Here is a 72,089-nt window from a genome sequence, read left to right on the forward strand (position 1 = left end):
AATAATCATTAAGATTTAATAATTGAGAACAATAATAATACTAAAAACAATAAAAATTAAAAATAAATTAAATAAAACACAACATGGCAACGGGATAAAATGGTAAAATTTTAGGTTATGTAGGTAATTTTTGGCAAACTTCGAAATAATTACCAATAGAACTTCGTTCGAAATCAATTCAAGAAAAAGCTTAATATGGACTTTCTCTAAATAAATAAACTTACATAAGGAATCTAAAAATTGCATTCCATAACACGACAACTTATTTATTAACAACGATGCGTACATCGTACGCATATGGCGTGAGTAAATGAAAAATACGGAAGACAGTTATTAAGATTTAATATCAATACAGAGCACCACCATTCGCTTATACGTATTTCGTCCTTTTGGACTCCTCAGAGTGAACTTCTGGAAAGCTCAGAATAACAAAAACTTTCTGTCATATTAGCAATTATTTTAAAAATAATTATCTATTATATACTTCTATTAAAAACCGATAGAACTTCGTTCAAAATCAATTCAGGAAAATGCCAAATCTGTTCTTTCTATTATTTACAAAGCAAACAGACGATAAATGAGCTGACATGAGGAATCTAAAAATTACATTCCATAACACGTCTAGACAAAAAATCCATCGCGAATGTCTTTCGTATTCTAAATAATTGTTCTTCATGTGTTTTCTTTCCGTTTTTTTTTGAAAGACGGGGTTAGATTTGCCATTTTCTTTCCGTAACATCCTCAAAATTCGAGAAAACCCATTTTTTGGTATTTCCTTCATGTTTTTAGCTTATAAACTCAACTGCATGTCAATAAATAATGATTCTTGATATATTTTTTATTATTTTTAATAGCGAGATCAGATTTGTCACTTTCAGACCAGAACATGCTCAAAATATAACATACCCTTTTTTATATTTTTTCTCATGTTTTTAGCACAACCCTTAACTACATGTGAATAAAGTACGATTTTTCATCTATTTTTTCCGTTTTTTTAATAGATTGGTCATGTAGGCTACTTTCAGACTGAAATATACTCTTAATTCAAAAAAGCTGCATTTTCGGTGATTTTTTTTATATTTGAAACACATAACTTCATTTAAATGTGTAAAATTTTAAATTTAATTAATTAATTGATTTAATAATTAATTTTTTTTGAGAACAGTTTCCGAAGTGGAACTCGAACTGTCAAAAATAAACTTATTTTAAGCCTATATTGTGGCTTATTCCTAACCAAAATAGTAATTGCATAGGGATGCCAAAAGAAAGTAGTTTCAGAAAAATAGTGACAAATAACGATTTTTGTTTCTCTCATTTCATCATTTATAGATTAAAATAATTATATTTAATTTCATATTAGATTTGTTTCTCAATTTTTATTAATGATAATGAAATTTTATAAAATACCAAAATAGTAAAATAAAAATACTTATGTACCTATGAGAAATAAGCTTCAACTTACTTTCCATTTAATCTATTTACGTAACACTTTCCATTAAAACTTGGCGATGATAAAAAGCAAAAATTTTTTTATTTCAAAAATATTTATTTTCATTTAACGTTTTATTTGATTTAATTGTTATCAACATTGAAAAACTATGAAATTATTAATTCATATATTAAAACACACGAACTTTCTAAACAATATTCAGATCTTGTACTTATAGTTTAACATCCGAACTCTTTAAATCTGTTAAATCGATTCACTACTCTCAATCAATTCGTTTCTTGTCATTATATATTTATTCTAAACCGTATTTTAAGCTAATTTATTCTAAATTAAAAACGGCATAAAAAATAACTAACAAAATAGAGACTTTCAATGAAAAGTAAAACAGTAAAAGAATATTTGTCAATAAAAAATGCAGTACATCAAACAGAAAAATTAATGGATCGATAACAAAAACTCGATTCGTAACGATTCTCGAACGGTCAAAATTTAAAAATCATTAGTAGTATTTAAAGTATTTAATTTTATTACAATCTATACAAAATCTATAAAATTTCTAAATAAATATTAAAATTACTTTGTTCAATTTTAAAAATATTATTTAAATTTTAAAAATACAGAAAATATAGTATGGAGCTTCGAGGGAGTCTACAGTACGAGTACTGCCTACCGTACCAATTTTTTTAATAAAAAAATATCAAAACTGGATATAATTTGTTATTTTGGGGTAAACTTTCTGTATTATATCTAAAATAGTATATTAAAGTATAAGTGGATATTGAGGTCTTTAAAACACGCCCGATTTTTCGAGCAAGACGGCGCAGCCGGAGTGCTCGAAATAGAGCAAGTGATTTAAAGACCAATTATCTAGGAATACTTTACGCTATTTTTTTTAATGGTACATTTTGAAATCATATATTATTACCACAAAAAATTGAAATAAGAGCTAATAATGTAAAATGGTTGAATTTGTGATGTACATCGGTATACCTTTCGTTGTTATGGAAATGGGAAAAAAATTAATTTGCAATCTATCACATAAGATTAATTGTTATTACTGGATGTATATTAATTAAAAATGAGTTCTAGCATTGACTAATTAAATAGTAAAGCAGAATCGCGAAATCGAAACACGCTTATAAAAATGAATACGACAAGTTCATTAAATGGACGAAAGAGCAAAATGTAACAGATACAGATGAATGAGTTGTGCTTGCTTACCTTCAGAAAATGTCCGAACAATACAAGCCGTCGACTATGTGGGCTATCCATTCAAAATTGCAAGTAAGTTGAGGATTAACAAAGGGATCGATTTAAAACCATTTGCGAAAGTGCATGCATTCATGAAGGCAATTAACAAGAATGACGTCACCAAGAAGGTGTATGTATTCAAGGAAGACGATTTGCGGAAGTTTTTCACAGATGCTCCGGTCATTACGTATTTATTTTTTAAGGTGGTAGGTAAGGTGGTATCGCAATTTGCGATATCTTTGGCTCTTGCAGAAAATGTGAATTGTGCGATTTACGCTTTAATGACATCAAGGAAGAAGAAAGAGTATTGCTTATTACTATCCGATCTAAGACTGTGATGGCTTTTTGTTTTACAGTTACTGATAGTTATGCAATTAATTATGTGCGTTTGGTGAAGAAGGATTTATTATTGCCCCCCAAAAATGTAAGTACATATCAAGTTTTCTTACGGTATGATAAAGGGAAGTGCACTAATCAAGTAGTTGGTATTAATACATTTGGATCATGTCCCCGCAAATTGCGCGTTATCTAAAAATGGACGATCCTGAGAAATACACGGGACATGCGTTTCGATGCACGTCCGTTACAATTATGGCAAATAGTGGTATGATAATGGATCAAATCCAACGACAAGTAAGATGGAAAAATAAGAAGAATGTTTCAAACATTATTGGTGGTGCCGTTAATGGAAGTACAATCCCCTTAGCTTCCAAGAATGTCGGTAGTATTAATTTGAACAGCATTTCCCCTGATATAAAAAACGGAAGTATAAATATTTCAAACAATACCAACTGCACTTTTCACATTCATTTAAATGATTAAGATTTTCAAATATTTGATTAAATCTTTTGAAACATTTCTTAGTAATATTTTATTCATATTTTATTTATTTGACGTTATAAAGTATGTACTCCTGTCAGGTCGGGTCAATATTTAAAACTGTTGATGTTCTCATGGTAACTTTAGAACACGTGCGTTTTTGAAAATTGAAAATGTGTTACCAATATAAGAAATAATGAAATTACTTTATTCGTTTTAAAAGCATTATTTAAAATTTAAAAATACTTACAAAAAACGGTATGAAGCTTCCACTAGGCTATAGTACCGCCTAAAGTTCCAATTTTTTTTTAATACTTTTTAATAATTATAATATTAATTACTTTTAAGTATTAAACTAGTGATTTTAAGGTAATTTTAAATTATCTTAATTTAAATACAATTACTTTAACTTAATTCATAAATACGGGATGGGAAAAATATGAAAAAAGAGGTTTTGTCGTATTTTGAGCATGTTCTGGTCTGAAACTGGCATAATCAGGCTGTTAGAAATAACAAAAAAATATATCAAAAATCGTTATTTATTGACATGCTGTTGAGTTTATGTGCTGAAAACATGGGAAAAACAAGAATCAAATGGTATTTTTCAAATTTTGAGGATGTTTCAGAGAGAAAATCGTAAAAATACACAAAAAATAAATACTTAGATGTTTGCCAGAAATTACCTACAAAACAAATTTTTTTTGAAAAATTTGAAATATTTTTCCTGCGCTTTTAATAAAAAAAATCTGAAAAAATCAGAATGCTTTTAGGCATAAAATGTATGTTCATGAATTTTTTTAGATTTTATAACGCAAAGGATTGCTAAAAAACACATTTATTGCGATAGGGTACCCCTAGGGATCTAAACATTTGGCAAAAGAGTTTATAAATATTTACTTTTGAGTTCCCAATCCCAAATAAGAATCCAGCCGAGTACAGATTTAACCATCTTATCCTGGTATAGCCTTTGATCAAATATCCATCTTTCTTCTTGTTAATAAGTAATTTGACAGGTTACGTTAAAATAAGGGTATTTTTGAATAAAAGTTCTTTAGCCTGTATTTAATTTAAATATAAGCGACTTTTATTTTATTAAAGGACGACATAAAACACCTCCTCAATGACTCTGTTAATGACCACGAAAAAGAACTTTATTTACTTATAAATTTTCTTTACATTATTATAAACATTTTTCTCTTTTGGGATTCAATTTAAAGCAAATATTATGTAATAAATTTATTAAAAGATTAACCAAATCGGGATTAATCGCGATTGATAATTTTATTGACAAATAAACAAGTACACGGATTAGCAATTATTGTTACCACAGTCGATGATATTGGCGGGCATATTTAATTTTTTTAATTTAGTTCCCTTGTATTTAAAAAATAGGTTACAATTAACTGCATTTGTAACAATCTATCTTGTAATTATTAAAAGCAGATTATCAATAACTGGAAGTATATGTCTTTGATAATGCCGCATATTTGTTTTTAATAAAAGGTAAAAGTAGTAACATTAACAAAAAAAATTACTAAAATTTGCCGGCATTTTGAGCAATCCAACTTACTTCAAATTATGAATAAACGCTTAGTTTAAACTGACATTTATAAAATCAACATTTTCATTCAAGTTTCATTCAAAAAGCAAAATTAAATTTTTTTATACATAAATGTAGTTTATATTTTTTATACGTATACAAGCCCCTTCCCATATCAGTTGGCCCAACGTTAGATTGACAAGAAAATTAAATTTTAGAGAACAAAAATAAAAGCGCATCGTAAATTTTAGAAATTTTAATGCATTGAACAACATTTTTGAATTTCCTAATTATAGAAAATATTTTAATGAAAACTATTGATTAAACAGAATAATAATAAGTTAAAAAACGCATAGAATATGTACCTAATATTAACAAAAAAAAGTGAAAGTTTACCGCTGAGTTACATCCCCTTTATTTTTAATGACATCCACAATTCGTCGAGGCATAGTTTTTACTAAGTTCTGACAAAATTCTAATGTAAACGAATCCCACATTTCTTGCAATTTTTCCTTCAATTCGTTGACGGATCTGGCAAGATGTTTTCTCAAAGCTTTTTTCATTTGGCGCCACAAAGTTTCTATCAGGGACAAGTCAGGACTCTTTCCAATTCCAGACCCATTCCAGAAGTGGTATAACTTGGTCTTTAATCCATTTGAAACTCTTTTTTGAGGTATGGCAACCTGCGCCGTCTTGTTGGAAGACAAAATCTTGTAATTAGTAAAAGATATTCTTCTAAAATATTCAAATAATTGTCCGTGTTTACAATCCCATCGATAAAATGTAACTTTCCCACACCTCTAGACGACATGCTGCCCCAGATCACGACAGATGCAGGAAATTTGATTTTTCTCTTTAGACTTCATTTTTCCTGCGAATGACGCGACTCCTACTGTCTCCAACACACACTTCAAATCTGGATTCATCACTCCAATGTATTAAATCCCATTGTGACTGAGTCCAATCTTTATGCTTTTTTGACCATCTTAGTCTATTTTTCTTTTGTTGTAATGTTAAAAGTGGCTTTTCTTTAGCCTAACATAAAATGAAATTTATTAAAAACAATTCGTACTATTTTTTTTTAACTATAAAACTTACTTTGTAAGTACCAAATCCTAATTTGTGGGCCTCTCGGTGACATGTTGATCTAGGAACACATCTTCCAATAACGTCACTCCATAAAACGCTTAACTCCATATAATTTGCTCGTCGATTTTTCACTATAATGCGTCTTAATGACATTCACGTAAGACCTACCATTTGTGACATGCGTTCAGTCGACTATTGTAACAGAATAAAAAAAAATATATGTGATCTGCTCTTTTTCTCCTAATCTGGACTCATCACTTCAATGTATTAAATCCTATTGTGACTGAGTCCAATCTTTATGCTTTTTTGACCCTCTTAGTCTATTTTTCTTTTGTTGTAATGTTAAAAGTGGCTTTTCCTTAGCCTAACATAAAATGAAATTTATTAAAAACAATTCGTACTATTTTTTTTAACTATAAAACTTACTTTGTAAGTACCAAATCCTAATTTGTGGGCCTCTCGGTGACATGTTGATCTAGAAACGCGTCTTCCAATAACGTCACTCCATAAAACGCTTAACTCCATATAATTTGCTCGTCGATTTTTCACTATAATGCGTGTCCAATATCAAATCTTCATAATTCATATCCGAAATTGGACAGTATAATTTTATCACCCAGTAGACCGAATGAATCTATTTGTTATTAAATACACACACGTAGTTAATTAGGTTACATACACATTTGGTCAATTATAAATAATAATTTGGACATCAGTCAAAAGTACTGACAAAGTTAAACAATTTACATAAATTAAATACACATATCACGCTAGGTACGCGAAAAATATTGACCCAAATAGAATTTATATAAAACTAATATCTCTTGACTAGAGAAGTATTCAATCAATATTCACTCAACGAACATATAGTCTTCAACGATCAACTTCATCAGTCTCTACTCAAAGTAATCCCGGGTCTACACCCATAGTGTACGTCTCAACAATAAACTCTGCTACTATTATTTGGTGTTTCCATTACAACAGAACGAACATCTTCACTGAGCCAACGAAGGGAATTTGTTCATGGTCCTATCGAGAAACAGAATACTTCAAGGAAGTTTGAGAGAGCCTATACAGTCCACGACAGCAACACCCTCAGTAGCAGAGAGAGACCACTAGACCCGGGAGAACGAGAGCAGTACCAAAGCCAAGAGCCATACTAGAGCCGAGAGCAGTACCAGAGCCGAGAGCAGTACCAAAGCCGAGAGCCATACTAGAGCCGAGAGCGGTACTAGAGCCGAGAGCGGTACCAAAGCCGAGAGCCATACTAGAGCCGAGAGCGGTACCAAAGCCGAGAGCCATACTAGAGCCGAGAGCGGTACCAGAGCCGAGAGCAGTACCAAAGCCGAGAGCCAGACTAGAGCCGAGAGCAGTACCAAAGCCGAGAGCCATACTAGAGCCGAGAGCAGTACCAAAGCCGAGAGCCATACTAGAGCCGAGAGCAGTACCAAAGCCGAGAGCCATATTAGAGCCGAGAGCAGTACCAAAGCCGAGAGCCATACTAGAGCCGAGAGCAGTACCAAAGCCGAGAGCCATACTAGAGCCGAGAGCAGTACCAAAGCCGAGAGCCATACTAGAGCCGCAGAGCAGCCAAAGGACAGGACCGATTGCAGAACCCACCAGAAGCGAGGGATCCTCAACGTCTAAGAACACAAAAAACCGTAAGTTTTTGAATAATTACAAAATCTTCCAACTTTTACAATCTTACAATTTAACAAGTTTTTTTTTATTACAATTTAACAATTTAGAACAACAATCTCCACTCTATCAATCGTATAATAATGTACTTTAGAATGCATACCATTTAAATAATACAGAGAATTGATAAAACAAAAATAAACGTCATTCACAACTATAATTAACTAAACAGTAATTTTGTATGACAATTTGTTGACAAACGTTCATACATATAGCTTGCTTTTAATTACAATTAAATATTTTATTTCGAAAAATTAAAATAATTACGTAGCAAATAATTTCATTTATTTTGATAACAATATATATATATATATATATATATATATATATATATATATATATATATATATATATGTATATATATCATTATAAGAGTGTGTGGATTACATCTTGACCTACCTCAATGCAAAGAATAGCACAGCAGGCAAGGTCAAACTCATATTTCGCTAAATTGCACATTCCGATAGAAAAGAAAGTGTTATAATACAGGTATACTTATTTAATACATAACGTACATTTAGTATTGTCTAATATATTTACCGCTGAATGTAAAAATTTTAAAATAATCATGGAGAGTCTATACGTTAAGCAAGCGGAAATAGGAACAGAAATAGTGAAACTCGTTTCAAATACAAAAAAGGATTCCCAATCTCGGAAAAATCAACAATACATCCGGGATAGACAGGAAAAATTAGAAGAATATTGGGCAAAATTTTTAAATAACCACGAAAAGCTGCTAGAAGGGGGTATAACGAAAGAAAAATATTTTGAAACAAAATACTATGATCAGGTATTTAAGACATACATTGAGGGGAAAACCCTGTTGGAAGAATATGGAAGGGTGCTGAAAAGAGGAAAAGCACCGAAAGTAAAGGAGATACAGATAAGAAAACAAAGAATCGAGGAATTATTACGGCCAGAAAATGAACAAGACTTGCAGGAGGATGAAGAATTGCAGTCAGAGTTAAGAGAATACATGGAAAAGGTGAATACACTAATGATTGAAGCAGCAGTAAATGAGGAACTGGACGCTACAGATATTGGAGAAGTAGAGAGAATAAATCATCTAAAGAGGAAAGTCAGGGAAGTTTTAAAGAAAATAAGGCCAGGAATGCAACGGCCAGAAAGCACACAGAGGAGGGACGGTGTGACATTGCCGCAGGTAAAAATCCCTGTGTATGAAGGCAGATATGAAACGTGGAGAACTTTCCACGATCTGTTTACTAAAGTAATACATGAAAACGACCAGTTATCAAACGCAGAAAAAATGTAGTACCTAAAAACTCAAGTAAGAGGGGAAGCCAACAGAATGATGCAACACTTAAACATATCCGAGGCCAACTACGAAGTGGCCTGGAACATGCTAAAAGATAGGTATGAGAACCCAAGGATGATATTGTTTAAATTAATAGACAGGATGCTACTAGCGCAGGAAGTAAAGGAATCTTCTGCTAGAGCATTGAAATCACTACATGACACCTTCCACGAAAGTCTGGAAGCCATAGGAGGGTTAGGAACAGACACGGAAGCGTGGAGCCCATTGATAGCCCGAATTATCATAACGAAATGGGACAATGAAACTAGGAGGCTGTACGAAAACCACATTGGAGACAGTAGAGAGATACCGACGTACAAATCGACACAAACATTCCTACAGCGAAGATTTCAGACACTGGAACTGCTGGAGTCAGAAAAAAGACAAGAGAAGCAAGGAGGATCTCTTAGGAAACCAAGAACACATTGCGTGATATGCAACGGAGATCACGGAGTACCGAACTGCAGAGAATTTCAGGAACTCAATGTAAGAGACCGGAACAGGATGATAAAAGAAAAAGGATTGTGTACAAACTGCCTAGCACATAAAAAAGAAAAACAATGTTATTCACAATATAGGTGCAGACACTGTGGCGGAGACCACCACCATATGTTGCATTATGAAAAAGGAAACACAAGCAACAAAAGAAACTCCAATGAAACGAAACGAGAACAAACACAAGAAAGAAATGGAAGAGATTCAAACAATAGAAGAAACGGGTACCAAGCTGATAGGTACAGAGGAGGAAATAATAATCCATACAACGCCAGAGAACAAAATAACGGAAGGCGAGAAAATACACAAGATACCAATGGGCCTAGGAATAGCAACGACCAGCAAAGAGGGCAGAATTCAGTAAACTGTGCAAGCCATAAGGAAGGTGAAGCATTACTAGCGACAGCTGTGGTACGCATAAGAGATGCGAAAGGAGATTCATACATAATGAAGCACTAATCGACCAAGGGTCACAATGCGCATTTATAACGGAACAAGCTGCGACGACGCTAGGAACAACAAGGAAGCCCATACAGGCGACCATATCCGGGATAGGCTCGTCAGGAGAAAAAACAGCCAACTGGAGTATGAAACTTTTAATCGAAACTCATTACGAAAGTGACTTCGAGATGGAAATAGAAGCACTAGTACTACCGAAGATAACAAGGAATTTACCGGAAAAGGATATAATTCTACCGGACTATAACGAGAAAAATGCAATACTGGCAGATCCAAGATATTACAAGGTAGGGAAGATAGACTTACTACTAGGAGTAAAAGAATACAGTTACATATTGACAGAAGGGATGCACAGAATAAGTAATGGACTCCTGAGTCAAAACACCAAACTAGGATGGATAGTTTCGGGAATAGCACGAGAAAGGGAGAATATAAAAGCAGAAGTAAGCTGTATGATATCAAGACAAGAAATGGACGTACAAATAAAGAACTTCTGGGAATTAGAAGAAGTAAATCAGGATACAAGTTTCTCAGTGGAAGAACAAGAATGTGAAGAACTGTATCGACAGACTGTAAAAAGGAATGAAGAAGGGAGATACGAAGTAAAAATTCCGTTTAGGGAAGACGTCGCAAAGTTAGGAGAATCTAAACAGCAAGCATTCGCCAGATTGATGCAACTAGAAAGGAAGTTTGCAAAAGACAAACAGTTAGAAGCGAATTACAGACAATTCATGGAAGATTATGAAAACCAAGGTCATATGGTAATAGCAGAAAACCAGGGAGATGGGTACTACTTACCTCATCATCCAGTGAGAAAAGAGGACAGTACTACAACGAAAATAAGAGCCGTGTTTGACGCATCAAGCAAAAGCTCATCGGCAGTAAGCCTGAATGATATTATGCACACAGGGCCAAAATTACAACAAGACTTGACAAATATACTATTACGATGGAGATCCAATAAGGTAGCATACTCAGCGGATCTGGAAAAAATGTTTAGACAAATCAGAATGGCAGAAGAAGACCAAAAATATCAAAAAATTCTGTGGAGAAAGGACACAAAGGACCACATACAAGAGTATAACTTAACGACGGTGACATACGGCACGGCCGCAGCACCCTTTTTAGCGTTAAGAACAATACAACAATTACAAGAAGACGAAGGAGCGAGGTTCCCGTTGGCATCGAAAATTGTAAAAGAAAACATGTATGTAGACGATATACTAGGAGGAGCTGAGACAGTGTAGGAAGCAGAAACAGCCCAAAAGGAATTAATACAACTGTTCAGAAAAGGAGGTTTCACTCTTAGAAAATGGTTGAGCAACGAAGAAAAAATAATGGAGAACGTACCGGAGGATATGAGGAACGTAGACTCGAAGGCATTCAAACAAGAAGAAGTACGGAAAACGTTAGGAATACACTGGTCACCTAAAGAGGATATAATCACATTCAAAATAGGGATAACGACGGCAAAGAAAATAACGAAAAGACACGTACTGTCAGAAGTAGCAAAACTATACGACCCACTGGGATGGATAGCACCTGTAGTAATTCAGGCGAAAATGTTCATACAGGAATTATGGGAGCAAAAGACCAGTTGGGATAAAGAATTAACTAGCAACCAACAAAGCAGGTGGAATACATACCAGGCGCAATTAGTAAATCTGGAGAAAATAACATTGCCCAGGTGGAACAACTTAAGCAAGATAAACAGAGTAGAACTGCATGGATTTGCAGATGCGTCTATGAAAGGATATGGAGCGGTAATCTACTCAAGGGTATTAGGCCCAGAAATTAAAACGAATCTAATGATAGCAAAATCGAAAGTCGCACCATTGAAAGGGAAAACGACGTTACCGAGGCTCGAGCTGTGTGCCGCGGTACTACTAGCAAATTTAATGAAGAAAACCCTACAAGCATTGAACAGGGAAAACATTGAGGTATATGCATGGTCAGACTCAACGATAACCCTGGCTTGGATAAGGGGATCATCAAAAAGGTGGAAAATGTTCGTCGCCAACAGAGTAGGGGAAATAAGACGCGTTATAGGACCGAAAAATTGGCATAAGGTAGATACAAAGGAAAATCCAGCGGACATCCTCTCACGTGGAAGTACCGCATCAGAATTATTAGAAGCAGAGCTATGGTGGAAGGGACCAACTTGGCTGACTAGTAACAAAACTTTAACTCAGGAATCAAAAGAAATACCAGAGACAAATGAGGAGGAAGTCAAAACGAAAATAACGGTGCACACGACAACGATAAAGGAGGACATATGCGAGAGATTCTCAAATTTAGAAAGAATGAGAAGAGTACTTTCATATTGTAGGAGATTTGCAGACAAATGCAGAAAAAAGAAGGACAATGGACAAAGTCAGCTTACAGTCCAAGAATTAGAGGAAACTCTATTAAAGGTGATAAAGCACACACAGCACGCCTACTTCAAACCAGAAATAAATAAGCTGGAGAAGAAACAGCAATTAGACAAGAAAAATAAATTAGCGTCATTGGTACCATTCCTGGATAGACAAGGAATTCTAAGAGTCACCGGAAGACTGAGACACACGAATCTAAAGTACGGAGAAAAACATCCGATAATTTTGCCAAAGGATAGTGCATTAACAAAGATACTTATAACAGATAGTCACGCAAGAAATCTACATAGCGGATTACAACAAACACTACAGTACATAAAAAGGAAATACTGGATAATCAACGGCAGAAGAACCGTGAAAGATCATCTAGCAAAATGTTTAAGGTGCAGGAGGTATAAAAGCCAAACAGCACAACAATTAATGGGAGATCTACCGAAAGACAGAGTGAACCCGAGTCATCCCTTTACTAACACAGGGATAGATTATGCCGGGCCAATAAAAATAAGTACCACGAGAGGCAGAGGACAGAGGAGCTATAAGGGCTACATCTCAGTATTTGTGTGTCTGTCAACGAAGGCAGTACACCTTGAGGTAGTAAGCGATATGTCTACGGATGCTTTCATCGCAGCGTTCAAGAGATTTACGGCACGCAGAGGACAGTGCAACAACGTATACAGCGATAACGGAACCACATTCGTAGGAACAGCAAATTTGTTGAAAAAAGAAAATCAAAAAATAGATGACGAGATAAAACAAGGATTACTGGCACTAGGTACTCAGTGGCATGCCATACCTGCATATGCACCACATTTCGGAGGATTATGGGAGAGCGCAGTGCGAATAATGAAATATCACTTGAAAAGAATCATCGGGGAAACAGTTCTAACATATGAAGAATTGAGTACGGTGCTGGCACAAATAGAAGCATGTATGAACTCAAGACCATTATGTGGGTCATCAGAAGACCCTGAAGGGAAAATAGCCCTGACACCAGCTCACTTCCTTATAGGGAGAGAAATTATATCACCAAATCGGGAAGAAGAGCTTACGACTTATTTGAAGATGCCGACGAGGTGGAGATTAGTGGAGAAAATAAAAAGAGACTTCTGGAAAATTTGGAAACAGGAATACCTGCACCAATTACAACAGAGAAATAGATGGCATAAGGCGCACCCTAACATAAAAGAAGAAGAAATAGTTATAATTAAAGAAGAGGATACACCTCCAGGCAGATGGCCATTAGCGAGGGTAACAGAAACACACCCTGGAGCGGAGGGATTAACCAGAGTAGTAACAGTGAGAAAGGCAAACGGGAAACTGACTAAAAGACCCATACATAAGCTAATACGACTGGAAGAAGAGAAACAGGAAAAGCCGAAAAAGGCAGCAGCACTAAGATGGAAGAAAATACTAGTAGCTATAATGTTTTTAACGATGTTAAAACCCATAAAGGCAGAACCGTATAAAATATATAATCCGGTACCAGGATTTTTCACAGAAGACCTTGGAGAGGTCGTCATAGACCGGGGAACATTTCGAATAAAGGTGTTACTCGAAAAAGGAAGAATTCGAACAGAGCACCAACTAATAGGAAATATGATACAAGGCGTACGAGAACTGTGTCATGAGATAAAAATCGTGAATTGTAAGGATATAATAGAGAAATTGGAGGAAGGACAAAGAAAGGCGGAGTCAGTAAGCGAGGGGCTGACAGTAGAAATAAAAGGAAGGGAAAGAAGAGGAATATTAGGAACAATATTAACCTCAGTATTTGGAGTCAATTATGAAGCCTACAGTAACATTGAAGCATTAGATAATAACCAAAAGGAGCTAATAAAGGGATCACAGCACCAGGCGAAGATAATGTTAGAAACAATAACATCAATCAATCACACAGAGAACAGGATAAACGAGCAAATGAACAAGTTTAACAAAGCACTAATCACAGGTCTACAAGAAATATCTAAAGGACTTAACGAAGTAGAAGACAAAGCACAAAAACTAGAAACCGAATATAGCACGTTACGAATACAAACGATAGCATTACAAGTTATGGACTTCATAAACGAATATACTCAATTTTACGAGGGAATATTAAACCTTCACTATAACCACGGACACTTCATTGATATAGTGAAACCGGGTGAAATAACCAAATTAATAGGGAAAGCAGGGCAGATACTGCCTCAAGGGGTCGAAATACGACGACAACCCATTATAGAAACAGAAGTCAGTCATGACGACAGATATATAACAGTCATCGGCTACTTCATAGTGACAGGGAAAAATAAGTACAGCATGCTCAAAGTCACGGCCATACCACTTAACGTTGAGGGGTCGGTGTTGCGCACATTTGTCGCCCCAAGGAATCTACTGGTCGTAGATTATAACACACTGCACTACTTCGAATTGACCACGGAAGATAGAGAAAGGTGCTTACTGTTGACAAAGGCGCAGATAGCGTGCTCACCAACGGCTATAAGAAACATGGATACCCAACCAACCTGCATACTAGAAGAAATTTATGAGCGATCTAAGAATAGCACATGTCCAGTGGTAGCCAGGACAATACAGACAGCTCAATGGAGTAAGATGGGTACTCCCAACCTCTGGCTAGTTATCACGCCAGTCACGATACACATATCCATTATTTGCGATGGAAATCGGAGCGAAAGAGTACTGGAACGAGTCACATTCCTGAAGCTTTCACCCAAATGTATCGCCCAAACGAAAAATATTACATTACTCCCCACTAGCAGTGGGGTGGACAGAGCAGTGACGAGTTACCTGAAGTCGCCAATCACTCCCGTGGCCCAACTGGTGGCGAGGACACCCCGCAAGTTTAACACGCCTCTAAACACCTACCTTGACATACCAGGAAGAGAGCTACGTCATGTGTTACTTGAGGAGGAGAGTCTGGAACAAGAAATGACGCATACGCAGTGGCGATCGATTCACGAATCTAATTGGCATTATTTTGTGGCCACCGGGATCATTACTATAATGGTAATAATTGGGATACTCACGTTATGGAAGTACCGTCCTGTTGCACGACTATGTCGTTCAGGGAATCCACAAACTCAGACTAACGAACAGGAAGTACCTGTATTAGTTAGTAATCGGCACAACAATGTACGGTCGACTTCCCAAGTTGACATCCCACTTTCCACATTTTCATCCAATTGCCCTAATTTTAATCTAGAGATAGAGTCGGACATTGATAGCTAGGGTACGGTTGGAAGATTATTGATTATTCTTAAACTATTTATAATTTATCATGTTTGAATTTTACTATGTTATGTAATACTTATATGTAAACTTTGAGTATTGACACTTGGGCCAGATTGCCCGATTCCGCAGTATGTCCAATATCAAATCTTCATAATTCATATCCGAAATTGGACAGTATAATTTTATCACCCAGTAGACCGAATGAATCTATTTGTTATTAAATACACACACGTAGTTAATTAGGTTACATACACATTTGGTCAATTATAAATAATAATTTGGGCATCAGTCAAAAGTACTGACAAAGTTAAACAATTTACATAAATTAAATACACATATCACGCTAGGTACGCGAAAAATATTGACCCAAATAGAATTTATATAAAACTAATATCTCTTGACTAGAGAAGTATTCAATCAATATTCACTCAACGAACATATAGTCTTCAACGATCAACTGCATCAGTCTCTACTCAAAGTAATCCCGGGTCTACACCCATAGTGTACGTCTCAACAATAAACTCTGCTACTATTATTTGGTGTTTCCATTACAACAGAACGAACATCTTCACTGAGCCAACGAAGGGAACTTGTTCAATGCGTCTTAATGACATTCACGTAAGACCTACCATTTGTGACATGCGTTCAGTCGACTATTGTAACAGAATAAAAAAAAATATATGTGATCTGCTCTTTTTCTCCTAATCTGGACTCATCACTATCTCTCACTATCACTCATCATTAACTAGTATGAGATCCGGTCTATTATGTGTCACTGGTTGGTCTGTGAGCACAGTGCGGTCCCAGTATAGCTTGTAGTTGTCATGTTCAAGTATTGTGTCAGGGACGTATTGATAGTAAGAAAGATGGTCTGATTGGACAAGTCCCAGTTTGTTAGCTAGTTCTTGGTGGATAATCTTTTCTACTAAGTCATGGCCTCCTTTATAATCAGTACCGACAAACGGCTGGTAGCCACCGGTAAGATGTTGGATGGTTTTTTGGGCTTGGCATCCATATCGACATTTGTCGTTTTGGATTTGTGGATCTTTAACAATATATTTCAGCTAATTTTTAGTTGGAATAATCTGATCCTGAATGGCAAGTAGGAAACCCTCAGTCTCGAGAAACATCTTTCTTGACGTCAATCAATAGTTCAATGCTGTATTGTCGACATTCTTAGCTGATCTCATTGAGATGTCGCCCATAAAGAGGTTTACTCATCAAGGTACGCATTTTTCTTGCTAATTTAGGTGGTTTATGCGCATTTCTTGTTCCCTCAGTTTAAGCGGCGTTCTATCGTTTACTGCGCAAATTTCTCGATATAAAGTAGATGTCTCAGCCTGTACCTGAAAATAAATTCTTAAATTAGCAATTTGTTTATCCAGTTACTCGCCTATGTCCATAAGTCCTCTTCCCCCTTGATACCGCGGTAATATTGTTCTCTCTACTGCACTGCGTGAATGGTGTTTTTGCGCCTTTGAGAGAAGTGTTCTTACTTTCCGCTGAAGATCCTCTATATCCGTTTTTGACCACTTTATAATACCGAGTAGCTCAGCGCGGAACAGACGTACGTATTTATTGCCTTAAACAAATTTTTACTATTAAGATATGGCCGATTTTGGTTGTCTTACTCTTCACACGAACGCCAAAGTTCAGTTCAGTTCAGTTTTCATTTGTTTATGGTCAATTTTCGGCGCTTGCTTTACTTCGAGATATTTGTACATATTATTTTAACCCATTGCCTCGATGTTTTGGCCATCTTGCATATCTTAATCTCCAGACTGAACCTTTCCTCTGACTATATTTAGTATACGGCACTTGTCTAGTCCAAAATGCATACTGATCTCATTTGAGAAATTTCCTACAGTTTTTAGCATCTGATTGTTATTACAATATCACAACAGTATTGTTATTTTGATGCTAAAACCTGAGCCAGTGGAGTTCAGTAGCTGAGATAGTGGGTTCATCGCTTAACAGAACCAAAGAGGACTCAACGAGTCCCCCTGGAAAAGGCGGTGAAAAGGTTCCTTTTTTGGTGTACGTCCGGTTGGAAATGACTGAGTCGATTATAAATTGTTTTTTGCAGCCCATGGAACCCTTAGCGCATCCTTTCTGTTGAGGCTCTATGATATTGTTTAGAGAACAGTGTTGGTAGATACGCTGGGCTACACAGATGTGACCAATTTGTACAAAGTTGGAAGACAAGTAATTGGGCGATACTTTTAGATAATAATAATCATTATTATTATAATTTTAGGAGAAAAACAGCAGATCACATATATTTTTTTTTATTCTGTTACAATAGTCGACTGCACGCATATCACAAATGGTAGGCTATATATATATATATATATATATATATATATATATATATATATATATATATATATATATATATATCTATATATATAGATATATATATATATATATATATATATATATATATATATATATATATATATATATATATATATATATATATATATATATCTCAAGTTATTTTCGCAATTACTATTTTATTTTTTTGATTCGGAAATATGGAAATAAACAGTCATAAGCGGATAATTGTGTAAAAGTATAGCGTTCTTCAAGATTTCACTTTAAAATCATGTTATGAATTTAGTACCCACTTAAAGATATACAAATAAAAAGTTTATATTCATATATAAACCCGTCTAGTTTCTATAAGAGCATCTTAGTTATTACAAGATTATTAAGACTTTCAGTTTTTAGTTACTAATATAATTTGATATTTTTATTTTAAAAATGTCTATTTCTTTTAAGGGAAAAGTTGTCCTAGTCAGTGGCGGTAGCTCTGGCTTGGGTGGAGCTACAGCCAAACGTTTTGGACGATTGGGAGCCAATGTAGCCATCGCACACAAGAATATACCTGGAGATACCATCGAGGAAGTTGTAGCTGAAATTTCCAAATTTTCCAAGCCACTGGTAATTGAATGTGATTTGACTGATTCCAAACAAATTGAGCATGTTGTTAACCAGACCGTAAAGCATTTTGGAAAGATCGATGTGTTAGTAAATGCAGCAGGAATTTTGCAAAATGGATCAATTGAGAATACAACTTTGGAAATGTTTGATAAAGTGATGAATATTAACGTTAGAGCTATGTTTGAAATGATTAGAGTTTGTACACCTCATTTGATTAAAACTCAAGGAGCAATCGTAAATATTAGCAGCGTTACTGGTTTGAGGGCTTTTCCAGGTAAGACTATAATTTTTCTATTTGATTTTAGCATATTCAACAAATATTTTGGTTTTACTTTTAGTGAGTTTCAGTTTAGCGTACATTTTTTTAATTTATTTTTAATTTAATTTTTGTTATAAAGTAATTATTATTAATGGGAATAAGCCACAATTAAAGGTTAAAGTAAGTTTATTGATATTTCAATTTCCATTTCGCAAATCGATCTCAAAATACAAATATTAACAAATTAAACAATTTTTTATTTAAATTGAAACGTCAATGAATTTACTATAACCTTTAATTGTGGCTTATTCCCATTAAAATAGTAATTACTTTAAAATGCCACAAGAAAATAGCTTCAGAACACTTTATAAAGTTATTGCTTTCCTAATGTGCTGAGGATTTTTACCTACTTTTCAGAAGGTATTTTGTGCGCTAAATTCGATTCTGGACTCCAAATTGCCAAATTGGCTCTGGTTTCTAAGATATCCTAACCTAAAAGTGCGAAAATAGCATTTTTTGCTGTTTTTAAGGTTATGTAGCATCGTAATATAATTTTTCTCCCAGAAACTGTTATAGAGACATGGCATTTTAAAGTTTCTTACATTAAAAAAAACCAAAAACCATATGATTATATAATATAATGGAAACTCTAAATTCAGAAATTCTAAAATCCATAAAACCTTATTCCAACAACTTTAAACCTGACAAGCCAAATCAAATAACCCCAAATCCAACAATCTCAAACCTACAGAACCCAAACCCAACCAACCACTGGAAACATTCCTTTCAGTCCACAAGCAGGCAAAGCCCTCTGACCCTGGAATCCCTAAGGTTAATTGCTTATTGTCATCATCATCATCACTGGCTCGACAACCCTTTTTGGGTCTTGGCCTGTTCTAGGATTCTTCTCCATTCCGATCTGTTTCGTGCTTTTTTCTCCAGTTTTTTATTTTTAAGGTTGTTATATAATTTTCTATTTGTTCTAAGTATCTCAGTTTCGGTCTTCCTCTTGTTCTTTTTCCTACTGGCATCTGTTTGAATATTTTGTTTGGTATTTCGCCTTCTTCCATTCTTTCTACATGTCCTATCCAACGCAGCCGTCCTATTTTGATGAATGTTATAATATCCGGATCCTGGTATATTTTGTATAGTTCAGAGTTGTATCGTCTTCGCCATATTCCGTTTTCTTTTGTGCCCTTATATATGTGTCGCAAGATTTTTCTTTCGAAGGTGGCTAACAACGTTTCCTCTCTTTTAGTAAGTGTCCAGGTTTCTGAGCCATATGTGAGTACCGGTCTTATTAGGGTTTTATATATTTGGCATTTTGTCTTTCTTGCGACGTTATCTAATCTTAGGTGTCTAATTAAGCCATGGTAACATTGATTTGCAATAAATATTCGCCTCTTCACTTCCTCCGTAACGTTATTATCAGACGTGACTAGGGATCCCAAGTATATAAAGTTTTTTACCTCCTCTATGTTGTATTCTCCTATTGTTATATTTTGTGGCTGCCTTATTTCTGCGTTTTTTCTTACCTGCATTGCTTATTGTATCATATCAAAATACAAGCGCACGCAGTAATTGTCTTTACTGACCGAAACAACACACCTCTAATCCTATCAACCCCTACAACCACTCCTTTTAATCTAGAAGCAGGAAAACCCACCTAATGTTTAAATTTATAAGATTAGTTGGTCAGATAGCCAAGCGGGCTGGGCGGCCGGTTCTCATTCGCTTCACTGCGAGTGGTTCAGTGGATATGAGTTCGATCCCCAGCTCGGTGTACAGAAAACAAAAAGGCTAACGCAGCAGTTTAAAATTCTAAATGAATCTGCGGCTTAGACTAGAATATGCTGGTGTCTGATCGGCCTATGGTGGAGCAGTACGACAAGAGATAAGGGCTTGCGGCTCGGTGATACTCCTCCATAGATCCCTACCGGAAAGGCGTACCGCCTAAATACCGGTGTATATATATATATATATATATATATATATATATATATATATATATATATATATATATATATATAAGATTAATAGTTAGTTTTTTAGTTTGCTAAAGTCCGTATTTTGAGATTTGGAATTATTACTCTGTAAAGTTTCGGCTATATTTTTTATGTATGCTTCTGGATGCTTTGGTGGATTTCAAACTAAGAGTTTGCAACTGTTTATCAAATTTGCTCCTTCTTTTTACTGCCTACCGTTACTCTGGCTCTTTTATGGGCTTGTGATCGCCTCCTACCGATAGTTTATTAAGTATAGTTAAATCTTGAACAGTTTTCTTGTCTGTTATTATATAATTATATTCACTTTTAGTTTCCTATACCTACTGTTTCTTCTTAAAAAAGTGTTCATTGCATAAAGTTGTAATAGACTAGCTCCTGCTTTTTGCTCTTCCAATTTACTCATAGAAGGCTTTAATAAGTTCACATTCGTAATCGCTGGTTATTATTTTCAGATTGTATCTCTTATTTAGTCTTAGAATTATAAACACCACTCTTGCGAAAATGCTGTAAATGTTCTGTATATTTTTCTGAAATTTTTTGTATATTAATAGACCTATTCCTCTATTTGTCCATTCTCTTTCACCATTATATTGGAATATGTTGCTTGATATTAGTTTGACCTAATCTTCACCTCTTGTTTTGACTTCGCTAATTCCTATAACTCAAAGATTTAACAGGTTTGAGTTCTTCCTCCAGTTCGGTTATTTTCTCATCTCTCGATAAGGTATATTCGTACATTATATGTAATTAGGTGCAGCGTTGATCGTGGTTGGTAGTCTCCTATAACCCGCTGAATGTTCGTAACCCCTTCCTACTATCCTTAAATCCTAGCGCTACCTTGATTAGACAAAAACGAGTTTTCGGGTACTGAGGGCCCTTTTCTTGAATGTCTGTTTATACTGAGGGGGTTTTGTCATTTAAACAAAACACGCTTGCCAGGCGTTTGTTGAGCTGGTAGGTACATGTGGTAGGTATTGGGTAGGAATGGGGTTAGGACACGATTTCTCTCCAGTACAGGAGTTAAGAGAGGATCAGGGATTCCGTATGCTAGAGTCACACCCCTAAAGTACGTCTGTCCTCCACTGGGTTGTGGAAAAGTACCTACCAGTACTATTTACCAAAAAAGACACATTTACTGAGAGATAATTTAGGACACATTTCCTAGAAGTTATAATGGGGGAACAATTTAATAGAAACTAGATCTGGGACAAAGAAGAAGATGAATGATGGCCAACGAATAATAATGGACGGAAAATTCAAACTACAACAATTTTACAGAAAGGTTTAGGTTTAACTACCTATCTAATCAGTCAAGAACATCCATCAATAGCCCCCTGTTTTCTCTATCGTTATCTATTTGCCTCTACTTTTTTCTTCCTTATACTGAGTTTTGGCTGGAGTTCGAACATTTTTTTGTTCTTTTTAAATATTTCTATCTCTTCTTCCTCTTTTGTTGCTATCCTATTTTTAATTTGTTTAAAAAAATGCAGGCAAATCTCAGATGCAGTTTAAGTATCCCATACATTGTTGCCGCGAGTCTAATATAATTCAGCACTCTACCGGATACTCTCTGCTTTACTTTACACCCGTAATCCGTCTACTTTATCATTTATTTCATTATTCAATTACTTTACAACTTAAAATTTAATTATGTTATGTTAAGCTTTAAAATGGCTTTAATAGTTATCTGAACATATCTAAAGTCGGTTCTGTCTCTTTTTTCCAGTTATTGTTACAAAGCCATTTTGTATCCTGTTTTTTGTTTCCTTTATTATTTTTGCTCGAAAATTTAAGTTTCTTGATAACGAGTTGTTAACGAGCGATTTATTTTACTAATTATAAACTTGAAACTATAAATACTATATACTATGGATTTATAAATTGGAAAAAGCATGTAATGACTAGTTTTTTGTTGATGTTAGGCACTCTGATGCAGTGCACTATAAAAATGTTATTATAAGGTTGGTTTTTATTGAAAACAAACATAAAATATTTTTATGTTTGTTATTGAAAACTTATATCTGATTTTTAGCAGGATCTACTAATTTTCCGTGTTTTGTACATCCTTGCCAGGACCGTTTCTGCTTTTTTTTTTAATTTGGTAGTTTGATATTCAGAATTTTTTTATGTTGTCCTTGATAAAAAACGTCCATGTTTGCGTGTTGTATGTAAGAACCGTATTTCTAAATGCTGCCCAAACTAGTCTTCCCTTTCTGATTATTTTCTGGGTTTAATTTTTTTTACTTACAGTCTTCTTCTCTTCTTCACGTGCCATCTCCGCGACGGAGGTTGGCAATCATCATGGCTATTCTGATCTTAGATGCTGCTGCTCTGAATAGTTCAATTGATGTGCCTCCGTACCATTCCCTCAAGTTACGCAACCATGAGATTCTTCTTCTTCCTACACTTCTCTTGCCCTGGATTTTCCCTTGTATAATCAATTGAAGTAGGTTGTATCTCTCATTACGCATAACATGCCCCAGGTATTGCAGCTTTCGTGTCTTGATGGTTTCCAATACTTCCATTCTTTTGTTGATTCTTCTCATGACTTCGTTGTTTGTTACATGCTCGGTCCATGATATCTTCAGGATTCTTCTATACACCCACATTTCAAATGCTTCAAACTTTTTAGCAGTCGACGCGTTAAGTGTCCATGCTTCTATCCCATAAAGCAGAGTCGAGAAAATATAGCACCTTGCCAGCCTAACTCTCAAGTCCAATTTTAGTTCTCTTGCACAGAGTACCTTTCTCATTTTATTGAAGTTTGTACGTGCTTTCTCTATTCGAACTTTGATTTCTTTGGAGTAATCGTTTGTGTGATTAATTATTGTGCCAAGATAGTGGTAGTTTTCAACTTGTTCTAAAGCACTACCGTTAATTGTCAGGCTTTCACCATTATTTTGGGTTTTTGATATCCTCATAAATTTGGTTTTCTTGGTGTTTATTGATAATCCATATTCCTCTCCATACTCAACTATCTTGTTCATTAGCTTTTGGAGGTCTCGGAGGTTGTCTGTTATTATGATAGTATCGTCCGCATATCTAATGTTGTTAATTGGTGTTCCATTGACCTTGATTCCTGCTGTTTCTCCCTCAAGAGCTCTTTTCATAATTTCTTCAGAGTATGCATTGAATAGTAGTGGTGACAATACACACCCCTGTCGCACTCCTCTTTTAACTTCGAACTCTTCTGATGTGTGTTCATTAATGCGTACGTGTGCCTGCTGTTTATAATATAGATTTGTTATAATTCGAAGGTCATTGTGTTGTATTTGTTTTGCTTTGAGGATGTCCATTAGCTCTTTGTGGCGGACTTTGTCGAAAGCTTTGTTGTAGTCTATGAAACAGACGTACATATCTTGGTTCACATCCAAGCATCTCTGGATTAGTACGATGAATGCAAATAGAGCTTCACGGGTACCTACGCCATTACGGAATCCAAATTGAGTTTCTTCAATATCCATATCAAGTGTTTTGTAAATGCGTTTATGAATGATCTTTAAAAACAATTTAAGTGTTTGAGACATCAGGCTTATGGTACGGTGGTCAGTGCATTCTCTAGCATTTTTCTTTTTTGGGAGACAAATGAATGTTGAGGTCAACCATTCGTTGGGTATGTCACCCGATTGATAAATTTTATTAAAAAGCTTTAAGAGGACATCAATGTACTCATTTTCTATTATTTTAAGTATATCAATAGGCAGTTGATCTGGCCCCGGGCTTTTTCCGTTTCTGGTGTTCTTTAGTGCATACATTATTTCTTCCTTTGTAATTTCTGCACTTGTTTCTCTGTCCTCAAAAGACAAGTCTTGTGGGTTTCCTCTTTCGTCGTCGAAGAGCTCTTCCATATACTCTTCCCATCGTTTTAGTTTTTCGTCAGTCGTTATCATAGTATTTCCATTTTTATCTAAAAGAGTTGTATTGTGGTTTCTTTTTTGCAGTCCTGCCATTTCTTTAACCTTTTATGTATGTTGAATAGGTCGTATTTGTTCTGAAGATCCTCTATCTCCTTACATTTTTCCTCGTAGTAAGTTTGTTTTGTCTCTCTTATCTTTTTTCTGATTTCGTTGTTAATGATTTTGTAATTGTGACTGTCTTTGTTCTTGGCTTGTCTTCGTTGTTCCATCATGCCGAGTATCTCGTCGGTCATCCAATTGTCTTTCTTTCGTGTTGGTTCTTTTAATATCTCTTTGCATGGAGCGAGGAGGCAGTTTTTTAGTGTTTCCCATTGTTCGTTTATCTCGTAAGGGTTAGTATCTAATTTATCAATGTTTTCGTATATTTTCTGTTGAAGTTTGATTTTTATATCAACTTCTTTCAGTTTTCTAACATCTAATTTTGGAGTTCTTTGTGGTTTTCTTATACGTTTAAGCTTAAGCGTGACATTAGCGATTAGTGGGTTATGGTCTGATGCGACATCTGCTCCTGGATATGTTTTAACTGAATTGATGGTGTTACGATATCTCTCTTTAATCATTATATAGTCGATTTGGTTTCTTACAACTTTTTCCGGTTTATCTGCTGGTGATCGCCATGTATATAACCGTCTCATTGGTAATATAAAGAACGTGTTTGTGATTATTAGACTTTGTTCTTGGCAGAATTGTATTAGACGATCGCCTCTATCGTTACGTTCCCCTAGTCCTTGGTCTCCCATTACTGTTCCAGCTCTTCCTTTGCCGACTTTTGCATTGAAATCGCCCATAACTACCGTGATTTCCCTGTTCTTTGCCATTTTCAGTGCATCTTCAACTTGTTGGTAGAATATTTCTACTTCATCTTCTGTTGCATCCGTCGTTGGCGCATATACCTGGATCAGATTTAGTTTTGTGTGTGATGTCCTTATTTGTAGTAGCATCACTCTTTCTGAGATTGGGACAAAGCCCTCTATTGACTTGTTGACCTCTGTATCGACAATAATTGCTACTCCACGTCTATGTTGGTTATCAGTGTTTCCCGAATAATATAAGGTACCGGTTTTTGTTGAAAGATATCCTGAGTTAGGCCACCATGTTTCGCTTACTCCTAATATATTTATATTCAGTCTTCCCATTTCCTGAAGGATGTTATGCATTTTACCAGGTTGATACATGCTTTTGACGTTCCACGTACCTATTTTTGTTTTTGACAATTTTAGTTTGTCTTGTTTCGAAGTTTGACAAGGGTTTCGCCGGTTAACGACCTGGGAGTCCTTGTCTGTTCCTCCCCTGCCGGATCTTGGGCTCCGATTCCCATGATCAGTTTCTTTTTTCCTTTAGTACTCATTGCCATGATAATTGTACTAGAGATATCCAATTGGATCTTTAATGCAGTGGTTTCTCCTTGCCTTCTGCATCCTTATGCCGTTGACCATTTACTTGATTCATTCGCCTTTGGTGCCAATTTCTTAGCACTAGGACAAAAGAGTGCCCTTCCACTTACCAACTCATCCGCCCGAAGCCGTTGGCCAGTAAGTGTGGGATTGCTTATACCGGCAATCGCTTGGTGGAATTTTTGCCATATCTGGCTACCCTCACTTAGTTTAGCCTGCAGACCAATGCAGTTGCCCGGGGTGTGGCACGTGGAGCCATAAGTGAGAGTTAGCTGTCTTATGAGGACCAGTTATCAAGAATCATCTCCCGTCTATGACGCTCGATGTGGTCGTTCCGATAAAAGGTGCTACCTCTATAACACAACTCTACACCCCTACTTAAAGTAGAAACCCTCAATTTAGAAGAGTGATATCATAGTTTAAACGCGGAATATCCTCAAATTTAAATGTACACAGCGGCCCTCGAAAACTGCCTGTTTTCTCGATTGCAATTTGCGTTTCCTCATAAAAAATTACAGAATATATAAAGTAGTATATTTATTTGTGCTTCTCTATAGTAGACTTGACCAGAAGTTGTCGAACAGTGTAGCCAATTCTTGTTCACAAGTAGTAATTATGGTCATACAAAACCTGTATTCTTCCCTGCAGCGATTATTACCGTCATAAAAATACAAAAAAACCTGATCTTTTCAATAGTAAAAATTAAGCACAAAATTGTAATAAAATAAATTTTATTTATATGTTCCGTTTCGATACATATTTAAATTTATAAAATAAAAATCGATATTTTAAAACAATATTTTTCAATCGTTTGGCAACTTTGGAATTAGCGACGGAACCCCGTTTCAATTCAGATCCACAGAAAACCGTCAAACTAGTTTGTGTCGAGCGAGTGCCCATCAACAATAGGTTATTTACATTGGCGTATCTGAGAGTAGGGTATTTTATGCGATAAGTTTGTGTTATTGATAAAACGTGTTATTGATAATACGAGTGTTATAGTTTGTCGTTTTATAGTAAATGTTCAGTTATATTCTGTGATTATTTGGTTTGAGTTTTATTGGAGTTGGACGAAAACCGAGTTGTTCCAAGAGAAGACTGCAAAATTCTGATGTTGATTCCAAAAATGAAATGGCGCAAAAGAGACGGAAAATGTTAACGTCCGAAGAGAAGGTAATAATACGAAACGTTTATGAAGCAATTGTCGGCAGAAAAATGGAATTAAATGTTAACCAAGCGGTCGACATTTGTAGCAGTTTAACAAAAGTATCTGTTAGCTGTATTTATCGTGTACTTAAAAATACATCGGAAAATAAAAAGCAAGAAAAAGGTAAAACTAGAGGTAGGAAAAGCATTGTTTTGGATGACGAGACAAGGAATATTATACGTCGAAAAATTCATTCATTTTATTTTCGGAATGAAATTCCAACACTGAAAAATATTTCTCAAGAGCTCGAAAACAATGACTCCTTACCCAAGATATCTCGTAGAGTCTTAACCAGGACCATGCGTGAAATAAACTTTCGATATGTAAAACTCAACAGAAAAAGTATGCTATTAGAAAAAAATAAAATTATTGTGCGGAGAAGAAAATATTTAGAAGAAATACGCAAAATTCGCAGCACTGGACGCAAAATATGTTATTTGGATGAAACCTGGGTTAACCAAGGTTGGAAAAGGTCATACAGTTGGAAAAGTTTGGCAAGATTTAAATGTCAAAAGTAAACGCGAAGCATTTATAGAAGGCTGATATACAGGATTAAAAGCTCCATCAGGTAAGGGACGGTGTTTAATCGTCACCCATACAGGACGTGATACAGGGTTTCTTGATGATGGTTTTCTTCAATTTGAGTTGAAAAAAACAGGTGATTATTAAAGAAATTAAAAGGGAGGATTCAAGAATGGCTTACAGAAAAGGGGATTGCATACGAAGAATCAATGCTCAAAATTTAGCTCCTTGACATTGTACGGTTAAGGAAAATTGAATATCTTAAATATGCTGTAGATGAAACTGCAAAAGATTATGGTGTCAAAGTTCTGCGTCTACCACCTTATCATTGCGAACTTAATCCCATTGAACTTATCTGGGAGCAAGTGAAAGAAGATGTAGCACGCAATAACAAAACGTTCAAATTAAACGAAATTAAGAAACTTTTGATTCAAGCAATCCTCCATGTAACTCCAGCGAAATGGGCTAAATGTATAGGCCACATAATTAAAGAAGAACATCGTATGTGGGAACTTGACACTCATATCAAAGTTTTACTAGAGCCAATTATAATTACACCAGGTGGTGAAGATAATGACAGCAATAGCAGCACTGCATCTTCAGGTTTAGACAGCGATTAATATTTTGTGTGTTTGTGTTTAAACACATCAAACATTATTTTTATTTTGTTTTTATAGAATTTTATTTTGTTTTATAGGATTTTATTTTGTTTTGTTTTATACTGTTTAAGTTCAGTTTTGTTCATTTTATTTAATAAGACAATATGGCTCTTGGCGAACACCCATTTAAAAAAAGTATCGCGCCACAAGACATACCTCTGAGGTGGAGTAGAAACTGTCTTAAAATTTGTTTTAAAAAAATTTCATTGTGTAACTGTTTAAGGACTGGTCACGTCAAAAGACGTTTTAGCGTAACTTCCGCGACAGCCGGTTGGCATCAGTAAACTTTCTGCAAAATTACTTCTTTTTTATAGCTTTTTGTTTGTGGCATTCTGTATTTTTAGAGGAATGTAGGGAATGAGCCACAAAATATTTATTAATATGTTTATTTATTGACGTTTCGATCTCTATATCCAGAGACCGTTTTCAATTATACAAATGATAGTACTATTTATTTTCTATGGCTTTTCGCTTGTCGTTCTGTATTTTTAGAAATGATGTTGGGAATAAGCCACAATATATTTATTCAAATGTTTAATTTACGGACGTTTCGATCTCTATAAAGAGACCGTTTTCAAACATACAAATGACAGATATATTTATTTTTCTATAGCTGCTTGTTTGTGGCATTCTGTATTTTTAGGGAGAAGGTTGGACATAAGCCACAATATATCTATTTACATGTTTAATACATTGACGTTTCGATCTCTATTCCGTTTTTAAAGATAGAAAAAAAAAAGAAAATAAACAATATAAGATTATAAAAATATATAATAATAAACAAATAAAATAAATATAACTACCATTTATATCTTTGAAAGCGGTCTTTGGATATAGAGATCGAAACGTCAGTAAAAACTTGTAAATAAATATATTGTGGCCTATTTCGAACATTAATATTTGAAAAATAAAATATAATTAATGTTAAAATAAAAGTAAGTGTACGTCACTGGATTTTCAAACAGCTTTCCGCATTTCTGGGCCTTTAAACGATGACTCACTTTCTCAAATAGTGAAATTATACCATAGTTTTGTGAGTTGCCCTAAGTATTTATATTCATTATTATTGTTCCTGTAACAGTTTTTTGTATTATAAGGATTTTTAGGTCCTCTTTTTTGTTGGTTATGGCTTTAGTTTTATCACAATTTGTGTTTAATCGAATTTTTATTGATTCCGTATAAGTATAAAATTTCAATAGTTTTTTTGTGATTTTGTGTTGTCAACATACCGCCACTGATAAGCCAGTCCATTGAAGAAGGTTTCGGAGCCATGAATATTTCTTACTACAAATTCTTTTTCCCTCGATATTTCTGTTGAGTCTTAACTTCAGTATCCAGTATCAGCTACATCTCATTATATGCCCCAGATATTCAAGTTTTCTCTTTGATGTCATCTTCGTCAAGTCACCTTTGCCTTGACCTATTCTGTTTAAGACTTCTATGCTTGAGATACGTTGAACCCATGATATCTTGAGCACTCTACGATATGACCACATCTTGAATTCTTCTTTACCATTGTTTATCAAAGTAATATAGGATACTGATAATTTTTTTTTATTATTGATACCTAAGGAAATTTCATAATCTACGACTTCTAATTCACCATCTAAGAATTGGTTTTACTTCCACAAACTTCCCCTAATATATTAACAAATTCTATCTTCTTTTTGTTTTCTCTGTTTGACGCAGATTCTGCTGCTTCCAATGTCAATATTTCTTGTTTATGTTGCTTTGTTATATTTTAGTTCTTTTCAATTGTGTTATTTAGTTCTACGTATTTTTGAGTGTGGGGTTTGTTTTCCACTAGTAGTTCTTCTTTTCTTTATTAGTTGCTTAGTTTCGTTGATTATTTTTTCTTCTTTAGTTTTTGTTTTCTTTGCGACCTGTAGTCTGGCTCCTAGATGGTTTTAATTTATGTATTTGTTAACGTCTTCAATTTGGTTCTGATTATGTGCTGGATCTAATTCAAACTTACTCGATAAGACCGTGCTGAATTCATCTCCATGTATTGTTAGTTTGAAGGCATCTATCTGCGTTGCTTTTTTTAAAGACTTGTATTCTCTCTTCCTTCGTTGTTACGTTGCTTATTGTTGTGATATTTTCAAATATTCTTTTGTTGTTTGAGAGAAAATAGTCCATTTCATTTATGGTAGTTCCATTAGGTGCGATCCATGTCCTTTTTCTCTTAGGTTTCTATTTGCAAAAGGTGTTCACAGCATACATGTTTTCTTGTTCTAAGAATTCCATAAGTCTCTCCTTTTGTATTTCTTGTGCCGATTCGGAAATTCGGAGTCTTTAATTTTTCTTCAAAGATGTGCTATTAGATATTTGAATTTGTGATTTCCTCTTCTTATTATTTGAGAAACCTCCTCCACCCTGTGTATAGTTTCCCTTGCCTTTATTGTAGAGACTATTGCCTGAATGTAAGTCCATATAACTATTTTCTCTTCTTTTAACTCTTGGTAGTCTCATTATGTCCCGATTTATGTTTTCTAATTCCTTTTCTAGTTCGTAGAGTTTTGAATCTTTTGACATGAAACTGTTGTTTTAAGTTGCTATATGGAGTTGTTTGTTGTTCTTCTCCTTCTTCAATGTCAGCTTTTTAATGCCAAAATCCTTGTGGCAGAATTAACAATAGAAGAACAGTATTCCTTTGACAACATATACATAAATGGTCTAAATTAAAAAAATACTAAATTAAAGTTATACTCTTCTGCAACTTTTATATTTTATGTCTTAAATAATATTTTTGCAGTAGATTCGTTTGTATAAAAATTTGACGACTAATTTTTTTTTTAATATTCTAGGTGTGTTAGCTTATTGCATTTCAAAATCAGCGGTAGACCAACTGACCAGATGCGTTGCTTTGGAATTGGCTTCAAAACAAGTAAGATGCAACAGCGTGAATCCGGGAGTCATCGATACCATTTTGCACAAACGATCAGGACTTAATGACGAGCAATACAAAGCATTCTTGGAAAAAAGTAGAACGACGCATGCTCTTGGACGTGCAGGTACCTCCGAAGAAGTTGCTTCCGGTATTACTTTCTTAGCAAGTACTGACGCTAGTTTCGTAACTGGAAATAATTTCCGAATTGATGGAGGACGTGGTATTATGTGTCCAAGATAAAAATAATGCAGTATGGAATATAAACTATATTTGTGAACCAATTTGTATAATAAACTAAACAAACATATGTATTTTTTATTATTGTCCCTGTATAAAATTAAGTTCTTAAGTAGAAATAAGGAACAAGAAAACAAGGATGTTCGACAAAAACTATGACAATTAAAAAAGTCCAATATTGTACATAATATTGACAATATTACTCAAAATAACTTTTTGTTTAATGGCATAGACTAGATGACATAAAAAGTTAATGACCATAAAGTCCATAAAACGAAGAGTTTAATAATATGATTTAAGTACTGCAATTAAAATAAAATACAAGTTTAATATAGCTTCTTTTACATATATAGGGACGTTAAGCAGAAATACAAGCACCTTTGTGACTTGAAAAAGAAAGAATTTTATAAGAATGATGCATTGAGTTCAAGAAATACAAAAAATTAAAAAAAAAAAAATTTGGGAGGCTGTTGGGCTGTATAAGTTTGGAAGTTCGACCGTTGGGGAAAGTGTTAACTTAAACAGTTTACTGCAATATTTTGCAAGACATTTGAATACGGAGATAACGGCGGATCCTGTGTTGTATGCAGAACCGTTTATCCTTAATGAACATTTACACCGATCGTTTAGTATGGAAGAACTGCAAATAGCATTGGATTGTTTAAAACCAAATAAAAGCACCAGGAGTAGCTAGAATTGCTGCCGAGTTCTACAAGTTTCTTCCAGAAAATGGAAAAGTACTTGGGCTTGTACTAGTAATAATTTTTTCATCACACCAAACTTTCCTCAGGATTTTTATGGTGCAATAATGTTTCCTCTTGATAAGAAAAAAAATTGAAAGTGCAGAAAGTTATCGATGCATTAGCTTCTTAAATGCAATAACCAAACTCATTGCGATAATGACTTTAACTAGACTTACCTCGTGGGTACAAAATAATAAAATTTTAAATGAGTTCCAGACAGGACATAGAACCGGCTATTTAACTATAGACAACATGTTTAACCATACGAGTATAGTAAAAATCCAGCATGCACGAGGAGTAAAAAATGTTTTGTGTCCACAAAAAATGTATACATTTTTATGTATACATATCATAAAGTCCACAAAAAATGTATACATTTTTTGTGGACTTTAGTGCTGCTTTTGATATAGTTGATCGGCGGGCTCTTTTACAAGTTAAGTCACTTGGGATTGATTATCAACTAAAGTGCTCAATTTAAAAGTATGTTCGCGAATACAAAATTGGCAGTCTGGTCAAAGGAAGGTCTATCTGAATAGTTAGACTGTAATGTAGGAGCGAGACAGGGATGTCTTTTAAGTCCATTAATGTTTGCGCTTTTCTTGTCTGAGCTACATGAAGCATTGGGGGGCAGTTTGGAGATAAATGGTTTGATTGACTTTTATTATATGCAGATACCTTACTGTTATACATTCTTATTATTTTTTAGTCTAGTGCGAAGTCTTACTCAGTAGGATACACACATTTAGTTTATTACTATAATATTTATATTGATTTAATTTATTATATGTTAATTTTATTAACCTTATTAGGTAGTATTAGCCTTAGTGTAATTTTTTGTATATTAGAGAATAATATTTGTTTGTCAACCCTCCTGATGTCATGTGCCAAGGAGAACAAATGTTGTTAAAAGAGAATATTGTATTGTATTTTTTTCAATGAGAGTAAAATGATATTATGAATTCAAGTTATTGAGTCAATATTTAATATTGACTCAAACTCTTGAGTAAACATTCGTTCCAAATTTTAAGATATTTGATTTTAATATGTACGAATACATCACAAAAACTTACAGGTAGTTTATTGGTCAAACCATTTTTACACTTTTTTTTGTCAGCATATCCGTATGCTCGTTATGTTCGAGACCGATATGTGCTTAACCCATACATAATGAATGTTTTTATTAATTTGTGCAGTTCTAAACTCCGTTTGTTAATTGCATATATAATACAATTGAAGAAGTAACTTGGGTACTTAGCCAAAACTAAGAAATTAAAACAGACAGGGAGTCCGATATTATTATTGCAGAATCAATAATAATTGTAGACCGTGTTAAAAATGTCAAAGCTTCGTATATTGCAATAGCTTCAGCACTAAATATAAGAAATATTTTATCCAGTTTGTAGGAATAATTAATATTTTTAAAGGGAATATAAAAAGCACATCCCACACCATCCTTGGACTTGGAAGCATCGGTATATATTGCAACAGATTCTTCAAAGCTTGCAAGTATTGAGTTTAGTAAGTTAATATTAATGTGAAAATTATCATTATATAAAGGTTTTACAACCTTTATATTTAAAAACTATGAATTGTTAACATAAAAATCTGACAAAGTTGAGCTGGGATAATATAAATCACTGAGGATATATAATATCTTGATTAGATTAAAGTATGATGCACAGTAGTGGAAAACTCTTCTTCGACAAATATACTAATATTTGTAAGATCTTGTTCATATAATACTACTACATTTGAATATTAATTACTGTTGATTCTGGATATTTTAAGAAGAAATTTGTCTGCAAGGAACTGCCATCTGTGACTCAAAAGGGGCTCAATAGCTTTTACATAAAGAGTTGAACCCGGGGTTGTTTTCATAGCACCAAGACATACACGTAGGACTGAGTTCTGTAAGATATCTATTTTGTTTAAAATCGGTGAACTAGCAGTATGATTACAATATGAACCTAATATAGGTACGATAGAATAGTAAAGCTGTTTCAACGCCAGCTTCCCACCAAGTTTTAGTAATCATTTTTAAAAAATTTAACCATTTTATACATCGGATCAACATGTAATTAATATGCATTTTCTATGTCAATTTCCTATCAAGTACCATGCCAAGATATTTGACGGAGTCCTTAAGCAAACAATTATAAGAACCTAGGACAATATGACTTAATTTCGGTATGTTATGTGTACTGAAAACCCAAACTTCAGACTTAGAATAAGAAATCTGAAAACCATTTAATTGTAAAGTCTTTTTATTTATTTATAATTATTTATATTTGGTTGTGAATTCTTTAATTTATAATGTCTTGTTCTTATCTTAATTCATTAAAAGGCACAATAATTTATATCAATTTATTTAACGAATAATACACATAATTTATATAGGCGAGCGTAACAATTAAAATCGCGGCCGCGGGTCCTCAGAATTAACTATTCCTCTTCCAAATAAAATGTCCTGTTATATACCCAGTACCGTTAGACTCGAAAAGTCGACGGCCCTCTCGACTAGACAGAGCGGCGAAATGGTCTCTCAAAACTGGTATATACATCGGCTGGTCTCCAGAAGATTCGAATTGTTGTTTTTATAACAAAGGGGGACCCATCGTGTGTCAGGTAGGCATTACCTGAATCGGATGATTCATCTAGATCCTTCACCGAAATTTCTACAACAAAACAGAATTAGTCATAATATTTACAGTTATTTTAGGCCATGATATTTATCGTGACATTGCCCCCTCTTAAAAGATGGTTCCTCCTGGAACCTTGTCGGGACTGGAACCGGAACTGTATGCTGGTATCGGCAACTGGACCCTCTTTTACAACTTCCAGTTGTATAAAAATGACAAGGGACGGTTTTCTCTCCGCACCAGTAACTATGCGGATTGCAACAGACTAACACCTGGACTTCGGTGTCTTTGAAGATCTCCTCCACCATATTTCGGATAACCCTCCAATCTAATTGGCGGCACTCCAACTTTGGCATGGCTAACTTTTGCACGTCGGACTCTAGTACGTGCTCTCTCAATTGAAGTAAGGCTTCCCATACATCTCGGTAGGTAGGTTGGTCACGGGCAGTGTCTTTTGTTACCAGGTAGAAAAGGCAACGTGATGCATCTTGGAGTTTCAAGGTTTTACCGGGAGCTGGCACTTGGCATTGAAGTTCTGCAACTCGACCAAACTTCCTTCGAAAGACGGATGCCAACCCTGGTGCGTCTTTGATACTGGCCGGGATGGTAAAGGCCAGCGAGTGGTCATCGGGGAGCGCGAGTAGATCTTGCTTTTCTTCAGTGGTAACACCATGTCTTGCTTTACCGGTACCTCCATAGGCACCCATGAATTCCTCAAACGTGAGGTCAGACACATCTTGGACTTGGTTTACTTCCACTTCTTCATCTACGTCGTGGTCACCTTCGAAAGACGCCAGCCGGTTATGGTGTACTATCATCGGCTTTCCCCTCGGAATCTTGCTTATTCGGTAGATGACATCGTTGATCTTCTGCATGATGAGGTATGGACTTTCCCAAAACTGCTGCAATTTGAGAGAACAACCTTTTCGCTTCTTGGGATTATACAGCCAGACTTTGTCGTTCTTCTTAAAGCAACCCTTTTCGGCTTGTGTATCGTACCGTTTCTTCATTCGGTCGCTAGCGATCTGAAGGTGGGAACGGACCAACTCAAGCCGAAAAGGGTTGCTTTAAGAAGAACGACAAAGTCTAGCTGTATAATCCCAAGAAGCGAAAAGGTTGTTCTCCCAAATTGCAGCAGTTTTGAGAAGGTCCATACCTCATCATGGAGAAGATCAACGATGTCATCTACCAAATAAGCAAAATTCCGAGGAGAAAGCCGATGATAGTACACCATAACCGGCTGGCGTCTTTCGAAGGTGACCACGACGTAGATGAAGAAGTGGAAGTAAACCAAGTCCAAGATGTGTCTGACCTCACGTTTGAGGAATTCATGGGTGCCTATGGAGGTACCGGTAAAGCAAGACATGGTGTTACCACTGAAGAAAAGCAAGATCTACTCGCGCTCCCCGATGACCACTCGCTGGCCCTTACCATTCCGGCCAGTATCAAAGACGCACCAGGGTTGGCATCCGTCTTTCGAAGGAAGTTCGGTCGAGTTGCAGAACTTCAATGCCAAGTGCCAGCTCCCGGTAAAACCTTGAAACTCCAAGATGCATCACGTTGCCTTTTCTACCTGGTAACAAAAGACACTGCCCGTGACCAACCTACCTACCGAGATGTATGGGAAGCCTTACTTCAATTGAGAGAGCACGTACTAGAGTCCGACGTGCAAAAGTTAGCCATGCCAAAGTTGGAGTGCCGCCAATTAGATTGGAGGGTTATCCGAAATATGGTGGAGGAGATCTTCAAAGACACCGAAGTCCAGGTGTTAGTCTGTTGCAATCCGCATAGTTACTGGTGCGGAGAGAAAACCGTCCCTTGTCATTTTTATACAACTGGAAGTTGTAAAAGAGGGTCCAGTTGCCGATACCAGCATACAGTTCCGGTTCCAGTCCCGACAAGGTTTCAGGAGGAACCATCTTTTAAGAGGGGGGCAATGTTACGATAAATATCATGGCCTAAAATAACTGTAAATATTATGACTAATTCTGTTTTGTTGCAGTGGGAATACTCTGCTGGGCATGGCCTTCTGGAAAGAGAATCAGCGTTTCTGTGGCTAACTCCGGCCCGGTGCTCAATCTTAAAATCGTATTCTTGGAGTCGTTCGATCCACCTGGCTATCTGACCCTCTGGATTCTTAAACTGCATCAACCACTTAAGGGAGGCATGGTCGGTTCGGATTAGAAACTTTCTGCCATAGAGGTATTGATAGAAGTGCTCTACTGATTTAACTACTGCTAGAAGTTCTCTTCTCGTGACGCAATAATTCCGCTCAGGTTTTGAAAGAACTTTACTAAAATATCCGAGGACTCGTTTCTGTCCTCCTTAAATCTGAGACAGCACTCCTCCAATTCCCACATTACTTGCATCCGTATCTAAGATGAACTCTCCTTCTGGCAGTGAATACCCTAAAATTGGTGCTGTTATTAGATGTTTTTTTAAGGTCTCAAAGGCATTTTGGCAGTCTGTATCCCAGCGGTATTCTCTTGCTTCCTCTGTAAGTCGCGTTAATGGCTTAGCGATATCTGCAAACTTCTTAATAAACCTCCGGTAGTAAGTACATAGTCCAAAAAAACTTCTCACTTGATGTTTGTCAGTTGGTTTTGGCCATTCCTTAATGTAATCGATTTTTCCCTTATCCACGGCCACTCCTTCTTTACTGACTATATGACCCAGATAATTGACTTTACCTTAAAATAGCTGGCACTTCTTGGGGTTTAGCATCAATTGGGCAGCTTTAAGTCGATTAAAAACGTTTTCTAAATTCCTCAAATGATCTTCGAATGTCTCCCCCAAGACGATTATGTCATCTAAATAAATCAGGCATGTTTTCCAAGATAACCCTCTCAACACATTTTCCATAAGCCTCTCAAATGTCGCAGGAGCATTACAAAGTCCAAATGGCATAACGTTGAATTGCCACAATCCAGATCCTGTGGTGAAGGCTGTCTTTTCTTTATCTACTGGGTCCATTTCTACCTACCAGTATCCAGACTTCAAATCTAAAGTAGAAAACAATTTACTTCCAGCCAATGTGTCCAATGTGTCATCGATCCGAGGCAGAGGATAACTATCTTTCTTGGTAACGTTGTTCAGCAAACGGTAATCCACACAGAACCTCGTCGTTCCGTCTTTCTTCTTAACCAGGACCACCGGAGAGACCCATGGGCTCGTAGAAGGTTCTATCACCCCGTTTTTCTTCATTTCCTGAACAATCGTTTCAGCTTCCTCTCTTTTCGCCTGTGGTAATCGTCGAGCTGTTTGACGAATTGGCTTAGCATTACCAGTATCAATTTTATGCTTAACAACGGTAGTTCTTCCCGTCTTTCCTCCTTTCGGTACGAAAATATCACGATACTGCCGAAGAAATTCCCTTAATTTCCTTTTCCCCATCTGATTTAGAGACTGTCCTGCAACTACAACCATTTGGTCGAATTTGTCGTTGGAATTATCAGATGTTGTCGCCTGACGGATTATGGATGTCACAGGTACACAAGTTCCTACTTTTGTCTCTTTCTTTATGGTCACTGGGTAGTCGTTGACATTGATAAGTCTCACAGGAATTTCCTTAGCCGAAGTCACCAATTTCTTTCCAATTATGATTCCACGGCCAACTTCATCGTCGTGGTTCCAAGGCTCCATCATAACAGGTCTCCCTTCGTCCACAATTCCCTGTAGCCGCGCTACTATAATCGTTTCGCTTCTCGCAGGCACGACTGTATCTTCTTTAACGGCTGCTTGCACAGTGTTGTCATTATGTGGATGGAGAAATACCTCCTCGTTGCCAACTTTGATTACCTTATTCCTAAAATCCAATTGGAATCCATGCATATTCATTACGTCCATTCCTAATATAACATCCTCTTCGATGTCAGCAACTATAACAGTATGGACGAACTTTTCTGCTCCAATTCCTAATTGTATCTGGATTTCTCCATGAATGTTGGCATTTTCACCTGTAGCGGTCCGAAGTCGCAACCTCGTTGGTAACAGTTTCTTTCGGCTGTTTATAACTGTCGGGCGTATAATGGTTCTGGTCGCTCCGGTATCCACCAACAACGTATGCTTTTTACCATTTATGTCTCCATCTACATATACACTATCTTCACGACATTTCAAAGAAACTATTAGTATGAGAGGGTCTTTGTAAAAGTTCTGGGTCGAAGCTGCCCCCCTAAGGCTGACCCGTTCTAGTTTTCCTGATGGTGAGTTTCTTGATTTGCGTCGTACCTAGGGTGTTTACAGGAGCTTCGTACGTGTCCTATTTCGCCACAATTCCAGCATCTGATGGTCTTCGTTTTCTTATATGTCATGCTTTTCATCATATTAACGAGCTGGTTAAGTTGATCTTCATCTCCTTCCTCTTTTACAGTCCTAACTTTACTGTACCCGCCAGAGGCCTGCGTAGCTGACTCGTATTCGAGGGCGGCGGATAAGACATCAACCAGCGTCTTGTGACGAGCTAATCGCACTGTTCTCTGCATTTCATGATCACGAAGACCATCAATAAACGTTTGAACGGCCAATTTTTCCATCATGTCTTCGGGAGCTGCTGGATAAGCGTATCGTACTAATCTGGCAATATCTACCTCGTATTCTTGAAGAGCCTCATCTTTCTTCTGTCTACGATTTTTAAGCTGTGACTGATATACATGCTCCAAATGTTCGTGGCCATATCGCATATTTAGCCTCTTCTTGAGTTGTTCGAAATCATCGGTCTCCTCTACGGCTATGGTCTGCAGCACATCTAAGGCATCTCCTCGAAGAGCGATAGTCAGGTTTACAGCCTTTTCTTTTTCAGACCATCCATTCGCTCTTGCGGCTGATTCGAACTGTTTCATGTAGTTGTTCCATGATGATTTTCCGTCGAAAGTTGGGACTTTAACATGAATAGAACCTCCACTTCCTTCAAATTTCGGCCGTGTCTCCAACTTACATTTCGTCTCGTCTTCTTTTATCTCCACTGTAATCGGATTGTTACCTCTCTCTGCTGTCCCTGTTTCCTCCACCTTCCTTTCCGTCTCTTTCATCTTTTCTTCGAAGGCCGACATATCGGCAGCAACTTGGTTTTTTAACGAAGATATTCTATCGTCGAGGGCAGACATCTCAGAAGTTACTTTAGAGATGTTAGCAGAAACTTTACTTTCCAGAGAAGAAATCTCGTTAGAAACTTTGTTTTCTAATGAGGCGATGTCGCCGGAAACTTTCGAAATATCGCCAGATACTTTGTTCTCCAATGATGCGATGTCACCAGAAACTTTTGAAATATCGCCAGAAACTTTGTTCTCTAATTTCGAAATCGACGAGATGACAGCATCTTCAAATATATAAGTCTCTGGAGCTAGTCCTTCTTCTAGCAAAGCGTTCTTTAGTCGTTGGACTAACTCAGCCTTTTTTCCGGTAGAAGCTAATTCTCTGTCTTCGAGATGTCTTCTTAAATTAGTCACTGTCAGCTCATAAATCGTCGTCATTTTCACAATTTACAAATATCCCACTTCTGACACCACTGTAAAGTCTTTTTATTTATTTATAATTATTTATATTTGGTTGTGAATTCTTTAATTTATAATGTCTTGTTCTTATCTTAATTCATTAAAAGGCACAATAATTTATATCAATTTATTTAACGAATAATACACATAATTTATATAGGCGAGCGTAACAATTAAAATCGCGGCCGCGGGTCTTCAGAATTAACTGTTCCTCTTTCAAATAAAATGTCCTGTTATATACCCAGTACCGTTAGACTCGAAAAGTCGACGGCCCTCTCGACTAGACAGAGCGGCGAAATGGTCTCTCAAAACTGGTATATACATCGGCTCGTATCCAGAAGATTCGAATTGTTGTTTTTATAACAAAGGGGGACCCATCGTGTGTCAGGTAGGCACTACCTGAATCGGATGATTCATCTAGACCCTTGGCCGAAATTTCTACAACAAAACAGAATTAGTCATAATATTTAGAGTTATTTTAGGCCATGATATTTATCGTAACATAATGTTAACCATTCATGAACAATATTACAGATATCTTTAAGAGAAGCCATAGCAGAGGTCATCTGCATACTTGTTATTTCTTGTGACATAGAAATTGTGTTATTAAAATTCCTTAAAAATATTTTTCTATTAGGATAGAATTTAATAATCATGTTGACTATCGGATTTGGAATATGAAATAATTTCAGCATGTTATCTCTTAAAATGTGGAGGCATATATTATCATACGCACTTTCTACGTCTACAAAAAGCGCAGAAAACTAATTGTTTCTGGCAAAATTATTATTTATGTCTACCACAAGAGTACTAGGAGCATCTAGAGAACCAACCCATTTTTTAAAAGATAATTGATTTTGACAAGCTAATTTATTATGAGTTATCCACCATTCTACTCTAACTTTTGTCATCAAGTGCCACCAATCACGCACTTCGATGTTCATCGCCCTTCCTTCTGGAACATATAATTAAATTTAATTGGTTGAGAAATGAAAAGGTTTCATATAAAAGTTAATTTATCTTTAAATATGGGACATTTTCGGATCTCAAGTCAGTAGTGTCTAGCACATGGTTTTACCCGTGTAGGGTAGCTCCCTAGAGCACTTTGCTCGAAGGGCTCTGAATCTTTCTAAGACTCTGAAGCTGAGTTTTTTTCTTCTTAGAAAGAATGTGTTTTATTTCCACCTCTAATAAAACCATAATGGCATTGTGTCTTCAAGATAATGCCACAATAAGAGCGTACCGGCCAACTACGCAATATTACACCATATTGCGCAATAGTTGGACAAATTAATAAACATGGAATTTTTGCACAAAGTTGCTAACACATTTTCATACGTTTATTAATTACACCGGAGACGACATGGCGCCCAACCTTCAACGAACTCTACCACGACTCCGAGATGTTAGAGTTCTCATGCTCCGCGATCGAAAATCGCAAAAAGTTCCTACACGATGCCTGCATCAAAACCACTCAAGAAAACAGCGGGGAGAAGCATCGGATGTTAGTACACCAAACTAACATGCCGATATCCACCTTCTGCAGCCCTGAAACCGTCGATGTGCCGCATCTCCGACGAGCCAGCCTACTTGATGCTAAGTACCTGATGCAATGGATGTCTCCGCAGTAGCCAGTCACTGCCTGCCCTACCATTATGTGGTCCAGAGCACCACGGAGGCTCAGGCAAACTCACCGGTGACATGCAGATGGGAAATGTACAGCTAGAGAGGACGAAGCCGCCGTAGAAGGAGCACGTCGTCGAGGATGGACCTGCAGATGCTGTCAACAACACCGACCACCGCCTGTGAGTGTTTTTGTGCAGTGCAAGTGCGCGCTACGCGAGTGTACGCGAGTGTAGTGTGTGTTAGAGAACTGTAAGTTGATGTGACAATATAGACATATACAATTTTGATATATTTGATGCATTTTTTCTTTTCTGTATTTGAATTGTAAAAAAATTGTTTTTCTTAAGTTTTTTTAATAAAATCAGCTTTTTTTATCAGCCTCAGAGTCTCCAAAGCAGGGGGGATGTCATCAAATGCCACCAATCACGCACTTCGATGTTCATCGCCCTTCCTTCTGGAACATATAATTAAATTTAATTGGTTGAGAAATGAAAAGGTTTCATATAAAAGTTAATTTATCTTTAAATATGGGACATTTTCGGATCTCAAGTCAGTAGTGTCTAGCACATGGTTTTACCCGTGTAGGGTAGCTCCCTAGAGCACTTTGCTCGAAGGGCTCTGAATCTTTCTAAGACTCTGAAGCTGAGTTTTTTTCTTCTTAGAAAGAATGTGTTTTATTTCCACCTCTAATAAAACCATAATGGCATTGTCTCTTCAAGATAATGCCACAATAAGAGCGTACCGAACACATTTTCATACGTTTATTAATTACACCGGAGACGACACTTTGATAATTCTTTCCAAAATCTTCAAAACACACGGCATCAAAGAGACTGGCCTATATGATTATACCAAGTTGGGATCTTTATTTGGTTGCAGGATTGGTATGACAATAACAGTTCTTAATATATCAATTTATGTATCTTTAAAAAGAATATCACTGAAAATATCAAGTAATACCTTTTTCGCTATATTTGTAAGGCTTGTAAGCATAGGAAATTTAATATCATCGTAACCAGGAGCGGTGTTAGAGCTTAGTTAACGCAAAGTCAAGTTCCTCCCGTTTAAATAGATTTAGAAGAAAGTGACTAAAAGTTAAAGTCATCTTTCTCTGAGGTAGACAAGATGTCCGAATTGTTAAGAAAATTTTGTTCAATCAGATCAGTAATATTATTCCGCGTTTAATACCTGTTGCGCCATCTAACCTGTTGCGAATTTTTGAAAATGTCTGAAAAACATTTTGTTGGAGTTGATGTATGAGTGCAAGATTTTTAAAGGTATGTAGAAGTATGTAATTAAGTTTATTTAGCTGCATAATTGGTACCCATTTGTTAAATTTTTAACGTTTAAGACTATGAAAAGTTCTTGCTCTAATTTAAGTGATTAATGATTATGAGTCGATCAGTATAAATATGTATTTTGGGGTTATAATAGCCAATCGCCTGGAGGTAATGCTGGCCGGCCACTATTGTACCTAAATTGTATTTATATAATACATCTTTATAAATTCTTATATTTCAGAAGCCTCGAGTTTACAAGACAAAAAGTGACAAAGCACGATGGAATGCTGAGCAACTTAGTGCAGCAATAAATGCAGTATATAATGGCAGAAGCCTCCGTGAAGTTACAAGAAGTTTTACAATTCCCAGATCTATAATTCAACTACGACTAAAACGAAATTATACAACAGCTGCTTCTTTAGGTCGTAATTCTAAATCTTTATCATCCATTTTCCAAAGAAATTTTTCCGTAAAATAAATCCAACTATTCGATTAAGAAAACCGGAGGAACCGAATCCGAGTATTAACCGCATATCTGCTTTTAACAAAACTGAAGTAAACCTATTTTTCTCTAATTTAAAATCCATATTGGATAAATATAATTTTTAACATCCAAAATATATAATGCAGAAGAGACAGGCATAAAAACCATCCAAAACCCCGGAAAAATACTTGCTGAAAAGAGACAAAACAGAGTCGGCTTTATTACAAGCGTAGAAAGAGGTCAAACAACAACCATGTGCTGCATAAGTGCCTCATGAACACTTTTGTTTATTTATGCCCGCCAAAGGATGAAACCAGAGTTAAAGAAAAATGGGCCACCTGGTGCAGTCTACTGCTGCTCGGATAATGGGTGGATAAATGAGCAAATATTTCTCAAATGGCTACAGCATTTTTACAGTGTTGTAAAACCTTCAAAGGAGGATCCAGTTTTGTTAATCGTCGACAATCACAGTAGCCACTGTACATTAGAAACATATAATTTCTGAAATAACGAGGAATTATTATGTTAACCATACCCCCGCACACATCGCATCGACTCCAACCGCTGGATGTAGCTTTTTACTTATCGTTAAAATCAGCGTATGACATTGAATATGGCAATAATCTTCGAAGACATCCTCATGAGCGTATCACGACATTTGAAATAGCTGAAATATTTAAAAATTCATACGGTCGCGTAGCCACACCAGTCAAAGCCATTAAAGGTTTTGAGAATACAGGAATATTTCAATATAATCCTGAAATTTTACCGATGAAAACTTTGCTCCAGGTGAATCATTCATACAAGAAAAAGATAAAAAGACACTAGACCAAGAGAAAAAAAGTGAATTAGATAAGGAGAAGAATAATAAGGAAGTTAAGGGGAATAAAGAAAGTTCGACACATGACAAAAAGTTTAAAGTATCTTTTGTTGACATAATTCCACTACCAGGATGTTCAAAAGATGACTCAGTTGGAAATAAAAGATCCAACCACAAAAGCAAGAGGAAGCAACATTCCGAAATAATGACATCAACACCAATGAAGTTACTTCTAGAAGAAAAACAGCGGAAGAAGGAAGAGCAAATGAGAAATAAAGCCAGCAAAGAAACCAAACGAAAAATAGGCATCGAAAAGTCCAGCCCTCCGAGAATAGTTCCAAAAATAAATTGTATAAGAACATAGAAGATCACAGAAGATATATCATCTGAAGATGAGGATGATTACGATGACCGTGATAGGGACGTTAACGAAGATATTTGCACAATTTGTGGCGAATTCCGTAAAAACAGAGAACTCTGGATCCAATGCAGCATTTGCGGCCAATGGGCACACAAAGACCAGTTTCGAAGGCAAAATATACATTTGCGATTTGTGCATTTAATTATTTTTTAAATGGGGGTAATAGTGGCAGTGGCCACTTTTAACCCTCGACAGCGGGTAAATATGGCCACCAGCAGAAGTCTGAAAAACCGTTTTAAAACCGTCTGAAAAAATTTTTCGTAAATAGAGTTTGGAAGTACTAAGGTTTGAAGTTTTATTTACGTTAACAGTATAATTTTTAAAGTTATGTAGCAGTATAAATAAACCAAAATGCTTAGGCGGCCACTATTCCCCCTTTTCTTTCATCAGAGTTATTATATTTTAAAGTGATTCCACAAACAAGAATATCGTCATTAAAATTTTGTGTAGTACAAATTTCTTCAAAACAATGAATAGATTTTATAAGTATAGCCACTCCCGCGTAACCGTCATATTGGTCGCGACGATCAATCTTATAACCCTTAAAATTATATTGTTTATCGGGTTTATCTGTTAGGCATTAAATTATAATTGATTTAGTTTTTGCTTTATTTTCGTTTAATCTGATGAAATAATTTTATTCAGCTCCTTCGGTTAGTATATTTTTTTAAATCTTTTATTTCATTTTCTTCCAATGTAGGAAAAAAAGCCTGAACTTCCAATTCGAAAAATTTTATTTTATCGAAAAGTATTAATGATTTTAGTCATGTTAAGAAAAAAAGTTTCCCAAAATATTTCCTCACCAGCGGCAGCAAGCAATTTAATTTAACCCAGCCTGTGAGACTTGTACACCCCTTAAAAATGACACTCGGGTGTTACAATTCATTGGGGCAAGGAGGATTACCTCTTGCACTTAGGAGTCACTCCACCGCGCCCCAATTATCCAGACCATTCCTTTCCCCCCTATAGCACTTTGATGCGCGAACGTAAGGCGCTTTTTTCCTGCTATCTCTGGACTATTCATCGAATCTGAAATTGCTTACTCGGGCCCCAAGTCTCTGCTCCGGGCTCGCCCAGTTCGGCGACTTGGCGCTCGAGGAGGTGAGCCTCTCATGCCCGGTTTTAGGGTTTGAACGACATCGACACGTTACAATAAATGACTTTACTTTAAATATATGACTCTGGGTCACTACCTTTTAGACTTATATCACAGAATACTTCACCCAACAAGAAGCGAAAGATTTGTCGGCAGCTTTGATGTTCGTAGGACAGAGATTTCGGAGGGAGAATGACAGTTGCACTACTTAGTACACTAAGAAAAGTAACGTGGAAGTCGTTCAAAACAGTATAAAGTTATAGTTACACCCAGAAACAAAGTAATTATTAAAACCAATGTTTTTTAAGTAGATCTGTTTTGTATGAATTGTATTTTTTTCTATAAAATTTAATATAATCAAAAATATGGATTTGTTTTTTTAGAGATTAAAATCAGTCGATTTCTATTACTTTTTATCGATTTTTAAGGTATTAAAATATCTATATGTATATACAAAATACGTATAAGAGTATTCTTCTTTTTTTACTATTATATTATACTTTTTTTAAGGTATTCAAATATCTATATGTATATACAAAAATATGTTAAACTGTATTATTCTTTTTTACTATTAAACAACACACACGAAACAACACTTTTCAATACGTAAACAAACTTCAGTTTTTATAGGTTGACAGATAAACTATTTAGAACGTGTCTAATTCTCACAGAAATTTGGATTGCGAAAAAACCCTTCGTTTCGCTTCATGTATTCTGTGCTTATATCTTAATATTACTCAAAATAGAATTTTTGACGTTCTTTAAAAAAATACAATAATAATTCTTCATATCACAAATGACAAAATTTGCAAAAATATTGGTATTTCATTAACATGAAGAAGTGATTTTGTTAAAGTAATCCTTCGTTTGTAGCAGTATATCTTATTATTCTATATATTATTTTATTTTCTATGTTCCATTCATTCTGTGTGTTAAATTCATCACGTCTGGAATTTTATTCCTTAAATCTTAGTTTTTAATCGTTAAGTCACACATTTGTGTATATCTTAAATTTTCGTCTACGAACTAGGCTTTGATTAGTCAAAGTTGTCAGTGAAAATGTCATAATTGGACTTCCTGAAAAATTTGGCCATTTCCAAATTCAAAGTACCCGTTTTGATCTAAATTTAATATGCAGTATGGTCTAAAAATGTACGGGGATTGCAAAACTCATTACATTTGTGGAGACTGTAAAAATCCAATGGTTAAAAGTATTAGCAAAGTGCAAAAATGGATGAATTCTTGTGGAGAAGAGGAATGTGTTCATCGCTCATATCGATGCTCAAGTCAAAACTCGACTGTAAATAAGAAACGCAATAAAAGCAAAAGTAAAATATCACTTGTGTCTGACAAGAACAAAAAATCAGGTATTTATTTTGTTTTTTAATACATACACCCTTTTGTGAAATTCAAAATTATCAAAACTAATTTTTTACATAAAGGATACAAACTCAGAAAAATACAAATTAAAAGTAAAAGTTTTGGATTTGTCAAACTAAAATTTTAAGCAACTTTTAGTTAGAATGGTATAAAATGTTCATACGCATACGTATGATCATTATGATCATCTGTGTCCATACTATCTGTATAGAATTTTACTTGATTGATAACCCAGACAAAATAAAAAAGTGATGTATTCGATCGTTACATGATGGAAATTCATTTTATCTAAAAATAAAACAATGAAAAGTTTTGTTTTCAACACTTTCACAAAATTTATTTTAAATTATTCTCATTACAACTGTTTCGGCCAGAGTGCCTTTCTGGAGTGATCTATTTTTTTGGTAGGTATGTGTTTACACTTTATAGTGTTTATCTAAATAAGTTGAGGAGAGGAGAACTGTTTGTCTCAAGTTTGTCATTCAGAATTATGCCTGTATTTCCATGGATTCTAATAAAGATAGCTTAAGGCCTTTATTTTACATGTGAAGAATTTGAAATTCGTCAATAAAACAATAATTATGGTCTATAAGGTGAAGTGCGTACGTAGAGTCTGTTTTTCTATCATTGAAAGCCTTTTTATGTTCTGATATACATTTGATAAAATTTCTACCAGTTTGACTGATGTAAGTTTTTGGGCAGTCGCCACATTTTAGTTAGTATACACCGTTGTTTAATTGCTTTTTCTTTTGGCTCTTATATATTAAAAGTTCCCATCACACATAAAAAGTCACCCAAGCTATCAATGATAATTCTATCGCCATTGCCACATTTCTAGATCTACAAAAGGCCTTCGATTAAGTCTGGCATGACGGACTTATTCGAAGTCTGATTGACATCAGGCTACCACTATAATTTATACATATTGTACATTCTTATCTAAAAACACAACTGTAAAAGTGAGAATAAGTGATCAATTATCAATCATATTCACTCCACGAGCTGGAGTCCCCCAAGGCTCAGTCCTAGCGCCTTTATTGTTAATAATATACAACAGCAAAATTTCTAATCTTAACATCCCAGTTACTCAGTTGTTTCTCTACGATGACACTGCACTCCTTACAACAGCAAGGGGATATTATACTGAGGGAACTTTCAGAAGAGCACAAACTCTATTAAATCGCGTCGAGGTATGGTACAATAAGTGGAGAGTTACACTTAACGCTGCAAAAACACAAACCATTGTATTTCGCAGCCCAAAAACATCTCTAAGAGTCATCGCTTGTGATGAAGACCGATTCTCCCTGAATCTGATGGGACAAAGGTTCGATATCCGCCCGGCAGCTTCCTATTTGAGTGTTCTTTTCTCTAGGACACCAAAACTAAGAACCTGATCTAAAGGCAACTTTAGATAGGGTCAGAAATCGAGCCCACCTTCTCAAACCACTTACAGGAAGAATCGGACAAACATATACAAAAACTCTCATACATACTTATAAAACCTTCATTCGACCCATTATAGAGTATAATTCTAACTTATGTTGCCTTCTGGAAGACTATTAGAAACATAAACTACCCAGAGCGGAACGCAGAATTCTGCGTAGTGTAAACAACAAATCCTGGAGATTCTCATCCCGTGAAATCCATAACATCTTAAACGTTATCACAATTATCGAGAGAATAAACACACTCAACGGGAATTTTACACTCAGAATCATCAACGGCCCCCATTCAAACACCCAGGAAACCCTAAAAAGTTTCTGCTCTCACTTAGGTAACGTACGAACCCGGAAGCCAACACACAAAAAATTTCACACTCCGTCCATTATAATAAGGCTTTCATTGACGAACTTCCGGGCAAGTACGCTGATATCCTTGAAGCTACTCCGCTAGCTTACTGAACCTGCCTGTAGCCAAATCCTTTTCTTTACCCCGGACAGGGGGAGATTGGTTTTTTGTGGTTTCCCAATCTCACTACTCAATGATACCTGTCCGCCTCCCGAGAAAATGGCCGCAATTATTTTCTCACCTGCCTTGGCAATGATTAAGATTATCTGTCAAACTCCGACGAGACCTGGCCGTTAACGCAAACGATCAGTAACATGAATTATAGTGCAATACACTGGTTCTGAAGTTGATCGTGGACGTATAAATGGCTTCCAGGAACAATGGTTACTAGAGAACACAGTTTTCGTTTTTCCAGGTCAGTTCATACACATTCACACACAAAAACACTCTCACACATAAATCTCAGACTGACATGACGGTAAAAGTGGTCCCCTTTTTGTTACCGAAGCAACCTCGCCGTTGATGTCTTCAGCCGATCACCGAATTTTTGTGCATGTCACAAATTCTAGAGTCAGCTGAGGACGCTTAAACGGCTGATGGAACTAAAGTAAGTCCGAAATGGTAGAGTCCATCACTGTCATGCCATCTCACATACTCACACTGGCTATTTGTAACAAAACTGCAACGCAAACGTTCAATAATAGATTTTAGTGCAATACACTAGTTTTAAAGTTGGATGTAGACGTAATGGCTTGCAGAAACAATAGTAACCAGAGACTCGGTCTTTGTCACACTTAGCTCAAAAAACACAAACAGAACACACGCCACGACACTTGCCTCAGTGCCTTTTTCTCAATGCTGGTTTGCCTTGTACTGTGCTAAACAACATATATTCAAAGCAAACCTGAAGAGGATGACAGGTTGCTAAACGGGGATGGATCATCACTACTACCCTGCTATAATTCTAAAACCGCACTAGCGGTATAAAGAGAGTATTATATATTTTACTGCAACACAAAATTATATAACCAATAAATTTATTATTGGTTATTTTAGAGTCTTATATTTTTCCGTCCAGTTTTTCCAGTTTTAGGTTTAAAATCTTCCCTTATAAATGTCTACACTCTTGTTATACACACCCGTTCTAATCTAACTATGAAATAGCTTAAATACTATATAAATAAAGTAATTGTGTAATAAGATATCTCAATATAAGACAATAAAAACATTTCACAAAGTATTGCAGTTTATTGGCATACGAAACATTAAAAATAATCAGAATGTACAGTGAGACAGCTAAATTACCAGGTATGTTTAGATCAAATTTATTGAGGCCCTAAAAATTTTATAATTGATATAGTTCACTGAAAGTGTTTATGGATAAAATCTGCGCCACGTAATATGACGACCAGAAGAATAACAACAATTCTTCATTTACAATAATCTTTTTATTATCCCTATTCTTTTTAGTCTCCTTTCTTGATAGATGTCCAGGAAAAATATTAAGATCTGCATCCATGATTCAACCATATACAGCAAACAAAGATTTTCAAGTTCACTCGAGACAAATACCAAACTTTCCGGTACAAACAACAACTCATATAATTGCCAAACCACCACCATCCACTAATCCTGTTAGAACATGTTCATGTGTTTCGAACATGATTGCAAACAAAGAAAATTTTTTAGCATCCCATAATAATTTACAGTGTGCATGTCCTAATCCGATACAACAGGTAATTGACAACCTTTTATTATATTAGCTATATTTAGTAACTTTTAAAAATAATATTGCAAAAGCGTTAAGATATGTCAGTATAGCATGCTAATATGTGTAATAAAACTATTTCATCAGTTCAGTTTTCTTTCTTCTTCTTTAAGTTGCATCTTCTATCGAAGGTTGGAAATCATCATGGCTAAGCAGACCCTGTTGACTGAGGCTCTAAATAGTTACTCACTACTGCATTTAAACCATTCCCTCAAGTTCTTAAGCCACGATATTCTTCGTCTTCCCACATTTCGCTTTCCTCGGTTTTAGCCTTGCATAATAAGCTGCAATAATGATTGTCTTTGCCCTCTCATAACATGGCTTAAGTACTCAAGTTTTCTTCTTTTGATAGTCAATATTATTTCTTTCATTTCATAATCTTCTAGTTGATGTTATCCATGTTCCATGATCATGCATTTAGTTTTTTTCCAAATTCATCCTTAGTTCGTATTCATGACAGCATTCATAAGTAGTTGCATCACGTTCTGTAAATCGTTGTCATTATCCGTTATTATTACTGTATCACCTGCAAAACGCAAGTTATTCAAAACCTCTCCATTGATAGATATACCTTCTATTGAATCTGAGAGCGCTTCGTTAAATTCTGCTTCACTGTAGACATTGAAGAGTAGTGGTGATGGTGACAGCACGCAACCCTGGCGGACTCCGTTTGCAACATATTGCTTCGTCTACTCCAAAGTACATAGCTCTCTAGTAAAGGAAGTCCTGTAGTAACAGTTTAATGTAAAATGATGTAAAATATTTGTCAGCAAATTCAAAACGAATCTTTTTGAATTTTTTTTTATAATAGAACATTTTTTTGTTGATATAAAAAATAATTAGAAAAAGTATTAAACAAATTTGTGGGACTTATTTTCCAGTTTCTATAAGGCAGCAAGGACTTTACGTTCTTATAATCCCTTTTGAAAGCATAATGTTAAAATACAACAGCAATTTTAATGTTTGTCACGTACCACTTTCCGCGTTTTTTTGATGGATTTGGACAAGGCTGTGAATCTCAAAGATTTCTATCAAATGTTATTTTGAAGAGGAAGGAAAGTAGTTTTTGTTTTGCGAAGCAATGCCTATACCTATACCCCGAAATGAATTATGTGGCAAAAATATCGCATTTTTTCTTCGTTTTTTGAGTATATTTTTGTCAAAAAAAAAATTATCTTTTACTTCAGGAGTTAACACTTTGATAGGAAATTTAATTTTAAATAAATTTTTTGTAGATCCACAGTATTGTACGAAATAATGAAATCAATATGACATTTTTGAATATTCACAGTTGGCAACACTATCTACACATTTACAACTGACCAAGCATTGAAAACATAACCTTACTTTTCTCTGCCTTTTCTTTGAGGGTGCTTTAGAACATTTCCCACTAAGTTTTTGTTGTTTTGTACTATCTTGTGTTGTTTTCGGTAATTAGTGAGTTTGCTTCGTTTAATTTCATCATAAATATTACACCTAGGAAGCGTGAAAAGATTGTCACGTTACGTGAAAACACTTCTATGTCACAAAGAAAAACCTCAAGAACGTGTGGAGTAAGTCAGAGAGTAGTGAGCAAAATTTTGAAGCGTAAACTAGAAACGCAATCAATGATGAAGTGAGAAAGTTAGGAAAATGCGGAAGAAAGAAAAAACAACACCAGCAGATAAAAGATTTTTACTTCTAAAGAGCAAATTGGACCGAAGAAAAACAAGCAAAGCGCTCCAACACGATCTAGCAGCATTAGGTGTAGTGATTCATAACTCAACTGTTCGAAAAATACTTTTAGAGAATGGTAGAAGGGATAGCGCCCACAGAAAAAACAGCTTCTAACTAAGCGCATGAAGAAATAAAGGTTATTGTGGTCCAAAAAATACTCTAATTGGACTGTAGATGACTAGAGAAACGTCTTGTTTACAGATGAAACTCACTTTATACTTTAGAGACACCGGTCAAAATTTTTCAGGAAGTCTGACAATGAAAACCTTACACCATCTCATATTAATCAAACCGTAAAACATCCAGTCAAAAAATGTTTTGTAGATGTTTTTCATACATGAAGGTTGGATCTTTGGTACCAATCGAAGGCATGATGAATAACCAAAAATACAGTGTTGGAACAGCCTTTGGGCAGAGAACTCCAAAAATGTCAGACCTAAGAAGGGGCGATTCTTCAACAGGACTCTGCTCCCTGTGACAAGTCAAAGCAAATGCTGGATTTTTCAAAAATAAGAAGATTAATGTTTTAGATTAGCCTGGTAATTCGTCAGACCTCAACCCCATTGAAAATTTATGGGCTATTTGCAAAGCTATACTACGCAAAATCGACTGAACTACAAAAATAAAAATGATAGGCGATCATTCAGGTTTGGTTTCAAAATGAAAGGATATCTGGGAACTGTCACAAGCTCGTAGAATCTATGCCAAAACGGGCAAAGCAGTAATTGCAGCCAATGAGGACATATTTCTTACTAAATGATGTAAGTTGCAATTTCTTTAAGCCCTCTTTTTTGGACATAATTAATTGCCCACTTTTGCTCCTCTTACTTTTTTACAAATTAACATTGTAAAACTCTTTTATATTTGACGAACTAAAGTTCTTGTTATACAATGTGTAATCTATCTAAACATCATCAAAAATTTCATTTTATAAATTTATTTTTGTATATTTAATGTATATCTTCTCTCTATTTGTAAGAATAAATTAAAATAATCTTTTTAGGTAAATCATCGTGTTAGCAACACAAGACTCCTAATATCTGGATTAAAAACTGAATTAAATAAAGTAAAATCCCAGTTGAACGATATCTCCGTAGCTAATAAAAGTGGACCAAGCAGCCTAATAAATACGATAGAAGCAGAGAAGGAAATTTCACAATTAAAATTACAAAATGTACAATTAAAGAAAGAATTAGATATTAAGCAAAAAGAATTAGCCTTATCCATTAAAGAGGTTGAAAGAGCCAAAGAGGTACTAAGTGAATACGAACAGAAAGTAAGAGCACTGCATGAACAAGCACTAAGGTCTTCAAAATTAATAAAACAAAACAAGGACGAATTCTGTAAGTGTTTACAGGAGAAAGAAGCAGAGATAAAAAAGTTAAGAGAAAGTAATGAAAGTTTACTTCGAAGCATTAGAGAAAGTGAAGTTACGTATAAAGAAATGAGTAACGAATACGAAACTTTAAAAAGCAGTTTTAATGAAGAAACTACAAAGTTGTCAGCACTTACAGAGGATAGTAAGAATTTTTGTGAATGTATAAAAATTCTAGAGAAGCAACTAGAAAATGCCCGAAAAGAAACCGAAGTGTACAAAGAAGAGGTAAAGAGTCTAGAACAGCATATCTTGAATTTTGAGTGCCAACTTTGTCAAAAGCTTAAAACGAAGGCGAGAAAGCATAAGTTAAAAATAAACAATAAAATTAAAGAACACGATGAAAAAGAACAAGCCATGATGTTTACGATAACTCAACTGTCAAATGAGTTGGAAGTTACAAAACAAATTAAAACTTCGCATGAAAAATTACAAAATAAGTAAGTAAATATTTATTTTTAATCTATTTCGTATTAAATACACATTAGTTACCATATATTTCTGTTTTAAATAAATTTAAAAGCGGGTGGATCTTCGTCATTTGGACTGATGATGTTACAATGTATCTTAATGCTTTGGTTCATTTACCCAAGAATTGATTAATATTGTACATATTACGATATCTAAGAAAGTTAATGCAAAAGAATTTTTGAAACACCGAATAATATTATTGCTGAGCCATTTACCAAAATTAGTTTTAAAAATTATCCACAACAGACTTAATTACAAATTATCAACCAGTATTAGCGACATATGGATAACATCTATAGTAGAAGCCACAGGAATGTAGTGAAGGTAAGATAGGCAATATATTTCTTACGGGAGAACGGCCGACCACGTTGCCGGTTTACCCCGAGTGGCACATCAGGACCGGATTTAAGAATCATAGCACGGAAATATAGGCGCACACAACAATTGACTACGATTGTATAAAAGAGTATCATTATTGTTTCAACTAAAGCATGATTCAATCATCGATGTATAAATAAGAGAGTTACATTGTCGAACTAAACAATAACATGAAGAAAAATACTATAAAAAAAGTAAAATATATCAAAAACTCATTGACGATAGCTTATCCATATTTATCAATTTTCAATAGCTTCCATTGTACACACATTCTTTGGGAAATAAGGTATCATTATAAAGTCATTAGGAGAAGCGAATCAGATTTAATCCCCATTGTCCACACAAAGCAAACATGCCTCTTTGTCGATTTGGGTACTGGCCATTAGACCAAAAACTTGTTTGCAAAAACGATGAAAGCTTCCTTTTATTTCATTTTCGCAAGCGGATGAAAGTTCCCACATAATGAAGCTGTTGCCAGTATCTGAACTTCAAACACGATATGACTCGGTGTGCAAGTAAAACGTGTGATAAATGTATTGAACTATCATGTGAACTTAAAAAAATGGTGATTGCTTGACTATTACTGTGAAAAAAGTTTCGAAAATGTGCGGTATAAGAATTCGTAAATTTTATGACATCCGCGAAGAGGCCCAAGAAGGCGAACTGGAACCAGTACAAAAAATGAAGGAAAACAGATTCCAGTCCAATTCACGTCAGAATACTTACGATGCGGGAGTGAAATCTCGAATAAGGAAATTTGTCCATGATTTTTTTTTTGGAAAACATACCACCAACCGTCGACAGCATATTGAACAGAGTAAAGGATGATGAGAACCTATCAGCATTTTTAAAACGGCATTTCTTAGGCTACTAAATGACATGAGTTTTGAATATATACCTCAGACAAATAAAAACATTCAGGAAGAAGGATAATGTAAACCTTGTTTATACGGATGAGTCTTGGACTAACGTCGGTGCTTCATTCAAAAAGGAATGGAGGGACACAAAGATCAAGAATCCACGAGATGCCTTCATAAAAGGGCTCTCTACTAGACTGAAAGCTTCAACCCAAAGAGGTCCTCAATTTGTTCTTCTTCATGCTGGAAGCGAAACTGGTTTTGTGGCATGATCCGAATTAACTTTCTTGGCCAAGAATGGAACCGCTGAATACCACGATGAAATGGACACGGATCTATATGAAGGATGGTTTGAGAAGACATTAATTCCAAACTTACCGAAAGACAAAGAAAACGTTGTCGTTTTGGATAACGCTTCATACCACTCATACAAATTTGATTTCCCGAAAAAATTGTGGAACAAAAGGTGAATCAAAGATTGGCTAATCGAAAAGAACATTTTATTTGAGAAAGATTACCTAAAAAGTAAATGACTGGATACTGCGGCCGCATTTAGAGACGAGTACGACAAGTACAAAATTAAAACAATTGCGGAAAATATGCTGTTAAGATTTTGAGACTTCCGCCTTATAATTGCGAGCTGAACCCGATTGAGATGGTGTGGAGTCAAGTGAAAAGGTACGTGGCTTTAAACAACGTAGATTTTAAAGAAAAAATGGTAAAACGGTTGATAAAAGAAGCTTACTACCGCGTATCTAAAGAGCAGTGGCATAATTATGTGAACCACGTCAAGAAAGTAGAAGAAAAAATGTTTGCGGTAGATAATTTCCAGGAAGATATTGAACCGGTGATAATTAATATTGGACATGATTTAGAGGATGAGGACAATTTAGATATGGATTGCGATTAGTATTAATTCACGAGAAATATCTCAGATTTAGTGCTCATTTGTTTTTTAGTACAGTACATTTCACTTTTTGTGTACATGTTATGTATATATATATATATATATATATATATATATATATATATATATATATAAATACATATATATATATATATACATATATATATATATATATATATATATATATATATATATATATATATATATATATATTTATCGTGTCGTATAGGGTAAACTACTTGCATTTTTTTGTATACAGTGATGAGTGTCTTACCACCCGGCAAAATAGCGGAAAGGATAGAAGACAGATTAAGTTGTGAGATAGTATGAGATTAAGCTAGTTCTTGACGTGGCTATTTCACTTCAGTCATAATTATACGGATGACCTCGAAAATATTTTATTTTAATAATTTCTGATGTTAGAATAAATTAAGATATATTATAGTAAAAAACATTAATTATTAGCGATTTTAAATTATAAATCTTTAAGTTTATTTAATAATAAAAATAACTTAACTGAAATATTTGATTAAACTAAAGGTAGGTATATTCGATCCGAAACCAATTATTGTATGTGAAATTGGCGTAATAGTTAGAGACGTGGTCTAGTGCCAAGAAGATTGAGGTTCAATTCACACCAAGGATATAATTTTTGTTTTACTCAATCAAAAAATAATAGAAAATATGATACATATTAGGTAAAAAGTTTTCGAAAAACTCATTATTTACAATTTATTCTTATTCCAATGTTAAAAAATAGAAATATAAAATAATTCAAATTCAATTTCAGTTTTACAGTCTTCAGTTGTGATTGCAAAATAATCCGGTTAATACTGTTTAATGCCAAATCCATCACTAAATTCTCAGTGTTAATATCAATTCCTCTGTACAGGTAATGATTTTCAAAACAATTAACAACATTGTAATGGATGCGAGCGAACAGCTGCCTGCTTTACAGCTAACCAAATCATCAAGCAATCAAAAATAATAACATACCGAGAAGTGTTTTTGCACGGTAAACAGAAACTTTTTATTGAAAAAACAATTCGTGAAAATGGTTTTAACGGTCGAGCAAAAAGTGCAAATTGTTGTCTGGCATGTGAACGGATTATCAGACAACATGATTAGACAACAATTTGTAAATATGTTTCCAAATAGGCCGGCTCCAACACGATCAACAATTCAGTCTATTATACGTAATTTTTTTACTTATGGATCCGTGTTCACTCCAAGAGGAGTTCGTAGACGAAGGGAGGTAAATCCAGATTTGGAACTAAGGGACACTTTGATTTGTGCAAGTATTGAGCAAAATCCTACCCAATCAACATTTCGTCTCGGAGAACAATATGGAATTTCAAGATTTAGAGTAGGTAAAATTTTGAAAAAACATGGATACCGTCCCTATAAACTTCATAAATCCAACGAACAATTCCCTGGGGATCAATATAGACGTTTAGAATTTTGTCAAACTGCAATGAAAATGTCACATCAAGATGAACATTTTTTAGAGAACGTTTTGTTCACCGATGAATGTACGTTTTCATTGCAGGGCCGTCACAATTCAATGAATGCTCGATATTGGTCTCGAGGAAATCCTCGTCAAATTTATGTCGCTCGTACCCAGCGTCCTCGAAAAGTAAATGTTTGGGGAGGCATAATAGGGAATCATGTCATTGTTCCATTTTTTATAGACGGTATGTTGACTGGGCGGAAATACTTGGAACTTCTGCAAAATCAAATTGTCCCAGCCCTTCGTAATTTACTAATACCTTTCGATTCCATAATATGGTTTCAACATGATGGTTGTCCCGCACATAATTCTCGCATCGTCAGTGAATATCTCAGTGCGACTTTTCCTAATCGATTGATTAGTGGCCACGGAGATATTTTTTGGCCTGCAAGATCACCTGATCTTGCAAATTGTGATTTTTTTATGTGGGGATACATCAAGTCCAAGCTATATGGAATTGAAGACGATAGGCCTAATTCTCTCCAAGAATTAAGAGAAAAGATATCTGATTCAATGAGATGTATTAGTCCAGAAACATTAACTAATGTTAGACGAAACTTTTATAATAGATTGGGTTATTGTTCTGCTGCTAATGGAGGCTTATTCGAACATTTATTGTAAATACATTTCATTAGAATATTTTTTTTTATTTTTATAGAATTTCTACCTATTTAAATATTTTTGGAAGTACATTTATTTAGAACGTTCTTTTATGTTTGAAGAATTATTACTTTATTTTCGAAAGTACGACATTGTTTTTTCAATAAGATTTTCATGTTTTACTATAAACACTTCTAATAAAAACTAAAATAAATGTCTAGTGATTTAAAGCAAAACGATATAATATCTGCATAATTTCAAATTTTAAAAAAAGTAAAACCTTCACGTGGGATTTGAACCGTGAGCGCCTGCATGAGAATATCGTGACTTGAACTCTGATCCATCAAACTTTTATATTTCTTTAGTGACAGTTTGGGTTATTGTTCTGCTGCTAATGAAGGCTTATTTGAACATATTGTAAATACGTTTATTTACAATATATTTTTTTATTTTTGTAGAATTTTTACTTATTTAAACATTCTTTAAACGTTGTTTTAATTTTAAAGAATTTTTACTTTATTTTCGAAAGTACGACGACACTTTTTTTTCAATAAGATATTTATGTTTAACTTTAAACACTTCTAATACTAGTAACGACTGACATAAATGTTTAGCGATTCAAAGCAAAACGATCTCTGCATAATTTCAAATTATTAAAAAAAAAAAAAGAAACCCACATGTGGGTTTTGTTTTGAACTCTAATCGTCTGCGACGTCTGTGTCGAATTCTTACCACTAATCCACGAAGGATTGTGATTATTCCGTGACAAGAGTGTATGAAACTCCTCACATCATAGTAGAAATTATTCTTGGTTAATAATTTAAAATTTTAGATTAAATAATTACTATTAATTAAATTATTTTATTCACATTTTTGCTTTATTGTGGTCAATCAGTTTTTACTTTATGTGAAATTAAAAGATGGAAATACGTCACACATACGTTACACATAATAATTATGACCGAGGTGATTTAGCTCGAAGCTAACGTCTAAAGGTGTGAGACTATCGATAATGGTAATGTAAATTATAGGTTTCTACCGATTATTTCCCACCTCTACGAGTTTCATCTCTTTTTATTTCACAAGGTAACTGTGTTTTCTATCTCTTACGTTAAAAAGCCGGGTGGTAAGACACTGATCACTGTATATGCATATAAGTATTTACGAGGTATTAGATATTTTATGTATACTATTATGTAATATACTATTATTATGTAATTTTTATTAAAATCTTAAATTACCAAACATCTATGAATATTTTTAATACAATCAATATTTATAATAACATTTTTGCATACTAATTACCATTAAATGGATACCTCACTAATTGAAATGTTAACATCAATGAGATACATTAATCTAGTTCCTTCTCTTGTAGATATAATGATTTAGAACAACAAATGAAAAAGCAAGAAGAGGATCTTTCTAAATATAAGGTTTTAAAAGAAAAATATCAGGAAGAGTTTGACAGATTTCGTCAAAATGAAGAAAATTATGAAAAAGATAGACAACAACTTAGAAATTTAGTAGAGGAATTAACTGCTGTTATAAAGCAAAATAAGGTGAATTTTTCATTGTTCTTAATGAATGTCTCCATATATTATATTGTCTTAGCCTGTTTTAAGATCATTTTCCATTCTTACCTTTTTTTCCATTGGTTTCGTAGGTTTTTCCAATCAGTCCTTAAATCCTTTTCTGGGCCTTCTTCTCCTCCTTTTATCTGGTATTTGACTATATGTGTGTTTTGTAGGTTTCGTCTCGTCTCGTCCATTCCTCCTTCATGCTCGAACTTTCCTATTTCGAGTTTTCGAATTTTGATGATGCAGATGTGAGGTTCACTGTAAAAATAATATCCCGTTGTCCTATATACTTGTATATACATGTATAAGTATTTTACATTAAGTTTTTCGTCATTGTGTATGTTTTTGGCACCTAGATGAGAATGGGTTTAATAACCGTTTTGTTTATCAGTAGGCTCGTTCTTTTTCTGAGCAAGAAAGATTTGTCAATCTGAAAGAAACTCCATGTGATGAATATAATCCTCTGTTCATTGCTGCATTTACTGTATTAATTGTTTTTGTCCTGTTACTGTTTTTTGTAATTTCCATATATAGGATTTTCCTTATATTAACATGTAGCCTTATTCTCTCTGCTTCTGATTCTAACCTTTTGAACGCTTAAATTACTTATACTATACTTCTAGTAATAACAATGCCTCTTTTTTAGCATCGATTCCCCTCGATTATTTTCGACAGCGATATTGAATAGGAGGAATGATAGGTTACTACCTTGTCGTAATCCTCTCTTTGGCCCGAAGTGCATTGAAATTTCGTTCTCCAATCTGATCTTACCCTTGCGTCAAACCCACTATATTAACTGTATTGGAATATTGAATTCTATTGTTGCTTCGTTATACAGAGGATTTTTTTCAATTCTATAAGAGGCGTATTTAAAATCCACAAAGAGATACTGGGTTTAAATTATATATTCACATGTCGTACCGGTGCACCTGAAATTTTAAAATCTGAAATTATTAATAATCGAGTCGTCAGAGATTTGACCTATAAAAATCATACGAATAAGCTGAATTTTGCTAAGAATGTCAATTTTTGGACCCCAAAAAGATGCAGGGAAGTTTACCACTTTTACCCTAAGGCTTCCTCCTAAAACCCTCCTCGTAGGCGAGGAAAAATCGATTTACCAAGAATGTGTACGCAGCAGAAAAATGATTCAAATAAAGAATGTAGCCGAGATGAATTTTGGACAACAACGTTTAATGACACTTTTTGAGTAGAATGAATCGCTCTTCAGAATCAACGATTGAACGAACGGTGATTTTTAATGTCAGGTACGCACGCGAAATCAATTTTAAATAAAGTTTGTATCTCATCAGTGTCGTAAAAAATGATAAAAATCGCTAAACGTTTATTTATTTAACCTCTTTATAGAATCTGACTTCAGTTGCGGCAAAATCTAAAAACTTTATACGAAAGCTGCTCTCTTCACCTTTAAACGCATTTTAATTTTTGTCGATAGGACTTTGATCAACAGATATGGAATTTTTACCGTCGAGTTAATATAAATTTTATTTAAAATCGATTTCGCGCGCGTACCTGACATTGAAATTCACCGGTCTCTTCAAGCGTTGTTTCTAAGAGAACGAACGGTTCATTCCACACAAAAAGTGCTAATAAACATTTTTGTTTAAAATTATCTCAGCTACATTTTTTATTCGAAAGATTTTTTCTACGGCGTACAAATTCTTGATAAAACGATTTTTTCCGTTTTTCGTCCCCTACGGTGAGGGGTTTCAGAAGGATGTCGGAGGGGCAAAGTGGTAAACTTTTTTGCATCTTTTTTGGGATCCCAAAATTAACATTCTTAGAAAAATTTTGCGTGTTCGTCTAATTTTTAGAGGTTCAGTGGCATTTTCGTCTCTAACGACGGAGTGTAATGCTAAAAATCATATAAAAACAACAAAGCAACTGATGACCCAGTCTGATCTCGTTTGAGTGAAAGCAAATTTAGGCTTTCTAAGGTTTGCCTTAAAAGAAATATTTAATTTGTAGTTGATTTTTATTTATAACATTTACTCTAGTATTTGCTTTTTGTGTGTTTCACAATATGCAGGGAGACGACCATAAAGAATCTAGGTCAATATTTTGTATTCCTCAGTTATGAGAGTAATTTCCCATTAGTTATTGCAAATTTCTTGATCTTTTTTTTGTAAATAGGTACGTACAATTGAAGCCATACTTTGAAGCTTGTCAATTAATTGTTGTACTATATCAATTATTTCTTCTGTAAGGTTATATAATGTTAAGGAGTCGACCTGGGACTTGGGCTGGATTGAAGCGTAGCATTGACCCTGTTATCTTCTTTGTATACCGTAGGCCCAAGAGATAGCAGATAATTTGAATTTTACATATAAACTTTTTCAGAAAGTAACTTTGCTTTTTGTGTTTTGTACGTGAAATACAAATGACCACATTTATCATTTGGTTTTTGTTTTTAGGTAACTCTTCAACAGCTAACTGCAATAAACAAGCACCAAGAACAACTACTTCTATCTCAGACATCCATTATAAGTGAAAAAGACGGCAAAATTAAATTGGCCAACAGCGAAATTGAAATGCTTAGAAAACAGAGCTTGGAACTTCAAGAAGAAATTAGTGTTCTAAAGAAATCATTACTAGAACCCTGCAAACATGAATCGCATTTGCAGCTGATCGAAGAATTGCAAAATATACGCATGAAGTTAAATGAAGAAATTGAAAAGAGATTAATAAAAGAAAAGATAATCGACGATCAAGCCGATACAATAGCTCAATTACAGCAGCAAATAAAAGAAAAGATTATGGAATTAAATCATTCTAAACAAGAAATTAGGACTGCAGAACAAGAAATTGTTGGTATTAATGAAGACTTGATAAATACTCAACTGGAGTTAAAGGAACAATATGTTAAAAAGGAACAACTAAACCGAAGACTAAAAGAATTAAAAAATCAAAACTCTACTCTAAATGTCGAAATATCCCAACTGGAATTTCTAGTTGAACAAACGGTGGGGACAGAAAAGCAAGCAATGATTGAAAGTTTGCAACAACAAATAAAAGATATACAAAAAGAATGCGAAACAGAAAAACTTAAAGTTTGTAGTGAAAAAGAAAAAGCTGTAGAAGCAGCTCAATTTGCTACTCAAAAACTATTAGATACAGTTAACGATTTTCAGAGACAAGTAAGTGCTCAAAAGAAAGTCCAATATTTGCTTACTAAGATGCTTCATGACAAAGAAGAAGATCTGAGGACTGTTCACAGTAGATTACATTCCATAAACTCATTGACACTTAATTTAGATAAAGATTGTCCGATTGATGAACTTTTTAAAAATGACAATTTAATTTTTTCTGAGCCTAATACGGCTTGTTCTTATATTTCTTCATGCTCGTATTGTTCTAAAGAACCTGGAAAGTGTAGAAAACCTCAAACGATTCGAAGGCCACAATTTTATGATATCCAATGTACAGACGAAGAGCCAATCAAAGACTAAAGTGTGTATTTCAGTTATCGAACAAAAAAACACAATAAATTATATCTAAAAAGTATTAAAAATATAAATTATGTACTACCTAATTAGGCGTATTGAAACGAAAGTTTTGTGACTGTAATAATATTGGTATAAAAAAGACAGTTTTTATTGTAAACAGTTTTTGTTATTTACATTTTATAGGTATACTACCGCATGAATATGGACATTACAAATTTTATCATCGTTTTAGTTTTTTACTCAATTGACGTTATCAAAATATATTTGTCAAAAAATAAATATTTGATGTAGCTTTTTTTATTTAAACCAATAAAATCCCACAAGCTGCAATATGTGTTGTTAGTAAATGATATATGGGGCTATGAGTGCAATAACGGACTAACCCCAATATTAATAAGTGTTAGAATATGGGTTTAAAAAAAAGTGAAAATAAGGAGATCCACTATAACCTTATTTAAGAATATTTTTTGGTTTGAATGAATGAAAGTATGTTAGATATTACTTATTTGATAAATTTAATCAAAAATTTTGGATATACCTATATTCGATTTTTTAACGTGAGTTGGTCTACTTTGCATTTAAAATATTTTTGGTTCGTGGATGGGCTATCCCATAAAATAATACACTTGATATTGCATCAAAGAATTTATTACCACATAATGTGTATAAAAACATCAGAAGTTAGAACATCTATTCCTCTTCGTCGTCAAATGGGCCAATTACTTCACCTCCGGCTGCTTAAGCTTAAGATCTCAGGTTTTTATAAAATTCATGGTGTATAGGGGGTATCAATTCCATTCATTGAGGAAGGTCTTTTTTTTAAGCTTTATTAATGGTATTACCATTTGGATATAGAAATCTCAATTTCATTGTACTCTTGAAAACAGATTACCTTTAATTAAGCTCCACTGTTTCAAAATAAACATCTTCATCGTTTGAATACTTATATTGAAGAGTATTGGGAAAGTCTTTTCTAAACCTTAGCCATTGAATTTTAAGCCACTCTACCTTGGTTTTTGACTCAGAAACCTTTCTGTTGGTTATATTACTTTCAAGCAATTTCGTAGAAAAACAAATTGATTTGTCCATGTTTCTTACTGTGAACATTTTCTTGGAAGATGGAATTTCTTTTCTTTTTCTATTATACCAAAATCTTGGTCAGATGGCAAGTAAGAATGACCACTTACCAGAAACTTATGGTCTATTTCTTCCACGGTAAAATCTGAAGATGCAGTTATATAATTGAATAATAATGACATTTTAATATTCCGATTCTGACCGCCACATTGATCAGAATACATAATAAGTCGTTTTGATTTTACGAAATTTTTTATGTAAAATAAAATACAGGATCCTACATCTTGAGGACCCCTAAAGGCGACGGTTTCATCACACACAAATATAAATGAGTTGTTAGTTTTCATTTCATGAATATTAAAGCAGTGGGTCCATAATTGCCGCTTGTAGTAACAAATTTCTGCTGCAAGCACAGGTGTAGGTAAATGGTTCATGATATCGAAACATCACCGACGCGTTTCCTTTTTTTGCCATTTTGGTGTCTCTTTTTAAAGAATTTTTAGGACTCTTCGCCTTCTTTTGACGAAGTTATTTTTCAGTTTCGAGTTGTTTACTTGATTCACCATTGGCTGCCTTTATTTTGACTTTAAATAAATTACACTTCTTACAAGAGTCAGCAATTGGTTGATGAAAGTGTAAATTATATTTCTTGTTGAAGGTTTCTCGAAAAATAAAATCGGATAGGGGATAAAACAGAATAAATATATTTCACAATAATTAAATGTCACTATGACAATTTAGAAAATGATCCAAAAATATCAATCAAGAATGATGGAAAAACATCTAACTGTCAGCAGCACAGTAAACTAACCGCACGTGGTCCACTTTGCTTCTCTAAGATCCTATCAAATATGTAACGATTATTTTGCCTGCCACATAGGGTATTATTATGGGGGGCTGAAAGTTGGAGAAAGAAACTACTGGGGTGGAGATAGAGCAAGCAAAACAAATCGAAACTTTGGCGAACGGCCACTAAGGGTTTATTTGGAGAACTGGGTCGTGGATAAGTGAATGACAAGGGAGTTGGATAGGGGTAACTACAAAAATGAAACAAAGTGGTATTAACATAAGTCTCCTGGACAAACTAAACACAAGAAGGTTCCCAAGAAACAGTACTTCCTTCATAAAAACATAAAAAAGGATTTAGAGACTTTTTTTTAATAAATAGACAAAATGGTTTAGGGAAAAAAATTACACATTTATTGTTGTCTCACCACAAACAGTCACAAATATAGATAACAATAAAATACAAAATATCAAAAACAGACTTACCTACTATGTCCTATCCGTTTACAAATTCTAGAAGTTGGAGATATTACAAAACTTACAATAGTTACTGGGCGATAATTTGTAGCAGAAATAAAATATTACAAATAAAAATTAATTTTAAGTGAAACTATGCATGAAGGTAAACCTTTAAAAAACAAAAACAAAATCTCAAATATGATTAGGTATTTACCAAATGTCAAAAATAGTGCTAACTGTAATATGTCAATACTAAATCTTAAAACTAAAAACAAATAATATGACAGTAAGCTAGGCCACACCTTAGACAAGGAAAGAGAGAGGACGGGTAACGCTCGTTCAACCAACGTTCAAAAAGTGAAGCCACTTTGTGAAAAAAGTTCAATTCAAAAGTGAATTGAACACCAATTTTTTTTGACTTTACAAAATGGTGAATTGTGCATATATTCTTTGTAAAAATCGCAGCGAGCAGAAAACACCAGGAATATCGTTTCATAGGTAAATATTTATAATAGTGCAATTAGGTATTAATTGATTTTACTTCTTATTTCAATTTTAAACCTCAAAACCAATTTAAATTAGTATTTTAAGGAAAGGTAAGATCTAAATTAGTAAATAAGAATGCTAAATATGCATAGTTATCTCAGTAATTGTATTATAATTAATAATTTCCGACATTTCACTCACACACCATGATGGTTTGCCAGTGGCGGTGTGCGTTGAGGGTTAAAATTCCATAAAAAAGAAATTAAATTTCTGTGCATTCTTTTTTAGGCATTACCATTGTTTATATAGTAATATTACTATATAAACAATTATTTTATTACATAACATAATGACGGTATTAGATTTTTGTTTTGATACAGGGCAGCGACAACCGCTTATACGTATTTCGACCTCTTTAGGTCTCGTCAGAACGGTATAGCTACTGCTCTGAACCAAAACAAAAATCTCTACCGTCCTAGACAATAGTTATCAAAATATCTATATACGGACGTAACTACGCCATCCAATTATTTTATTATTACTATATTAGTATTACCATGAGGTATTTTCACTAACTCGTGGCATTACAATGTGTAGGTATAAAAGCGGTCATCTTTTATATCTTTTAGCTGTTTATATCTAAATAAAGTAAATTAAGTTAAAGTTAAAAGAGTAAATTAGTAGTTTAAACTGATGTTATGTTTTTACAGATTTCCTCTTAATAACACCGAGAGGACAAATGAATGGGTTCAACAAATGAATGCTGTTAATTGGATGCCCACAAAAACCAGTAGACTCTGTTCGAAACATTTTGAAAAATAATGGTTCCACACAAGTGGTGACAAAGCCTATTTATTAGGTAGTGCGGTTCCTACAATATTTGAAGGGATTAAAAAACGAAGAAAGGTAACTTTTTATAGCAATTAACACACTAAAGTTTTTTTTACCATTTTTGGTATATAGAAGTATTATAAGATTAAATATAGAAGTATTAGATAACAACCCTCTAAACATAAAATGTCTTTTATATTTTCAAACTATTCACAGTAAAGTTCAGAATCTCTTTTATACTTCCATTACACGCTATTGCTAGAAGCGTTTGTTTTCATAACCTGAAGAGCACAGGTCATTAGCACATATTTTTTTTTCAATTCAATACATCTTTTTTAAAGTTTTAATTTTGAGAGCTTATTGGGTCGTGGTTAGGATATTATGAACTATAGATATCCCCTTCACCTCTTTCAATCTTGGTTATTATGACTGATACAGCTCCAGAAACTATTTTCCGAATTTAATAACTTATTTCATTGTTTTAGCGCTCTTTAGAAAGTAGGCAATCTGAAATTTCAACCTCGTTGGTGGAGATCCCATTAACTTTAGCCCAGGCAGGCGATGAAACTCCACGCAAGAAAAAATTAAGAAGAAGACTATTTGCGGTACAAATGAAGAGTAAAAAGAAAATCAGACAATTAAATCAAAGAGTAGACGGTTAAAAAAACGAGACGGCTAAAATACTGTGATCAAGAATTAGCTGGGGATTCACAAAATGAATTCAGAACATTTTATAAAACTGTATGAAAGCTCTTTACATACGAATAAAATTGTCGATATTATGAAAATAAAATTATGTTTGAATGCATTTAGCTGCAATTATATAAAAATCTTAAATACCATGTATTAACATCAACAACTAATCATATATACTTTCTAATAGAATCTATAATTTTAAAATATTTGAATATTAGAATTCATTTTATTACAAAAAAAAGATCAGAAATTATAGATTCCTCTTCAATTTTATTCCAAAGTCAGTAGTAAATTAGGGCTTACCCATTAACGCCAAATTTTTTTTTAATTTAAAATTTTACTTATACACATAATTATCAGTAATCTTGTCCTTAATAAGGAAATGTTCATGAAATTACTTTATATCCACGTCAGATGTCGTTATCAAAATACAAAATATTACTAAATTAAACCAAAATGTTGTTGCTTGGTAAAAAAAATGTTTATAATAATTTAATCTGACTCATTTATATCGGCAATTCAGACATATATTATACATTTTAAAGTAGAAGATTTTAAAACAATATTGCCAATATTGCCAATATTTGTGAAGTGTAAAACCTAGTGTGTTACGAATAAGGAAGAAAGCATGTGAAAGTAAACTTTTGGTCAACAGTTTATTTTTATCCAAAGTTCCTCTGGGTCCTCATTATCAATATGATTATTTTTTGTAGCAGTCTCGTTATTATTTGTCTGTACGCCAGTATCTATTATTTTATAAAATGTGAGATGCGGCTGATCTCTCCAATATTCACCAAAATGTTTTCTAAGGACAGTGTCTATGGAGGATTTATATGCTTTCAATGAACGTATAATCTATTGTAACTTGGCTTTCAATAAAGAAATCTTTTTTCCTTTTTGGTATTATATGATCTTTGTCCTTAGAAAATATAAATCTTTTTACCAAGTCTTAGCACCTTTGAGAGTTTTCCAATTATGTCTTCATATTCTTTTCTGTTTATTACAACGCTCTACTTTTTTATCTCCGTTTCTATCATATCGAAAATCCTATCTGGTGGCAAAAAGAAATGACCAACAACAGGAAACGTAACTTCCTTGATGTGAGGTGCTTCATAAACCAACCAGTCGACATCATCGTATCCTAGACATCATCGTGTTATTTTTATTCTGTCAACCACATCCATCTGCAAATATGTGAACTTTTTCAATTTGATTTTTAAAGTTGGATTTATATGGATAACGTTGACAGTGCATTCTGTAAAGCTTTATAAAATTCAGATCACATGGTAAATACAATCTAGATGCTCGTCCTCTATTATAATGACTCTCTGCACCGTTCAAACATCCCATAAATCTTTGTATAGGTAATTTAATTGGATCAAATGTACCTTTTGTTGTATCTCTCCCTCTTCTCTCTTTTGATATTTCACTCTGGATAACAAACCTTCTTACAACACGCTTTATTCTTTTAAAACTTAAAGTTAGAGTTATTCCAAGAAATGCTCTCTTTAATATGCTTAAAAGTCCACCCTCTACTGCAGAAACAATATATTTAATTGAAATTCCACGTAGATTTGTACTTGATCTCTTGGGCTTTTGACCTTCACAAAATTTCAGCAAAAAATATCTTGTTTTATTTTGTCAGTTGTAGTTGAATACATATTATTATCTTTAAATCTTTACAATATAATTTCTATATATGATTACAGGTGAAAAACCCGAGTAAATCCTTGGGTTTTTGCCTAAAAATATTGACAATGACAAGTTCCGAACCTATCTAGTTAATTGTAGACACCTTTTACATCTTATGTTTCATTACATTTCGTTTCCATTTTTCTGTTTGTACAACTCGTTTTCTTCCTTTTCCTTTTTCACAAGGTCTAATATGCACATAGAGATCCATAATGTCAATTATTTGCAATAAACTTGGTGTTTTTAGCACTCAAACAACAAACAGTGCACCCGGTCGCACGTGTGCCTTCATCATAGTGTATGATGGCGTAATTGACATGTGCACATGTGACGTGTCATGTAAACAATGTAAGCGATTGGCCAATTGCATATACACAGTTATGCAACTGACATAGGCTCACAAATACAGAGTTTTACATCTGACTCAAGATTTCTAATGACTATTTCTTAGCAAATACCTGACGTTGCAGCTGAATTTCTACATCAGCAGATAGCTATAACATGTGACAAATAACTGTCAGCTGAAACTCAACTTTTACAATTTTTGCAAATACAGCGTTTTGCATCTAGTATACTTATATATAGGATGAAAATCACTTGCAATAAAATTATTTTTGTCCTTGTTTTAAAAAATTAAATGTACAGAGTGATTCACGCAAGCCTAGCTTTTCCATAAGCTTTATTTTTAACGGAACACTCTGTATATTTTTATATTTTTAAAGCTGATTAACAACCTGATCTCAAAAAAGTATATTATGTACAGTCCACTATGAATAAACCAAGTGAAATTTTGAAATTATGTATAATTTTTGTTTTTGTCAAGACAAAAAAATACCGTAAAATGAGTTTACTTTGTGATACAAATCCTTACTTTGTGACAGTGTAGCATTTTAAATCACCTTGTATGTATTAAGACAACGAACAATATTTTCAATGTATTTCTATTTCCTATCGTACAAGTTAAAAGCGAAAATTATTTAAATCTTTTTTGCGTCGCTGAGAATTAGAATAAACACATTTTAAAGTTTGTTTATATATCACAGATGCGTATTTCTTTGGTATTCTTTGATCTAGAGCCACTTTAGGATATTTTGCCTGTTAAGTAAACAGAAATATTTCGGTTTGTGTTTTGTTTATACAGAGTTTAGTAAACGATTTTTAAAGAGAATGACATCACTCTCAGTGAGGCCGCTGTCAAAGGCAGTTGGTTTCGGTGTAAGTCCGAATGTTCATCTAATTCGAAATTGTTTTTCCTTATTGTTTTTTTTTTGTTATCGGAAATAGTGAATTTTGTTAGTATGTAGCAGTTGAAGTGAAGTTGGGTTTGAGATTTCATGAAGAAAAGACGCGGCGTGGGTAGTCGGAAGAAACCGGCAAATGTTTTCGTGCCGTCTCTCACCTAAGAGATTTGAAGAATGGCGTTTCCAACAACTTTGAAATATACCCACATGGTTCCGTTGCGCTTGTGTTTTTAAGAAGCCAAGTTTTAAAGGTTGAATCCAGTGCCCAGCTTTGACCCTCATTTTGTTTGTCGCAGGTCTTTCCAGACTATTTTCGTAGTTCATTTGCTTGTGTTGCAATAAATTTGAGTCCAGTTTCAACCCCAGAACTTTTAAAGGAAAAAAACATTTAGTAAAATTCAGGTAATTTTTTTGTTAAACTTTTAAAGTAAAAATAGACATTTTCCATCAATAATTGCTTTCTTGATAAGCTAAGAAATTGTAATAATTAAATTATAGGTATTAGTGTGTGACTAGCGGTCATATTAATTATTCTCAAAGTTTTAAAAATCTAATATGGACATCTGACAGCTAGCTTTATTTTTTGACAATTAGTACATACCTAATCATAAATAGAGATCTTGTTTGTTTTGTTTAAAAAAAAAAGGTTAACCTCTATGTATAG

The 72,089-nt window shown here is 34.5% G+C and overlaps 2 protein-coding genes and 1 long non-coding RNA gene across 3 annotated transcripts; 2 read left to right on the forward strand and 1 right to left on the reverse strand.

The window, feature by feature from the left end:
• Nucleotides 1-18,412: 18,412 nt before the first annotated feature.
• Nucleotides 18,413-31,829, forward strand: LOC140446825 (3-oxoacyl-[acyl-carrier-protein] reductase FabG-like). The gene is made up of 2 exons (XM_072539410.1): nt 18,413-18,942; nt 31,440-31,829. Exons 1-2 carry the CDS (start codon nt 18,489-18,491, stop codon nt 31,760-31,762), a joined length of 777 nt encoding a protein of 258 aa, XP_072395511.1. The 5' UTR covers nt 18,413-18,488; the 3' UTR covers nt 31,763-31,829.
• A 15,577-nt stretch (nt 31,830-47,406) lies between these two features.
• Nucleotides 47,407-64,479, forward strand: LOC140445494 (uncharacterized). The gene is made up of 5 exons (XM_072537544.1): nt 47,407-47,727; nt 50,999-51,264; nt 54,016-54,827; nt 60,489-60,672; nt 63,126-64,479. The coding sequence occupies exons 1-5, from the start codon at nt 47,493-47,495 to the stop codon at nt 64,158-64,160; spliced, it is 2,532 nt and encodes an 843-aa protein (XP_072393645.1). The 5' UTR covers nt 47,407-47,492; the 3' UTR covers nt 64,161-64,479.
• LOC140445495 (uncharacterized) lies at nt 60,760-66,710 on the reverse strand. The gene is made up of 3 exons (XR_011951403.1): nt 66,507-66,710; nt 61,462-61,619; nt 60,760-60,948 (listed from the first exon to the last, which is right to left on the reverse strand). It is a non-coding gene; the product is annotated as an uncharacterized lncRNA (long non-coding RNA).
• Nucleotides 66,711-72,089: the final 5,379 nt, after the last annotated feature.

The sequence above is a fragment of the Diabrotica undecimpunctata genome, chromosome 7 (genome assembly GCF_040954645.1).
Source record: "Diabrotica undecimpunctata isolate CICGRU chromosome 7, icDiaUnde3, whole genome shotgun sequence".
In the NCBI taxonomy this organism is placed as follows: domain Eukaryota; kingdom Metazoa; phylum Arthropoda; class Insecta; order Coleoptera; family Chrysomelidae; genus Diabrotica; species Diabrotica undecimpunctata.

Excerpts from the sequence above, each read along its gene's own strand:
- LOC140445494 (XM_072537544.1), top strand. The coding sequence starts at position 47,493 with ATGCAGTATGGTCTAAAAATGTACGGGGATTGCAAAACTCATTACATT. Across the intron at positions 54,828-60,488 it reads CATGAAAAATTACAAAATAA|ATATAATGATTTAGAACAAC; the intron begins GTAAGTAAATAT and ends CTTCTCTTGTAG. Across the intron at positions 60,673-63,125 it reads CTGTTATAAAGCAAAATAAG|GTAACTCTTCAACAGCTAAC; the intron begins GTGAATTTTTCA and ends TTTTGTTTTTAG.
- LOC140446825 (XM_072539410.1), top strand. The coding sequence starts at position 18,489 with ATGTCTATTTCTTTTAAGGGAAAAGTTGTCCTAGTCAGTGGCGGTAGC. Across the intron at positions 18,943-31,439 it reads TGGTTTGAGGGCTTTTCCAG|GTGTGTTAGCTTATTGCATT; the intron begins GTAAGACTATAA and ends TTAATATTCTAG.